The following is a 72,089-nucleotide window of genomic DNA, read 5'->3' as shown; positions in this document are numbered from 1 at the left end:
TTGTGGCTGCAAATCATAAATTATTTGTACAAACAGAAGCAAATCTTGACCTTTACTATAGAAATAAACCTAAAGATGTTATATAAACACAATTTATTTAATTTCTCCATAACAAACTATCTTACTTGTGTAGTTTCACAATGCCACTTACGTAGTCAGTGTATTGTCCCTGTCAGCATCAGCGTAGTGTTTCCCGCGGCCAGCGTAGTCAGTGCGGGCGCACTTGCGCCCGCACTCCCCCTGAAGCAGGGTTGCCGTACCATGCCGCAAGAATTACTGAGACGCGCAAGTGGATGAGACGCTTGTGCGGCTTAGGCAGATGGAGCGCCTCTCTGCCCGCGTCTGCCAGAGCAGAGGATCTGGCGGTTACCGGCACTCACTATGCTTGCCAGGGACAGTATGGTGACTATGCTGCCTGACGGGGACACTACGCTGACTATGCAGGGCTGGCGCTGGGACACTACTCTAACAGCATAGTGTTAGGTGGCGCCATGAAACTACACAAGTACCCAAACTTTTGGCCATGGAGTTCCATAGATAAAATTCTGATACTATCGGGTTCCAGTGAATCTAAAAATGTTGGGAACCCCTGCCTTAGAACCTGGGACAAGCTCCTCGACATATGTGTTAACTTGGCACAAGCTGAAAACAGGCTATATAACAGGGATTTCTTTTCAAACCAGATATCCACGGCTGCTTCAATACACCCACAGTTAACTGAATTCCCCCTTAAGCCCTGTACACACTATGCAATAAAGGCAGCTAATGGTAAAGTTTTAGGATAAAAGGCACAATGAACGATATGCACCTAGTTATAAGTGCAAAAATTTGACTGCATGTACAGACGATCTTGTAACATTGTTAGTACACAGGATGATATGCATGATAATATTGTTAACTATATTGTTATCGTGAATATAGTCAGCCTTTATACACATAGGGGGTTATTCGAATTCCTTCGGCCCTCTCTCACCGAATGCACCTCTCTCAGAAGGTGCATTCGCATCTTCTGAAAGCAGAATTAAATCATCTTTTTGACATGGAATTACCACATGCATGGCCACAATTGCTTATTTAGTGGCAGTATTAGTACATATAGCCAAAATATTTTATAAGAGTAGAGAAAACAATAAATAGCAAAAGCTATGCTCCTGATTATTTCTTAGGAATTTTAAAAATGACAGTACATGTATACTATCCACATTTTATTGAAATGGTCAAATCTAAAAGGATCGGACTGGCTGACAGGTGTCTGTGCAGATCAGTCAGAAATATACAGAAGCAACATGTCTGGTGTTCCAGTACCCCTTAAGGGTATACAAAGCAAATGAGTGATGGGTCTCTGTCACAAGCATTCTGATGGCACTTCGTCAACACGGTCTGTGAATTTGACCTAAAAAACAGGATTGAAGGAAAAGCGCCTTACCTTTTTGTCCCATTGTTGGTGTAGATAACGTAACAGTATATTTGTTTTTTCTGTAACTATGACTAAAAAAAAAAAAAAAAAGGGTTTGTTTTGTCTTTATTAACTTTACAGAATACACCATAAACACTTGTAGACAGATCACACTTACTTTGGTCAGAAGGATACTCTCTTGTGGGGAGGTAAACTGAAGGCCTTCTGTTCTGTAAGACAATGCCTCTGAAGTTAATTGAAAGAAGTTTTTGGTGAGAAAAAAAAAACCCACATGGTATTAAAGTACTGAAAAATAAAACATTTAAGTGAAAGGGGAAATACAGAATTTCACAGAACATTTGGTTTATGATTGACTCCGTGAAAAATAGGACAACACAGATTGCTCCTCAACTCTATGGGTTGGGGGGCTGGGTTTCAGGTGTTTAGTGCAAGTTGCATTTTGGTGTTGCTCCATTCAAGAACTGTCTCCAGGCACCGACATTGTTGTTATGATATACAATATATTCCCTTTTTGCACAGGAAAGCGGCAGCTGCAAATTCACCAACATCACTTTGGGGTTAAATTTTATTCAGACAAGCACATTTTACTTTTTTAACACAGAAATATTCCCCATTATAGATCGGACTTTTCCATTTGTTATGCAAGCGCAGTAGCCACCTGCAGGCATTGTTATCTGCAGGCCAAGCTGACTAGCAGGGGGGGGGGGGAGGTTTAATGATTTAGTGACGGTACCCATCAGGTGTGTCCCCTGGCTGTGGCATTACTTTGCTGGCCAGTGAAGCCTGGTGCCTAAAAAAAAAAAAAAAAATACAGAGGACCACCACTCATTTAGTCCCACATATATTTGGAACCAAAGCCCATGCTGGTTTTCAAAACTCTGTGAGCTCTGTGCTGATTCTCTATAAATAGTTACATTTATTATAAACAAAAAAAGAAAAATCAATGAAATTCCCCCAAAAAACATCATGGTCTCACATGTCGCTTTAAGGCATTTTAGACATTGAATACTGAATTTGTACCACACAATGGTGGAGCTGCTTATTCACAGAATTGTGTGCTCATTGGAATGCACACATGTAGTCTATGCAACTGAATTAATTAATTTGAGGTGTTACTTGTATATGGTGTTGACAGAGTGTGTACTGAGCAGACCATAACTTGTATTCGAAAAAAGCTGTGGCTACCACAGTGCACTGCACTTCCAATGCTAGAGGGATTCTTATGTGATCTGGCATGACAAGAGGGGCTGTTTGGCATGACTACAGCATAGATTTCTGAGGACATTTAATAAAACAGGTGGTATCTGGTATTTATTTTAGAACAGGATTAGACAGGTGCAGGGTTTACCCTACAGCTAATTGTACACACTGCTGCTTGAAATAAGCGTTACAGCCCTTCCAGACACAAGCCCTTCCAGACACAGTGCAGCACACTGTTTCGTGACTTTCTGGTAAAATGTGTCTTTTATGCAAAAAAAAAAAAAAAAGCAAATGTTTCTGCTGATAAAATTGTGTGACATGCAGCATAACAAACAAACGCTCCACTTGTTATGCAGATACAGCAGCAGTCGCACACTAAGGGGGGTATTCAAGGTGAGGGTCACGGCAGTCGAGCTTGCTCGACCGCCGTGACCCAGTCCCGTTCTCAGTCAGCTCAACCGAGAACATGCAGGCGGGATTCTATGTCCCGCCTGCCGGGGAGCAAAAAGGGGGCGTGGCCGCGAGTTGCGGCCGGGAAGAGGAGAGCTGAAGCCGGCAGCTCGTTACTTCCCGGCACAACGAGCCCGAGAGCTTGTGCCGAGATACCCTGCTCAATGCGGTCGGGGAAGATAGCATTGAATTGGGCCCGACGGGAGATGCTCGCCGGTGAGTAAATATCCCCCTAAATATAAACATTGCGCATAACATTTTAATCAATTAGCAGAAGTTGCCTGTGCATCCCATTCACTTTGCATACAAGATGCATTTTAGTGGCAAAAGTTGCCCAGTGCTACAGAGTAACAAGGAGATCATGTGTTATGCATAACGCACCTTGGATCGCATGGACTATAGATGTATGTGGATGTCCCTTGCCTAACTGATTTCTCCCATTTAACGGCTACACCAGTAGAGTGTTATCACCACTTTTGTGGATTCGTGATAGGAAAACAAAGTGTTTTAAAGTGATCGCTCTTAGCATTTACATACTAACAGAACACAGACAATGTGAAATCCCATCTTACGTGACAAAATATCATGGGGAAATAGTCATTTATTGCTTTTTACTACACTCTGTTGGGTTCAGCCACATACTGTAGCTAAACTCAACGAACACGACACTATGGCCCTGATTCAGATCTGATCGCAGTACAAATTTTATTGGAAAATGGGCAAAACCATGTTCACTGCAGGTGAGGCAGAGAGAGTTAAATGGGTGGTTTGTGTTGAAACTGAAATCTAAAATTGCAGTGTAAAAATAATGCAGCCAGTATTTACCCTGCACAGAAACAAAACAATGCACACAAATCTAACTCTCTCTATAAATGTTCCATCTGCCCCACCTGTAGTACACATGGTTTTGCCCATGTTGAGAACAAATTTGGGTACTTGTTTCCTATCTGGGCGCCCATCGCGGGTACATCGCATGCCATTATAATGACATGCGATGCGACCGACGCGATTACCGCGATTTTACATAGGGACCAATGTTAAATGTCCCAATTGACCCGCGATGACCACGATTTACCATAGGAAACAATGTTAAATGGATCAATTTCCCCAAATTATCATAGGGAACAATGGGAAATGGGGCAAAAACACCCCTGAACATAGAAATGTCCCCCCAAAAGTAGTTGACGCCACCCCGCCATCAACGTGAACCCGAAGCGTGGCGAGCGCAGCGAGCCCGCGAGGGGCGGCGGTACGCGTCCTCCGACCTTTTCATGCCCTACTATCCACTAGGGCGTGGAGTGAGAATAGAATAGTGTGGCTAGACAACAGCGAGCCACCGAGCCCCGCGAGGGGACGCGGATACCTTCACAGTTATACGCGTCCCCTCGCGGGCTTCCCAGGTGTCCATGGCGACGCGGACACCTGGGAAGCCCGCGAAGAGACGCGTTTACCTGTGAAGGTATCCGCGTCCCCTCGCCATGCTTCAGGCTCGGTGGCTCGCTACGCTCGCCACACTATTCTATTCTCACTCCACGCCCTAGTGGATAGTAGGGCATGAAAAGGTCGGAGGACGCGTACCGCCGCCCCTCGCTGGCTCGCTGCGCTCGCCACGCTTCGGGTTCACGTTGATGGCGGGGTGGCGTCAACTTCTTTTGGGGGGACATTTCAATGTTCAGGGGTGTTTTTGGCCCATTTACTATTGTTCCTATGCCGATTTGGGTAAATTGATCCATTTAACATTGTTTCCTATGGTAAATCGTGGTCATCGCGGGTAAATTGAGGCATTTAACATTGTTCTCTATGGGAAAATCGCGGGCATCGCGTCTGGCCCATCGCACCCGATTTTTTATCGGCCGCGATGGCCCCGATTTGACCCCCGATTAAAATCGTGGGCGCCCAGATAGGAAACAAGTACCCAAATTTGTACTGCGATCAGATCTGAATAAAGGCCTATGGGAGGTGGAATTCATTGTAGTTACCATTGGAGCTATAAAATTGTTGCTCCAGTCGGATGTGATTGGTTGCCAGCAACTGCATTTTAGCTCAGACCCTCCAGGGTTGGTGAGGAGAAAGAAGTAAAATGTTACCAGTTTGAGCACTCAAACAGTAATTTTCACGTTGTGCTTATTAGTTTGGACAACAATAATAAACATGATCAAAAACAACAATTTAATATAACGCATCAATCACCTGTCACTTTAGTTAAGCCTAAAATATAAGGTTTTACAGTATATATATACTAGCTACATTTGGCAACATTTTGTCAATGTTATCTAGTAGATAAATATACAGCAAGACAAAAACAAAACAAAAATCAAATGATCTGAAACATTGCAGAAGAGAAGATTAAGTAGTTCTAGGAATGCCTTCTATATTCAAACTTAATTTCCATGTGGCTTAGATAGTTGTCCATGATGGATACCAATGTCTGAAATAACCTATAGACAATCAGCCTTGAAAACATTCCTGAGGAAACATCCAACCTTTATGTCAAAACATATAGTCCAAATAATTTGGACGCTCACCTATCCGAAACTAGTAAAATGAAATGTATTACAATAGTGTTTTCAATTCCAAGGCAGTCAATGTGCTGTTCAGTACTTCCCATAGGCATGCCCAAACGGGTTGGGATCATTTGGTCTACAGCATGATGGTCGACAGTCATTAGGGCGACATGAGAAAATGTCGACATGGACAAAGTCAACATGGTTCTAGGTCGAAAGGTCATTAGTTCAACAAAGTCCATGACGACAGTCAAAAGGTCGACATGGGTTTTTTCACAGTTTTTTTTACCTGAATGTTAACACAGTCGACATGGACACAGTTTCAAGTGCACCGCTCCGCTCGCAATGAGTCGGGCACGGTGCCTCGCTGCGCATGAAATACCGCCTGACGGCACATGTCGTCTCAAAAAACAGTGAAAAACCCCACGTTAACCTAGACATTGTCGAACTAATGACCTGTCGACATTTTCCGATGTCGATCATCATGCTGTAGACCAAATGACCGCATCCCGTCCAAACTATGTTGTGGAGCGCCATACACGTCCTCTGACCTTTTCATACTCCCACTATCCACGTCGGTGTGGAGTTGATTTTAGATAGTGTGGCGAGCCGGAAGCGTGGCGAGCGCAGCGAGCCCCGCGGAATACATGTTAAGTCATCCACGTCTGCTCGCCACGCTTCGGGCTCGGTGGCTCGCCACACTATCTAAAATCAACTCCACGCCGACGAAGATAGTGGGGTTATGAAAAGGTCGGAGAACGCGTACTGCCACGCTTCAGGTTGGCGTTGATAGTGGGGGTGGCGTTAACAATGGGGGTGCATTTAACATTGTAAGCACCCAACTGGGTGCTTGTACAATTAAAAATCACATTGCATCGCATGCCACTATATTGTATGCGATGAGATGTATAAGATGCTGGAAGATCAAAATCGTGGGCGCCGGGCTAGAAAACAAGTACCATTAACAGTTTCTTATATAGCGCATACATATTCCGCAGCACTTTTACAGAGAATATTGGAACATTCACATCAGCCCCTGCCCCAGTGGAGCTTACAATCTATATTCCCTACCACATGTACATGCACACACAGACATTCTAGAGTTAGTTTTGTTGGGAGCCAATTAGCCAACCAATATATTTTTGGATTGTGAAAGGAAACCATAGTACCCGGAGGAAACCCAAGCAAACACGGGGAGAATATACAAAGTCTGCACAGTTAGGGCCATGGTGGGATTCGAACCCATGACCTCAGTGCTGTGAGGCAGTAATGCTTACACCATCTATATACGAACACTGTCAAACACACGTTAAATCGAGATACACACACAACTACATCACCAGTATGGGTGGAGGGGGCACTGTGGCATGTCGTCATGTATATATTTATTTTACACCAGGGCTCGACAAATTTCTTTAAAATGTAGGAGCCAGATAAACAAATAATAGGGACAGTGCGCGCCCCAAAAATGTACATACGCCACAATGTCCATTTACATATACCACACATGTCCATTACACATTATCCCAAACATCGTAATGTTCATTACATATAATACAAGAGGCCGTAATTATATATTATGCCGCATAAGTTCTGCTTACCTACATGCTCGTTGCTATGGGTTTCGTGCTTGATGCCAGGGGTTGACATGCTCTTTCAGGGGTTAATATGCTGTTGCTATGGGGTTACCATGGTCTACCAGGGGTTAACATGGTCTGCCACTATGGGGGATACCATGGTCTGCCACTATGGGGGATACCATGATCTGCCACTATGGGGGATACCATGCACCCGCTCGTTGACCTGCACCTTGACTATGAAGATGGCCAGGCAGTCACTCAGCTGTTGCAGCGCCTCTTTCTCCTTCAGACAGGAGATGTGCGTCGGGCTGAGCAGGGTTCTCATGCTGCTGCGCCAGCCGGACTGCCAGGTGGGGGTGGCCGCAACGGCCTGGGGGTGCGAGATGACAGCCGGCTCCTACACAGCGGCAGCTCCAACGACCGCAGCGCTCCGCATAGACTGCGGCTAATAGTGTGGCAAAACCCCATGAAGGGACCGGAGAGCAGGGATAACGGGCACATGAGTAAGATCCGAGCTGCTGCTGTAGGCCAGGGCAGGCGAAAACCCCCGTATCAGGCGATTTTAAAATTTGCACCAGATCAGAGCCAAGCTACCACTGCCGCTCCTGATTGGCTCCCGAACCGCTCATCACGACGGACCTGCTCTTGCGTGTCTCTGGCTCCTATACAGCCGGTGGGAGTGGAGGAGGGGTTGACTACCGGCGGCACTGCAGCACAAGCCCTCCCGGCCAAGACCAGGTCGCCAGGGAGCAGAATCTGGTCGCCGTGGCGACCGGGGTTTGTCGAGCCCTGTTTTACACACACATACACACACACACACATCTTCACATTTATCCGTCAATGATAACTACCCATCAAAGGAAGATCTGTGTTTAAAATTAGTGGTGTTGGGGGATCTTCACAGTCAATCTCATTTCAGTCACATCACGGATAGGGACTAGAGCCAAAAGCTTGTGCGGCAGATCACACCTAGTCTTAAAAGCATCATACAACTTAACTAGAGCAGCCTTGCAAAATATCAATGTTTCTTGTTCATGTAAAACCAAGAAGGGCATTCCTTGGGTATACGGTCTTTAGAATGGTACCATTTTTTTGGAGCGGACATGTGTTCACAGGCGGTATTTCATACCCTACCATCCACTAGGGCAGTGGTTCCCAAACTGTGTGCCTAGGGTCCCTGGGGTGCCTCAGGACACTTGCAGGGGTGCTTTGGGTTGGTGTACCAGGATCAATTCATATTATGAAGGGTCAATGTAATAGGCAAAACCAGTGCTGGTGGCTGACAATCATAATATATGTGGACAAACAGAAGCAAATCCTGTCCCTCACTAGATAACTGACATATAAACACAATGCACTTAATTTAATATTTTTTCTGAATTTATCAATAAAAAGCATTTGGCCTAGGGGTGCCCTGAAAATGTTTTGATGCTTTAGGGTGCCGTGATTACAAAAAGTTTAAGAACCACTGCACTAGGGCGTGAAGGGAGAATAGAATAGTATGCCGAGTGTAAAGTGGCACCGTGCCTGAAGCATGGGGCGCGGTACACGTGATCATGATGACTGAGTGACAAACCCATGTTGAGCTTTTGACTGTCGACCTAACGCTTATGTCAACCTGCCCTCCATGTCAAACTTCAGTGGTTGACCCAATGACCATATCCATTACTTGTAACATAAAGACAAAACACCAAGGTAGTCAGTTCCTATAATCCCTCCAATTGTGCAAGAAAACAAAAACTTTTCATTTCAGCAAAAGACCTTGCATCATTGGCGGCATTATAGGAACAGGATATTCGCATTTGCAATATGGTCATATTGCCAATATTGTTCTTTACATGTTTTTAATATAGCTATTAAATTGTAATTCACTTTCCTCATTGGCTGTACTAGCACCAAACTCTGTTCTCCTTTTTGCACTTTTAACATAGGAGACTGTCCATTTACAGATACATTAATACAAAAGGATACCTTCTGAAGCAGCAATCCATAATCAATCCATGTCTTAGCAATAATATGCAGCTTTATGTAGACATCCACAGAGCAAGTGGTCACCCAATGGTTTGAGAAGCAGGGCATGGATGATATCAATGTCATGGCCTTCTCAGTCACTGGATTTGAATCCAAATATCCATTTATGGGATATGCTAAACCAACACCAGAAACATAATTTTCCATCACCCTGAACGAAGAATCAGTCAAGTGTCTTTCTCCTGGAAGAATGTCATTACCAAGACAAATACAGGCCATGCATGCTGGCCTAACCTATTTAAATGGTATTTTATTGCTTACTTTTTAACCAACTACCTGTAGTTTCTAGTAAAGAAGTGTATCAAAACACACACAGAACAGAGGGAAACTATGTATTAACAGTTACATTCTAGACAGCTTAAAAATAGGTATTGAAGCCAGCAGTGTAGGAAACCAGTCAAAAGATAGAAACAATTTGATATTTTAAATGACCCTAAAATACTTACGGAGGCTTTACACACAGAGTCTGCATGAAATTTGCTAAAGTTGCTCTCATTGTAGACTGGTAAGCCTTTTAAAAAGTCCGCCTAGAAAAAAAAGGGGGGATGGGTCATGACTTTAGGTCAGAACTTGCTTTTGCACTGTATCAATTATAAGGGAAGTTCATCAAGGAGCCAGTTCATGAAACATTAGAATAGCACGCTCACAGACATATCAGGTACACACAAGATATTTCCCAGCTTTAGGCTGTTTTTCATAGAATCAAATTATCCAAAAACAATTAAATAGGTCCCAAGGTCACCTCAGATGGCTCTTCACAGTGAAACAGTAGATCAAAGTAAGCCACAATTATGTGCTTATAGTAAGGCAAATACATCCACGATGTTCCCATTACCTCTATATAAACTTTAAATACATTTAAAGGGGGAAATCAATTGTTTTATGGGAGGCTTTAAATAACGGAAGATAAACCATGCAGTTTGTTAGTCCCCCATTTTTATTATATTATGCTTGCTACCTCAGCCCCCCACCCTCTTCAGCCACCTTCCAACGCATTCGCAGCCAAACAGGAGATGCCGCTGCCGGATCATGGCCACATCGTTCATTATGCCTACACATGGAACGATGTGGCCAAATCCTGCATGACGGGTTGTTCATCTTTCCACCTGCTGCAGGAATCAGCAGGTTTGCTAAACAACCCACAGGCACCCGCATAACGATTGGTCACTCCGATCGGTCAGAAATGGCCATATGGTTTAAAAAAATCTTACCATGTTTGGGCACCTTTAGTGTGCCTTGAAGACCATCGTTGGGAATGACAGAACAATAATGAAGAAAAGAAAAAAAAATCCTGAGAGGTCCTCATACATCTTGCCACATAGAGGAAGATGCCTTGCCTGATCTGCCATTAGCAGCAGGAGTATTTTTGCAAATAATGGGTGAAATTTAATAGGATGAGCGATTCAGAAAGTGAGAGATTTGGTGAGAAATCTCCAGGTTTTTTTTAAAGTGGCAATCATTTACACTGCAAAACCAGTTTGTATAAATGATTGCCTCTAAAAAAATACTGGCGATTTCTCGCCAAAATCTCTTTCTGAATCTCTCATCCTATTAAATTTCAGCCAAAGTGTCTAAACAACACAAGCAAACTATGCTTAATAAAAGTATATGTGACATTCTTACATACTGTGTGCATACGAAATGATACATTTACTAGGAAAACACTACAGCATAGCATTTTGTATGGTCACATACAGAAGATAGGCATGCCATATATCATTTTAATCACCATAAACGGTGTCATGTCTGTATCACTTTGATAAAGATGCAATGTAATGGCATAGTTGCCTACCTGACCCTTATCTTAAAAGGGAGAAAATGCTCTGTCCCTGGATATGTTGGATTGCCATCCCCTGTGGTAAAACACATTTCGTATCAATTAACTAGCTCCCCGCAGGTGATGGCAATCATACATTACCAGGGAAGTCCAGGAACAGAGTATTTTCTCCCTCATGGAGAGGGTCAGGTAGGCAAGTATGTGTAATGAAAAAGTTGCACAAAAAGACTTTCAGCACTACCAAGTCATGAAACGGCACAATGGCTGTTCAATATTCCAGGCTAGATGTATGCGGACATTATATAATATGTATGCTTGAAGGCTGGATGAAAGTCATTATCAGCTGGGCACACATAGAATAGTGTGTAACCAGCATTAGGGGTCTACGTACTAAGCCTTAAAAATAGATAAAGTACCATACAATTAGCTCCTAACTGTCATAGTATAGAGTTGGGGCCAAATGTAATTGTGTGTGAGAAATTGGGAGAATTTCCCCCCCTTTTTTTTTTTTTAAAGCGGCACTCAATTACATGGCAAAATGAACCTTGTTTATCAGTGTAAATGATTCCTGCTTTAAAAAATAAATAAATGAAAATCTCCCCAAAAAACTCATTTCTGATTCTCACACACTATTACATTTGGCTCTATGTTTAAAAACTGTCAGGATGCAGTTGGCCAATACTTTATCTTCCTCGTCTAAATCTCTCTACATGGCTAAAGGAGTCCATACAGGTTACGATAACAGAGTGCAATTCGACGCATTATCGGACGGACCGCAACGCATGCATTTTGCATGATATGTGATGCGATCCGTGGGCAATACAAAAAGTATGTGCAGCACATACTTTTTGTACTTTTTGTACTGTGCGATGCGATGAACATGGGAGCACACCTCGCATTGCACGTTGCTTATCGCAACGCATATGGGAACCTTTAGTAAAAACAGTGTACACACGATTACTGCATATACATTTATTTTATTTTTTTAAATGCCTGTGTGAAGAAACAATATTGACCCTAGGGGGAAAAAAAATATTATTCCCATGCTATTGAATGAAAAAAGCATATCGTCAATCTATTGGAAAAGAGAAATGTCTTTGATTGGCCATCCCTAGACTAATGTATACCTGCAGCCATATGACAAGGGCTGTCATATGAGAAGAAACTAGAGGGAGGAAGATTCAGGGGAAATTTGAGGAAGAATTACTTCACAGAAAGAGTAGATAAGTGGAATAGCCTACCATCAGAGATGGTAGAGGCAAATACAGTAGTACAATTTAAACATGCTTGGAATAGGCATATTGATATCCTTACAAAAAAAATAAGGATCAAATATGGTTTGAGGTAACATGTTTAAAAAAGGGGCAGACTAGATGGGCCAAGTGGTTCTTATCTGCCATCAAATTCTATGTTTCTACATGTTGGAAATTAACACAGAAATCTATTTTAAGACTCCAAAGTTGCAAAATGTAAATGACAATTATATTTTAACAAACCATATTCTGCAAAGGGTTATATTAGGTGGTGTATCAGTGATGTGGCTCTGCCTCAGCTATCTGCACTACCACATCACACTCCATAAATAAACACCAGATGCAAATACATGTATCAGCTGCCTACACATGTATGCCTCCGGCCCCTACAGGGTTTGCATTACCCATAGATGTCCATGAACATAGGACGTAAGCAGCAGTCCTGCCAATGATAGCCACTGTGCTTTGTATAGGACTAGGCCTCTACTTCTCACTTTCCATGTACAAGGCAGGGACCATCATGACTTCAATTGCTCCTTATTAGAGCCTCACACAGCGTATTTGGCTCTAGTATGCCTGTCCATTCCGTGTGCCCCTGTCCTCTACTCACAGGCACCATGGCCGATATCCAGATGAGGGGCCGGGCGCTCCCATGCCATGCCATGCCTGGCCTCACCCCGGGAAGACCCCCGCCTCACCTTATGCCCACATTATGCCCCTGCGTATGCATCATGTACCAACCATAATCATCAGTCTTCTGCACCCAGCTCATCCAGCCTCACCCACTCACACCAGCCCGCCGCCGTGCTTGCTGAGTCCCTAGTGCGGCGCCGCTTTTCATTGGTCGCCACGCACAGGCTGGAGGGGCAGCTCCCCTCTCAAATTGGCGACTTCTGCCCTCTATCAGCGGCCCGGGTTACTGATTGGCTCTGAGGGACGTCTGTCAGCAGTGTGACAGAGGTTGCCAAGGTAGGTTGCACAGGAAACCGCATCCGTTCTCTCGTCGCAGGCGTAATCATTGGTTGCGGAGTAATGGGGGTTATAAAAGTCCAAAGCGGACTGCGAGGTATGCCGGGAGTTGTAGTTCCCACGTTGGTGGAGCACGTGACATCATCTCTGTGCCGGCCTGCCGCCGCACGGGGGACGTTGGAGCCTTAAGGATGCAGCCAGCGTTTTATTGCGTTAAAATATTAGATTTAGAAGCAATTGCAGTTTAGCTAAAACAGCAAAACTGCAGGCTTACTAATACATTTGCATCAGCTTTAAGACCTGGCTGCACATGCATGCTCACTATTGCTATTTTTTTGTTTTGCATGTAACCATACAGAGGTGTAGTGTGGAGCCATGGCACCCGCATACCTCCAACATTACCCTCTCCAGGAGGGACACATTGCTCTGCTCCTTCACTTCCCTGGTAATGTATGATTACAATTAACTAGTTCAAAACAGATGAAGGTAATCATACATTAAGGCCAGTATTGAATGCTCCCGATTCACCGGGTTTTTTTTTGGCGAATTGGGCAGTTTTCACTCCTTCCAGTGAATCTTTTTCAATGAAAATGTCATTCACCGTATTCAATGTTCACTGTTCAAAAGCGAACAGTGAATGCCGGCCAGTTCTCCGTTTCATGCTCGCTGCAATTCGCTGGTGTATTCAATGGGGCTTTCACTGGGATTCGCCGAGAGTGTATTCAATGCTAGGATGGCGAATTGCTTCCTCCCTGATTTTTACGATGATTCACCGTTTTGCATTTGACGTCTTTTTAAGGTGAACTGGAAAGTCATCTTTTAAAATAAAGGGGGGGGGTTTTTGGTGTCAAACAAATCTGATTTTCTTTTCGTGAAGGGGCATGCTATTTTTATTCATGTGCTTGAAGCACATTAATATATATTAAATTTTAATAAAAAAAAAAATTTACATATTTTTTTTTTTCGCCAGAAGGGGGCCGGGAGCCTCTCATTAGATATTCAAATATTCACTTCACTCTGGTCCCGGCTTGTTACATGCGGGACCAGAGAAGTAGCTCCCTACCCCTGTCCCGTGCCAGCATTCCTGGGGGGCAGCCTCTGCTGCCTTTGTCCCGGGAGCCCTCCCCCACAAATTCTGGGGCAGGCAGGGAGGCTTACGTTAAAATTCAAATAGGGTGACAGGGAGGGCTGGCAGGCGAATGCTGCAGCCCTCCTGAACCCTGCGAATGTGCAGCGAATCCTAAACAGGATTCGCTGCACATGGAGAATAAAAACATTGAATACTCCAGTAAGAGGGAAGTCCAGGAGCAGAGCATTGTGTCCCTCCTGGAGAGGGTCAAGTTGGGAGGTATGCATCCAAAGCAAGCTCCTGTCACAGCACTCAACGCCAGGGCGCGGTCACACAATAGTACCTCCATTTTAAATTATGCCACCATACCTCCCAACTTTCAAGCTTGATGAGGCGGGACACTGGCACAAAATTAGGGGACATGGCTATCCAGAAAGGGGTGTGGCCTATACTTCAGTCTCCTTGACAATTTCGACACCTGCTTCAGAACTGATGCTGATTTTATTTCTACCAGCTATACCCCTATTTATGCTGTATTTTATCAACACACCCTGTGTTACCTTGTAATTAGTTTTTTGTTTGCTATGTACGGCGCTGCGGACACTTTACGGCGCCTTATAAACAAACCACTACTACTACTTTACTTGCATCTTCCCGTGAGGCCACGCCCCCAACTTGGCCCTGTGGGGGCATGGCCCAGAGGCTCTGTGAGCAGCTGACGGGGGACTTCCAACAGCCGCGGGACACTGCCGGCAGTGAGAGGGATGCGGGAACGTCCCCGAAAACCGAGACGTTCCCGCGGTAATCGGGACTGTTGGGAGGTATGCGCCACACAGTAGCACAAACTTATTCACATTACACAGCAAATAGTTCCCATTAATCCAAAGCTGGAATAAAGGTGCCCATACACCGGTGAGTATCTCACCAACTGGTTGCATGCAATGTGGGCGGGACCTTCCCGGAGGACAGGATTGCATATGATACATTGTATGCGGTCCTTTTGCATCCAATGTATCTCATGCGATCCTATTAGGGCTGAATGGGCTGTAACAAATCCTTGTGGCATCCATTGAGATCTGCGATTGAAATGTGGGGAGCGCGGCTCGCATCGTAATCGCACCAAAACCACCCGCGATGTGCCAGTTTTCATGAGATCCTTTGCAGCAACGCAATCTCATGAAAAAAAGGCCATGTGACACTGGGCAAGCTTTAGGCTCCGGGGGGGGGGGGGGGGCAGGGTTTTTAATATAAAGGGGGCCCCTAAAGACTAAATCACACCCCAATAGAATACATTCCACCCATCATGCACTACATACATATACACACACCCAAAGCATACTTCCATCATACTTGCCTACCTGTCCCTCTCCATGAGAGAGATAATGCTCTGTTCCTGGACTTCTCTGGTAATGTATGACTGCCATCGCCTGTGGTAAAACACCTTTCTTATCAATTAACTAGCTCACCACAGTTGATCGCAATCCTACATTACCAGGGAAGTCTCTAACGGAAAGTTGAACATAAATGGCGTAAATCTTGCAGTCCAATGGATTTCCTCACATATAACACTATTTAACAGTCCTATAGTTATGCCCTGGAAACTGCCAAACAAACATGTCCAAACTAATTTCTGCTTAAACTTCTAACCCAACAATACATTTAAATCACTTCTCAACCCTCCCTCACCCAAGCCACCAGCCACTATCCATGCAAAAGATCTGGCTTCCTATTCAGGGATTAGATTGACAAGATCCGAGATTAATTGGTATGTTCCGACTCAATTCACTACCTGAGCCCTCCAACCTAATCTAAAATCTGTAACCTCTCTTTCTTTACTGGTATCTTTCCTTCATTGTTCAAACATACAGATTACTCCAATTCTGAAAAAACACAATTCTCTCAAACTACCGTCCCATCTCTCAGCTTCCATGCACCTCCAAACTACGCGAAAGATGCCTACACTTGCCTCACACACTTTCTTAACTCGCACAACTAATTGGACCCACTTCAGTCAGACTTTCGTTCCCAACACTCTACAGAGACTAAAGTTGTGAATGATCTGCTCACTGCTAAGTCTAAAGGCCACTACTCACTACTAATTCTTCTAGATCTCTCTGCTACTTTTGACACTGGTGACCATACACTTCTCATACAAACATTACAATCCCTAAATCCTAAAGACACAGCACTTTTTTGGTTCTCATCCTATCTAACCGCTCCTTCAGCTTTTTTTGGATTTCAGTATCATCTGTATGCGGATAATACTCAGCTATCCTCCCTGGACCTGTCCCCGTCTGTATTGGGCCGTGTCTCTGAATGCCTTTCTGCTATTTCATCCCGAATGTCATCTCGCCACCTCAAACTGAATATTTCTAAAACAGAATTAATTATATTTCCACCAATAAATAGTAGTTACCAACCACGTATCACTATAGCTGTTGAGAATATGACAATCACTCCTACCACTCAAGCACAATTTTACATATACACAAAGCCATAAACCAAACTACACCAACATACATCTCTTTTCTTATCTCAAAATATCTTCCAACCCGACCTCGGCGCTCCTCCTAAGATCTGCGTCTAGCATCCACACTCATTACTTGCTCCCATTCCCGACTGCAGGACTTTCTTCAGGCTGCACCCACTCAGTGAAACCCCCAGCAACCCGGCTGTGTGCGGTGTGACACACATAGCTGGGGGAAGGAGCAGCAGCAGCAGCTGAAGCTGAGGGCAGTACTGATCTCAGCACTCAGCTCAGCAGCGCTGCCTGGCAGGAGGGAGATCAGGCAGTGGCGCTCCTGAGAATTTTCCTGGTTTGCCAGTCTACGCATTGGAGCATAACCCAGAAAATTCTTGGGAGTGCCACTAAAGGGGTTAATGGCGGAAATACAATAGTTCTCCATCGATTGTGCCATCCGTATTAAATTATTATTAGAAGCAGTTACTTATTTAGAGCAGCATTCTGCAACTGGCCATCGATAGTGCTTAACTATGCAATGGATGACCATCAATAGGTCATCAATTGGCCTGTGGGCCAATCAAAACATAGGGGGCGGGGCTTCACTGGTGTTGGGGTGGAGCTATGCTCCGTGTCCCGGCACTTTGGGGGGGGGGAAAAAGGCAAAACATAGTTTTGCTATTCCATGAATGGAGGGAAACCATCTGGTTCTCCCCCATCGATAGCAAAAGTATTCGACATCGGCCATGAACCATCAATGATTTCAAATCAGCAATGGTCGATGGCCATCCCTAAGTGAAATCTTTCCCCTCTAGAAACACTCCCTTGAGCAGACAGTGCATCAGTTTAGGGTTGGCATGCAGTCTTGCTGCCCAGCCAGCTCCACCGGGCATGCACGAGATCTCCTGTGCAGCCCCCAGTCAGTTGGAACTGACATTTATATGCGAGTACCCGGATGAAGATGAGGCGGGCAGCTGACGTCCTGTGAAGCCCGGCAGACATCATCCCTCCCACATAGCCATGGGAACGCGCAGCAGCTATGCTAGTCACCAAAGCCTTTTACAATGTGGATCTGCACAAGCGCAAAGCACAGTGGTTGGGTTAGGAGATATGTTGAGATGTATGATGTATGTTGGTGCAGTTTGCTTAATAGCCTTATGTGTGCGTAAAGGTATTTTCTATTGGGGGGCGTGGCTTGGCCAAACATCTGAGTGGACGTGTGAGGGGAGAGCTCCGATACCATCCTGCCTAAATATCCTGCTCCAGAGATCGCGGACTCCCTACCACTGCCTACTTAACCTCCGGAGCCTTTTCTGCATCCCTTGTGCCATCTGCGGCTCCAGGGTGACCCGTGGGGGCTGTGGCGGCTGGTTTGGCCTTCTGCACTCCGTGCTATCTCTCGTCCAGTAGCCTTCTCCATCTTGAGATCTCCTTTTACCCGGCCGCTCCAACTTCAGTCCTGTCTGGCTTTTGCGGCTCCGGAGATTTCGGCGGGGGCACTGCTGGAGCTGTCATCCTCCTCTAGCGTTGCCTTGTAAACCGGGAGGGGGGCAACGTCTGTCTGTGGGCGGGAGGTATGGGAACTGCTCCTGCCACCATCTTAGACCCCAGCAGCATGTGCAGAGCTGCCTAAATCCTGCTGCCACGGGCACTCCATCCCTGACTCTCTCCCTACCCTGAAGCAGGGGACGAAAAGTGAAGCAGGGGCAGGTTTTCTTTGAAGTGCCTGATGGCTTCCACCCTCCTGCAGTGGAGATGTCATTCTAACGGTCTCCTGCTGCGCATCAGCACCCGGGGCTTCATCAGTCTTGGGTGGGGTGAGTGTAGCTGCACAGCCTGTGTCCTTTGCCTCCTGCACTCATCTCCTCTGCCTCCTGTATTACAAAAAGTGGTGCTGCACTGCAATTAGCTTTGGCAACCACTATATGGGACTCAGGCTATATATTACTGTGGGTTAGATTCCACCAACTCCCTGACAATCCCCACTGCCTGTTGTAGTGGCAGAGGACTCCTGCTCGTGGTCAGACTGCCAGACCCTTGTGCGTAGTTTGATCCTTGAGGCCACTCATCCCCTGGAGGCACTTGAGGTTAGTGGGCAATATCCTTAACAGACATGGAAGGCCCTGGTGGTGTGCTAGCCACTGCCATTCTACCCAGTACTGAGTGCCACTTCACCATTTACGATGTCAGGCTATGTGCAACAAATTCTTCAGGCCATAAATGCCTCCAGTCAGAGGCTCCTTGCTCAACTAGAAGCTGTGGTGGCTGTGCCTTTAAATCCTGATGCTGTGGACTGCATGTCTTCATCACCGGCTCAACTTTTGGATGCTCCTGGAGTCCTCTATTTCCGCTGACACCATTTTATCTCCTGTTTTGGAGGACTACTTCAAAATCCGAGATTCGACTGTACCACTGGACCTGAAGCGATGACGCTTACTATTTGGTTGTTTCTTTTGCCAATATATCTGTGCTTGTTCTCGGATAAACTGGGCGAATTTGGGACTATCATCTCCAAATTATCAGGTTTTACATGTGCATTTTTGGGTATGCAGGGGTGCTAAAAACTTTCGGTACTTGTGAGTTATCTGGACGCCCGATTTTTTGATTGTATGCCTTAAGTTAAGGCATACAATCAGATGCGATGCGATGCGATATCGCATCGCATCGCATCGCATGCGACCATCGGATGCGATGACCCGATTTTTCCATAGGAATCAATGTTAAAATGATTCCTATGGAAAAAGGGGTCCTTTTCATACCCCTACTATCCAAGTGGGCATGGAGTTGGATATAAACCTGTGGCGAGCGTAGCGAGCCACCGAGCCCGAAGCGTGGCGAGCGAAGCGAGCCCCGCGAGGGGACGGTATTCCGTGTCCCCTCGCGGGGCTCGCTACGCTCGCCACGCTTCGGGCTCGGTGGCTCGCTACGCTCGCCACAGGTTTATATCCAACTCCATGCCCACTTGGATAGTAGGGGTATGAAAAGGACCCCTTTTTCCCATTGAATTCCATGTTAAAATGGACTCAGTCCATTTTAACATTGATTCCTATGGAAAAATCGGGTCATCGCATCGCATCGCATCGCATCCGATGGTCGCATGCGATGCGATGCGATGTGCCCGATCCGACCCGATTTTGAAATCGGGCGTCCGGATAACTCACATGTACCCAACTTTCTTCTCTACCTCTGCTAAATACTGGCTGGACTAAGTAGAGACATTTTGCTCTGATTTGTTGTTTTGGATGCCATTTATACTGCTATGTTTAATTATTCTTCTCTTCAGAACGATGTTGATGTACTGCCTTGGTGTAAAATGAATCCTTACTTAGTATATGTTAACACTTCAAAAAGAGAAAAAGGAATGTCCTATTTCATGGGTGCACCTAAAGATATATAAAATGTAACTTAGGTGCACCCATGAAATAGGACATTCCTTTTTCTCTTTTTGAAGTGTTAGTATCCACTGTCCTAGGGTAGAACACCCCCGTCCTAGAAAATTACAGCGAGTATTATCCAATAAGGGGGTCCGGTACTTATGTATTCTCTGGACTCCCATGTTAAATGCACCCCATTTTTTCATACCCCTACTATCCAACTATGCATGGAGTTGATTTTATATAGTGTGGCGAGCGCAGCGAGCCCCCGTGCCCGAAGCGTGGTGAGCGCAGCGAACCCCGCGAGGGGACGCTGTCTCATAAGAAAAACGGGAGTCCAGATATTACATAAGTCCCGGGGGTCCTCCCATTTATCACTGGTCTTGTGCGACCGACAACCCTTTCCCTCTTTCTTAGTATATGTTATCCTGTTTGATATATCAGAGCTGGGATTGTCATAAATAGGATCACTAGTATATATCCTGAATGGAATGTGCCTACTCTACTGCATCATTTACATGAGGTGTCTGGCCTTAACTTTGTCATAATATCCAGCCTTTTTGTACGCCCCAATCAGTTATCCGTTCATCATCCTTTATTTCCCTGCTTTCTTCAGAACCTATATGCAAGTTCCACGACATGTATCTGGACTTCATGTCTCAATATTTTTTTGTGAATATCCTCAGAATCGCGATGGAAAAAATACTGACTACTCTCCTGCTCTTTCTCATGTACGATGGGCCAATACTAGCTTTCTGACTTATCTCCTTTAATGAAGCTGAATATTGGCCGGATTAGTAGATGATAACTGTACTTAGCTCTGCTGCTACTAAGCAACTGGCCAGTTTGGTATATATATTCTACTTCTGAGTTTATCCTATTATCTTGCTCTACTGCTTGTATCTTATGTTTTTGTATAATAGGATAAATTAGACTATTCTTCTGTCTTATCGAATACTACAAGGTCACTGCCACAGTCGGTCCATATTGCTTACATCCTTCAGTTGGGGGGGGGGGGGGGAGGGGTTAACTAGAATGGTATAAATTAGCTACGATGTAGATGTTTCTATCCTGTTGGTTTTGCGGGTATCCTATTCATCTAGCTAAAGAACACTGGTTTACTACCTTCTCTATCGGGGAGGGAGGGATTATTTAGATTAGTGTCGTTTAGACATAATGCAGTTAATAGGGTGGGGGGTAGTTGGTTTAGGGGCTCCAGGTATGCCTAAATTGGGGGTAGGTTATACAGGGTGGGGGGTTTTGAGGTAGGTTTGCTTTGGGATTTAGTGTTTTTTTTTCTTTCATTCCTGAATAATTGGGCATATGTTTGTTTTATTTTGGGTTAACTTGACTGCTGCAATCTATACTAAATTATGCGACTGTGTACCATTCTTATCCACTATATGATACTGTATGCGTTGCTTAGGTATGGTCATGCCCGAATGGCGCCTTCGGGGACTAAAATGCTACAATACTATAATTGTGCTTCATATATCCTGTTTATCATCACATGGCTGTATGTACCTGGTGCATTCACTCTTCTTTGTTTTGCAGATTTATACTGTTGCCCTTTTTGCCCTTATATATATATATATATATATATATATATATATATATATCGAAAGAATGACCCCACGTGCGCCCTTAGTGTGTAAGCAGCTACTCTAGAACCTCCCCTGTTAGTGGGAGGTGACAATAGAGATAGGAAAAAAGGGGTATAGAGAGCGCTTTTACCACCACGTGGAATTTCCACCAATTACAGTTAAACACAATACAGTACAATGTGTAATCATAAAACCAATGTGTTTTATTGTAGTATTCGAGAGTTCACATCTGGAAATAATATCCTTTTCGGAATATCAATAACCCGACGCGTTTCGTCTTAACAAAGACTTCATCAGGGGTTTAAACAGAATTAGATATTGAACGTTTATACTGGCGTATTAGTCCTTCAATGATGATTGGCAGGCTGTAGTAACTCTCTGGACAGATGAGGAGGTGAGGGAATTGCTCAACATAAGGGGTGACGAGGAGATCCGCAGACAGATCACCGGAACCGTAAAGGACGCTGTGGTCTACAAAAATATTGCAATGGTATTGGCATCCCGTGGCTACAAAAGGACACAGCAACAGGTGGTCAATAAGCTCAAGGCGCTCCGGAAACAATTCATGAAGGTACACGACCACAACAGACACAAAAGTGGTGCGGCACGCCTAGAATGGAAACACTATGACCAGTGTGCAGGTGTTTTTGGATACACAGCATTAGCCACGCCAGTCAGGCTGTCATCCAATTTATCTGCTTCAAGCAGCCAGGCTTCTGCGAGGGACCATGACAACAGCAGCGTTGCAGACTCTTGTCCACCGTCGCCACTGTTAATAGATGATGACCCGGCAGACACCATGGAGCAACATCCTGGGGGCCATGATGACAGTATCGGTGCGTCTGTTGAAGCGGCAGAAGGGACACAGGCCGTAGCCTGTACTTCATCTGGAGTCAATACATCGGCTGGAGCCACGCCATCTCCAAATAGCCAGACCCCACCGTTGCGCAGCAACAGTAAGTACAAATGTATTAAAAAATGTGTGATGCCACTATTTATTTTACAGTGTGTGTGTGTATATATATATATACATACATACATACACACACACACACACAGACAGACTCACACCCACAAGTACTAGCGTAATATTTTTTTTTTGGGGGGGGGGGGGTATATGTGTGCAATCGTTTGTGTGTGTGTGTGTGTGTATATATATATATATATATATATATACATACACATACACACACATACATATACACACACACACACTGACAACCAAAGAATCTTCCAACTGAAGATTTTGCCAACATCATTTATTAAAAAAAATATTTGTAAACTTTTGCAGTGTTGCTATTGTGGAGGTGGACGAATACCACAACCACGTGTTTGCTACCTCCACTGCTATGTTAATACAATATTAAGCGGATTGTAATGTTCCTTTTTTTTCTCCCTTTTCTAGTATATTCGGTTCCTCCGAGAAGAAAGCGAGTGAACAAAAACGAACAAATGGCCAGAGTCATGGCCAATGTCATTGGCGAAAAATTGCAGGAAATGGACGCAGCAATGTCCGCACAAGAAGATGCTCGCCTAGATAGATTTCTTAGTAAGAGCATTGAAGATGGAACACTGCCCAGATTACCCTTGAAATGCTTCTTACAGAGCCACTCCTTAGTTGCCTGGGCGGTGTGTTTGGGGTCATTGTCATGCTGGAAGACCCAGCCACGTCTTCAATGCTTTTACAGAGGGAAGGTTTTTGGCCAACATCTTACGCTACATGGCCCCATTCATCCTCTCCTTAATACGGATCACTTGTCCTGTCCCCTTTGCAGAAAACAGCCCCATGCTTTACAGTGGGTACGGTGTTTTTGGGATGCCGCTCGTCATTCTTCTCCCTCCAAACACGGCGAGTTTATACCAAAAAATTCTATTTTGCTCTCATATGACCACATGACATTCCCCCAATCCTCCGCTGGATCATCCAGATGGTCACTAAGAAAGTTTAGACAGGCCTGGACATGTGCTGGCTTAAGCAGAGGGACCTTTCAGGGGGTGCAGGATTTATGATAACCTTTGAGGCTGTGTTCCCAGCTCTCTTGAGGTCATTGACCAGGTCCCCCTGTGTAGTTCTGGGCTAATTCCTCACTGTTCTCAAGATCATTGATACCCCACGAGATGCGATCTTGCATGGAGCCCCAGGTCAAGGGAGATTGTCAGTGATGTTGTCTCACCAAGCTGTTTGCATATTGTCAAAAAGCTCATCCTAGCCTTGTGCAGCTCTACAATTTTTGTCCCTGGTGTCCTTAGACAGGCCTTTGTTCTTGACCATAGTAGAGCGGTTGCAGTCTGACTGTTTGAGGGTGTGGACAGGTCTCTTTTATACAGATAACCAGTTCAAACATGTGCCATTAATACAGGTAATAAGTGGAGGATAGAAGAGCTTCTTAAAAAAAGAAGTAACAGGTTTGTGAGAGCCAGAACTCTTGCTGGTTGGTAGGTGTCCAAATATTTTTTCCCACAAGACTATACAAATAAACTGATCAAAAATCATACACTATGATTTCCATTGTTTTTGCCCACATTTTAGCTCTCACAGTTGAATTTAACCTATAATGGAAATTACAGACCTCTCATCTATTGAAGTGGGTCAACTTGCACAATTGGTTGCTGTCCAAATACTTTTTTACTCCACTGTATATGTATGTTGTGCTTCTTCCTGCACAAGTGTAATGATCGGGAAATTGCATTGGTCTATCATATGGATCCAACCCGAATGCAGTAGTAGGTTGGCATAATTGCATGACCCAGTATTTCATAGAGAAAAATTAATCTATGGGAAATAGATTAAACTGAAGATTTACAACACATTGGCTTCTACATATGAAACTATTTAGACATCGTCCAAACAAGGAATAGCCCTAACAGATGCAAGATGTATGGGCTTTACTTAACCCTTTGAGTGCCAAGTGAAATTTTCAAAATAGGTGTAAAAAATTGGCAAGCAAACATTTTTATTTATCATAATGACCTGTAATGTTTACTTTATATACAGAATGATAACTTATTACATAACATTTTTTACTTTTTATATAACAAATGTGAGCGACGCTGGCATTTTTAGCAGATATTTTAAATATCTCTCACAGACGTTGGCACTCAAAGGGTTAATACTTTCTGATAGGAGGCTGCAGCTTACACAAAGCATATTAAACTAAGCACCACCAGTGTTATACCAGCGCTCCTGTGTGATTTTCTTAAGCCCCATACACATGGGGGGAAATATCGCTGAGCTATATATCACTCAGTGTCCCGTTTGCATCAGCGACCAGAGATGGTCGATGATGAAAAAAACTGCCGGGGGAGCCCGGCAGTGGAAATCAGCTGGTCGCGGGAGCATGTTCCTGCGACCAGCGATCACTATGGGGGAGAAAACGGGAGCGCGCACCTGGCGTTATATCGCCGGTGCACACTCCCATCACGGGCAATATGGTCGCTCATTGACCATATTGCCCGCGATATTAGACAAAATCGCCCCCGTGCGTACACAGCCTCTCTGCTGTCACTCTGCTACTTTCTGGAAGTATCAGATCTTGAAACAGGTTAATCAATGCTACACAAGCCAGGTGGTTTTACTGTGATAGGCCTGTCAATCATAGCTTATGTCAGCTATGGGAAGGAAAGTATTTCAAATATAAGTGTTCAAATAAATAACTACTATTGGTACTTGTGAGTTATCTGGACGCCCGATTTTTTGATTGTATGCCTTAAGTTAAGGCATACAATCAGATGCGATGCGATGCGATATCGCATCGCATCGCATGCGACCATCGGATGCGATGACCCGATTTTTCCATAGGAATCAATGTTAAAATGATTCCTATGGAAAAAGGGGTCCTTTTCATACCCCTACTATCCAAGTGGGCATGGAGTTGGATATAAACCTGTGGCGAGCGTAGCGAGCCACCGAGCCCGAAGCGTGGCGAGCGAAGCGAGCCCCGCGAGGGGACGGTATTCCGTGTCCCCTCGCGGGGCTCGCTACGCTCGCCACGCTTCGGGCTCGGTGGCTCGCCACAGGTTTATATCCAACTCCATGCCCACTTGGATAGTAGGGGTATGAAAAGGACCCCTTTTTCCCATTGAATTCCATGTTAAAATGGACTCAGTCCATTTTAACATTGATTCCTATGGAAAAATCGGGTCATCGCATCACATCGCATCCGATGGTCGCATGCGATGCGATGCGATGTGCCCGATCCGACCCGATTTTGAAATCGGGCGTCCGGATAACTCACAAGTACCCTACTATTTCTAGAAAGACCTCCAATATTGTATGTGAAGAATAAGTTGAAACCAGAATTACGTAATATATATATAAAACATAAGGAGTGTTCAGGCAACAAATTGTAATTTTGATTAATGCAGTGGTCTTAAATTAATAATGGTTTATGCACAAATCCAAACTTAGATTAGTCAATAAAGAGATGTGTTTAAAGCAAGTATGCTGCAAAGAGGTATACAACTGTACGTTGCAGATAAACATATTAAAAAGTTTATTTAATTTGGTCAGCACGCCGATCCACAGTCAATGATTTCCTTCCTTTTAACATTCGGCGAAGGATCACTTCTATACCACCCCTGGTGCTTATTCGCTTCAGCCAACCATGAGTTCTTATGCGCTTGATAAATTTAGGCTGGTACTCCATGCCCCTCTTCTTGGTGCGGACAGGTAACAAGCTCCAGTGTGAGGGGAGAGTGCGGGTAAGAATGCCACCACCAGCAGGCAGGGAGGATGAAGGGATCTCGCTCAGGCTGAAGCCCTGGATCACACTTGCAAAACTTCTATTCTGTCCATAGAAAGATGTTCTCATTGACAAAAACCTTAAATAGAAATAATGGTAGAAGTTATAAAGCCAGTATGTAACAGGACACCCATCCCTCAGTAACCATACCAGCTTTAGCGCATCTATTGCGCGAATGCTGTGCGGTCATTCAAGGTTGTTTAAACGGCACACAGCCCCTGCCGACCCCTAGCATTTACTTTCCAAGGCGGCAGCTAGGTGTTGAGGAGGCTACCATTGCCTCTGCCGTAACAGAACGCTCCACGAACAGGCATACGACACACACAGAAGGTCAACGCAGGATAACAGAAGCATGCACTAAGGTAACCTCTGGAGATCGCAACGAAACTATGCGGGCTACACCGCTACCCTATCCCGCCGGCTCCTCCACGCCTTCCCAGTTACTGTTATCCATCCCCTCACCTTCCCAGCACTGCCGCCGCCGCCATGTTGCTGTCACTTGAGACTCACGCGCATGCGCCTTATCTTCACGTCTCATCGCGCACATCTCAGGGGCTTCTGGGAGTTGAAGTCTACAGCACGGCGGAAGGAGCTGCAGGGTTGGTCAATTACTGCTCTCTGTCTCTGCACCTATCATGTCACGTCGTGTCTTCAGATCAAGGCGGCAATAGGGATGGCCATCGGCACATCCCCCATCGATGCTTGCCATCGATGACTTCTAAAGCAGGAACCATCGATGGCTATAATCCATTCTATCTCACACCATCGATGGTTCCTGCCATCGCTTGGCCGCGCATGAGGTTTCTTTTGCGCATGCACGCACCTTCCAGTGGGGCGGGCCGCCTGCAGCGATGCCGCTGGACGCAATGACGCTGCGCACGCAGTGCGCATGCGCCCATAACTTTTACCATCGGAAGCCATCCATCGATGGCATAAAACTATTCGACCATCCACTATCGATGCCCAAAACATCGAGCACTAGGTCCCAACCATCGACATTTTGGGAACATCGATAGTCGATGGCCACCCCTATGCGGCAAGCATATTGCTCTACGGCAGCCACAACAACGGCTATTTTAGTGCGCGTGCTGTAAAATAGTATTCTAACACGGCACAGTCTAATACAGCACAGTTAAGCTACATACACACTAACGAATACTGAAAAAGATATCACTCAGAAAGGGCTTTTTAAGCAACATATTTTACATTATCCTCTAGAGCAGGGATGGGGAACCTTTAGCTCCCAGCTGTTGTTAACCTACAGCATACTTGCCTACTTTTGAAAACTAGTTTCAGGGAGATTATAGTTGGTAGCAAAATTTTACATAGCACCCCATTGAGGGGGCGCGTCATGCTCCACCCAAAGGTTGTGTCTAGCTCCATATATGGAGATAATGTGACAAGAGATTGTGAACGTGGCACCTAGAATTGTTGGTCATGCACTGCTACATCTGAGAGGAATCTTTTAAAATGACTTATATCCAAATGTAGATGAGCAGTTAGTAAGAGATACTATACTTGGTAAAGTGCTGGGAAATGGCGCTGATGATTCAATGTAAATGTATCTGTCTCTCATTCCATTTTTCCCCAAAAATATAACAGTGTAATGTGGGCTAGGTAAAATGAGGGAGATTTTTATACTAATGAGGGAGAGAAGGAGATTTCTGTTATTTCAGGGAGTCTCCTGCAGAATGCAGGAGGGTAGGCAACTATGACCTACAGTTAATCCCAGCATGCCCTGTAACAGTTTAGCATGGCCAAATAGCAAAACTATAGCAGAGAATGCTGGGATGTGTAGTTCAGAAACAGCTGGGAGCCACAGGTTCCCCATCCCTGCTCGAGTCGAGTGTGTACATTCAATGTCATTAATGATGTGAGATGCCGCACATCATTAACATACCCCTCCGTCTTCTGAATATGCGGATTCCGCTGAAGTCACTGACCGATATCGGTCAATGTGTATGCTCATATTGGCCACCCACTTTCGATATCGCAAACTATGTCGGCCATGGCCAGGGTTGTCTAGTGTGTATGGCCATTGATGTTTACTATTGATGGTGAAATGATAAGTGACCATTGATGGTTGCATACTATTTGCTAGGTAACCGTCAATGGGTTCACAGTTCGATGGGTCATTCCTGTTCTTTAACTGACTGGCCCAGTGGCCAATCAGAATCTGGGTGGCGGGTCTTTGTGGGTGTTGGGGGCAGAGGTATGCTCAGTGGCCAGGTACCTTGTATAATAATAATAAAAACAGACTTCGGGTGGTTTCCTACCATCAATGGCAAAACTATTCACCAATCATAATGGCTTCATATGAAGGTGTCTAATATATACATTTAATGGGTAAAATTTCAGAACATTATATTTATATGTGTGTGTTTATCTATCTATAGATCTATTTATATATAGTAGGCAATATGCAATGTCCAGCTGTAAGCAGAGGCGGAGCTGTGAGAACACTGGTGGCTGAATAGAGAAGCCGCGATGCGAGATGGAGCAATGTTGACAGGCTCGGTGTTATAGAGTGAGGACTGAGGAAGAGAGAGCCGCTGAGGAGAGGAGAGCACGTCTGGAGCTGCACTGCAGGAGAGAGGAAGCTGACCAGGGGTTCGGAGGGCTGAGATGCAATAACAGGGGAGATCTAATAGATGGAGAGACACAGAGCCAAATGTAGCAAGCTTCGTGAAGTGTCATAAACAACCAGCCAATCAGCTCCTGACTGTCATTTTTAAACCCAGCCTGTAACATGGCAGTTTGGAGTGATTGGCTGTTTATCACTCTATTTTTACTTTTTTCAAGCTTGATACGTCTGGCCCTCAAAGAGGATGAGTCTGTAGAGGGATGGCAGGGGTACTGTAAACACAGCACATATATGATGCTGGAGAGACACAAGAGAGGATAAAGCTAGAGAGACAGATGAGAGGATGAGGCTTGCATCGCCATCCCCTGCAAAGATGAATCCCGCTACATCTGTAGACAAGGATGAGGATAAAGAGATACAGGTGATGACGAGGCTGGAGAGAAAAATGCAAGAATTAGGCTGGACAGGGGAGATCTAAAACATGAATGTATTGATCTCCAAAATTTTTGTTGTCCTGCCTAAAGGCCGCCATACACTATGCGATTTGGCCCCGATTTCACCCGATCCAGATGGATCGGGCAGTGAAATCGGACCAAATCGCAGGTTTTGACACCCGGTCCGACCCGATGCGCGGTCCCGTGCGCATCGGGTCAGAGTCGGGACATCGGACCGGCTGCACATAAGATAAATCTTATGTGCAGCCGTGGGGACTCTGAGGACACCTGTGAGGGAGGGGGGCGGGAGACGCCGGCGAGGGAGGGGGGCGGCAGGGGGAGCCGGAGCAGGGAGCTGTCATTCTCCGTCCGGGTAGGGGGGGGGGACATGCCGCTAGTAGTGCGGATGCTGCGGGGGACACAGGCGGCAGTGACATAGAGCCAGGCGGGGGGAGCCGGGAGCTGTCAGCACTGAAAAAAAAAAAGCCCATTCAATGAATGGGCAGCCTGTGATTGGCTGAGCGCTCTCCAATCACAGGCTGCCCATTCATTGTATGGGCTTTTTTTTTTTTTCAGTACTGACAGCTCCCGGCTCCCCCCGCCCGGCTCTATGTTACTGCCGCCTGTGTCCCCCGCAGCATCTGCACTACTAGCAGCATGCGTCCGTCCCCCTAGCCGCCTTGCAGCATCCCCCGCCCACCACCTCGATGTGCCCGGCCCCCCTGCTCGTTCCACATTGCAGCTCCCCGGGAGTTGCAAATGATACATCGCATGCGATGTATCATTTGCAAAACTTGGCACATCAAGTGCCAAATCGTGTGTCCCCCTCCCGGGGAGCTGCAGGGGGAAATCAGGTCCGACTTGTCTTAGGACAAGTCGGACTAAGGTATGGGGGCCTTAAGTGTAAGTATAATATAATGAAAAAAGAGTATGATTATCCATTGGGGTGCTGGACGGGGTCCCGACAGTCGGGATCCCGACCCGGCATTCACCCAACGTCAGGATCCCGACTGTCAAAACACCGACAGACGGGTTCCCGACGGCAGTGGGCTATTTTCCCTCATGAGGGTCCACGACCCCCATAGAGGGAGAAAAGAATAGGTGGCTTGCGTAGCGAGCCACCGTGCCCGCAGTGTGGCGAGCCCGCAAGGGGCTTTGTTGCGCTCGCCATGCTGTCTGGGTCCGGCCAGTCGGGATCCCAATGTCGGGATAATGACTGTTGGGATCCCGACTGTCGGACCCCTATAACACACCCATCCACTGGGTTTAAAGTGATGGGAACAAGGTGGAACTGAGTTCCACCAACCTTCACCCTGTACAGTGATTATACCAAAAAGCCTACACAACTGGGCCCTGCTCTGCCTAATGGGGGGGGGGGGGGGAACACAGGTGATCAGTATGCAGGAGCACATGGCAGACAGTATAATGAGCTGGACAAGCTGAACATTATATTCCATTCAAAGGGAAAAAGAACACACGAGTGTGAGTTATTGTGAACATGGCCTTATTGTGTACACTGCTAGGAACATATTCATGCTGGTAGCTGTCATAGTTCTTGTAACTGAAGGTACAGGAGCATTGGGAAAACTTTTATTTTATAAGTGAATTGCCCCTCATGGGCAATTTGTATGACATTTTTGTGTTCTCATGTTTGTGTGTGATTCCTATGGGTGCTCCAATTTCCATCCATACTCAAAAATGGATTCAGTGTGTGTGACCAGCAGAGAGGATAACAGCAGACAGAAGGCTGACAGTGGCATCCCACTGAACAGAATCCAGACAGGAGCAGGATAAATATACTTAGCCTCTCCCCTACCACCCTAACCCTCCCTACTTGCAGCCTGAACCTCCCCCTTGCTGCAGCCTAACCCTAACTTTTGCCCCCTAGCCCCTAGTAAACTAACCGCACCTCCTCCCTGGCCTAATAGTGTGACACCCTGGCACACTTACAATCGGTATGTCGGCTGTTGGGATTTTGGCCTCTTCATCTCCACTGATGTTGGGATTCCAGCTCCAATGTTGTGGCTTATGCCCCGGTTTCCAGTGCCAGTATTTCGACCACCAGCATCCCGATTACTGGCATTGTAACCACATCCCTAAATAAAATACTGGTAGGTTAAATGACTCTTGACAAATAAATTATGCTTAGTGTGTGTGCATGCCCATGTCATAGGGAATATGAGCTATTTGGCAAGTTCTGAATGTCCGCGCATGCATGCACGTGGAAGTGCGCATGTGCGAGCATTAAGAAACTTGTGGCCGCATTCTTAGGGATGACAGGGCATGACATCATACGCAGCCAATGCGACCTGAAACATGGCCACCCAGCTAGACTGCGCGGTTCTTGTGTATTATCACGGCGCCCAATTTCATCTAAATCACATACGAGCGCAGCGAGCCCCACGAGGGGACGCGGAAAACGATCCCGAAGCATGGCGAGCAGACTCGGAATACACGTCAAGTTATCAGTGTCCCCTCGCAGGGCTCGCCACGCTTCGGGATCATTTTACGCGCCCCCTCGCGGGGCTTGCTGTGCTCACCACGCTTCGGGCTTGGTGGTTTGCTGCGCTTGCCACGCTTTATAAAATCAACTCCACGCCGACGTGGATAGTGGGGGTTTGTACAGGTCGGGAGGACGCGTACCGCGTCCGCTCGCCACGCTTCCGGCTAACTTGAATAGTGGGGGATGGAATAGCATGCAAATCGGCAGAAAATCGCGGAAAATTAGCAGAAAATTGTCCGCTAACGATCGCATCCAATTTTGCATGCGATTTGCGGACGATTTCGCGGGCGCCGTGATAATACACTAGTACCGACTGCACAACCAGGGGGCTACTCTTAGTATGTGGGTATCCTTCAGTGTCACTTGTACCAGTGCATTTATTGGCAAGCTGCTTAATCAGATTGTGATGTCACTCAGGTGCTAAAAGGGAGGGGTAATTCTGTTTAGGAAAGAACATTTTGTATCCCAATTGCACACTGAGTGAGAAATAACACTACATAATGATCAGATAATATAGAGATCTTGGTTGCATATATCATCAGATATAGGGCTAAGCCCCCAGGCCATATGTCAAGGCGTATCTGTGTCACTGGGGGTCCCTAATACTGGGTATAGACCCCCAGTGACACAGAGATGCCTTGACGGACGGCCGATATATGCAACCAAGATCTCTCTATTATCTGATCATTATGTAGTGTTATTTCTCACTCAGTGTGCAATTGGGATACAAAATGTTCTTTCTTCACTTGTACCAGTTGCAGATTTGAATAGCATTGCACAGGTGTTTTTAGATAGGGCCTGGGGTGGACAGAAGATTACGATACCTTCTTTTCGTACAAATGGCGGTTTGCTAAGATATCTCAGCGTCTGTGAACGCTGCCTCGCAATCCAGCTTGTGTACGTCTCCAGATCGGCTACAGGATGGATGCCCCGGATGTCAGCAGTTTTGCCGTGGTGTATGTATATACATGCCTTGTGGTAACCAGCCCACAGTGTCTTTATCTATGGTACGCTCACATTCTTTCTGTACCTTGGAGTTGTTTTTACTTGATTAAAGTTACTCTTTTAATGCACTACAAAGCGCCCCTTCTGTACTTGTTTCTCTGCACAGATTTCCACTCCACGGTTCCAGGAGTTTATTGAGAAGGGTGCTGCAGCCATTTCAGTGGTCTGTGTGCGATTTAACCCCTGAAGGACTATCAGGTGGACTATCTGCTGGTTAAAAGGACATTATCAGCGCCTATGCCAATATCTCTTCCCCATATATATATATTAATGAATTTTGTGGATATTTAAAATAATGACCAGAGACCAAGAAATCATGTATTTTCATTATTATTTTGGTACTATTGTATCAAGTATTGGAGAGAGAAATAGCAAACTTGACTAAAGCAACAAATCAGCTTTGTTCTACCTGACATTTATCTAGCACAGTTTTTGAAAGGCAGAAGCTGATTTGTTGCTTTGAGCAACATCCTCACTTTACCTCTCTCCATTGCTTAATACACCTCCAACAGAATCCTAATACATTTAACATTAAATACCTGGCATGTTTGTAGTGATGTAATCAACTAATAATTGGTTTCTTTATCTATTAATGAACGTGTGTCATCCTAGAGATGTTATTGTTATGCACTATCCAATCAGAAGGCAGTAGGAAGTAAATACTAGATTGAGGAGTTTTACATAAATTAATAAACAATAAAGTGGATAGAGAATTGATTTACTCACTTATTCACCTGTCGGGAGAACAACAGGAAGTAAGTACAGTATATTGTTATTGTAATTAATAGTACTGTAGCAATGCTACAGTTAGGGTACTTGGCATTACATATTATAAATTATTATTATTATTATACTGTAGTAACTACTGTAAAATTTGTATTAGAAGTTGTATATATTTCTCTGTATTCGTCTCTACTGTATCATGGATATTTTTGTTTGATGATGAAGTGGTAGATCAGTTAAATGTGTCCACAGTAGACCTGCTTCACCCTGTGCACACTACATGGTAGGTAAATTAGATCCAAGAATAGATAAATCCATGGCTTGTCACAGATGGTTAAATACAATTGACTAAGGTGATAATTAAGTCACCTGTGGCCAAGAATGGATATACTTAAAACTTGGTTCATTGGAGCGACTTGAGGGCCATGTTTGGGAATCTCTATCCTCAGGTTATTTATATATCACTTGTAACAAAGTGGTAGTGGACACTTCATCTATCTATGAGCGCGCATAGGGCTCGACAAATGACACATATTAAATGTTATTTTACGCTTTAGACATTGTTCAGTTGATGGACAGCTATTGGGAAGAAGCTTTTAGCGGTTCTGGTCAACTTTGCATGGATGACCCTGTAGTCTCTTCCTGATGGAAGCTCTTCAAACAGGTTGTGGCCAGAGTGAAGCTTATCCACCACAATTTTACAAGCAAGGTTCTTGACCCTGGACAAGTATAGTTCCTGGACAGGTATAGTTCCTGAATAGACGGGAGGTCAGCCCCAACAATCTTTTCCGCTGACTTTACTACCCTTTGCAGCCTATCTTATAATATTCATAATATGTTTCTACTGAATATGTGTGAGAGTCATGAGATAAGGATTATTTAGATTTTAGAACGAATTTACTTGACTGTTGGCTTCAGTTCAGGTGACGTACTTGTAAAACAGTATTTCTTTACTACCAAAAAGGAAAGAAAGTACATTCATCAGAAGCTTCTTCTGATGAAGGACTCTTTATAGTCCGAAAGCGCTTAAGCAAGGGACGTCTAATACTGGGTGACCGGAGGAAAGATTGGAGATACCTATGTGAGGAAAGCGTTTGGACAGTAACCGGGACTGGACAGTGTTTTCCTGCTTACATCTTTAGGACCCCACTTCATGACTATGGTTCCCTGGGATACCATATGAATATGTTGATATGCGTGTTTTTCTTTTAAAATTGTGAGTGCACTTGTGAATAAATTTATGTTATTATGAAACAATATTGCACTTTGGAGGTTACTCTGGTTGGTGCGCAAATTTCCGAATTATTTCGGAGCGGACCTCACGACCGCTGTGCGGACATCGTACGAAGAAACGCCCACCGGTCCTCCGCATTCGGATGGATTAGTTTTTTAGATAAATTCGTTTTTTTATAAGTTTTTTAGAGAAAAACAGGAGGCTTCATGGACTTTTAAGAGGAAAGTTGTTACATGATATATACCCTCGTTGGATGGTTCATGTTTTGGGTGGCGCTATTTCTAGATCACAATTATTGAATGAGCTTGAAATTTAGTCCAGTGGTTCCCAAACTTTTTGGAACCACAGCACTGCTAGTATCGGAATTTTTTCACATCATCCCTATTACATTTGTTTATTAATTAGAATTAAAAAATTATATATTAAATTAAGTAGATTGTTTATATGTCATCCTTAGTTTTAATTATTTGGTTTGGGACAAGATTTATTTCTGTTTGTCCACGTATTTTATGATTGTCAGCTGCTAACATTGGTTTTGCCTATTACGTTGACCATAAATAATTGGAACTGGTCACGGGCCACTAACCCGTGGCACCCCTGCAACTGTTCCAGGGCACCCCAGGGTGCCACAGCAGTTTATTTTATAGTGCAGCATATTCCGTTGCAATTGGAAACAACAGAATTAGAACACAACTTGGTAATAACAGACAAACCTAGAGGTGGGAAGGCCCAGCATGCACACTTACAATGAGCATAGATACACAATGACAGGTGTTACATATTGTATAATGGTCTAGCCAGATTGCAGAGGTTCTTGTTATGTTGTATTATATATTCATACTGGAATTTTTACCAGGGGTCAGTATACAGATGTAGCGCCGCTCATCTTGTGCTGGGGCTCTCCTGACCACCCCCACTGGCGAGCGGACGCTGCATTTGACTGGGACATGCAAGCATCTCATACGCACGGGCGTCCCAGTTTCCCATCGGCAGGGGATGGGAACCCTGCCCATCTCCGCTTCAGGGAGACGGGCAGGGTGAGGGGGGGGGGGGAGCGGGGAGGTGTGGGATTGCTATGAGGGGCGGCAGGGACCCGGGGAGAGCTCCAGTTTAAGGGAATGCGCGTGCGTCTCGTGCAAGTGAAGACAGAGAAAATATTTATTTACAGTTTCTTATGTGAATCTATATTTGGACTGTACAAATAAAAATACAAGAACGGGTTCTTGGCACCCTAGGCAAAACTTCTGCCCCCCTCAATTACCCCTTTCCTGATCAGTCAGAGGAAAGTGCTCCAGCCATCCAGCTTACTGAAAACCATTCTGGATTATCAGAAGGGGGTTTCCAGAGGGGCGTAGCAAAGCACGGAGATGGACACTTAGGTGACCCAGTATATGCCGGGTCAGTTAAAGTATTATATATAGACCAAATGTATATAAATAATTATATATATATATATATATATATATACATACACATATACAGGGGCGTCAACAGCAGTGTAGACCCCTGGGCATAGCAATGTATCGGGGCCCCTACCGATCCTCCAGCGGTAGGGGTGGGGGGTGCTATGAGCAGAAGCTTTGATGTCCCGTGGGTGGAAGGGGGTATTATATCAACCGCTCAGCACTTAGGGCCTGGATCAGTAATTTCCACTAATTACCCCTTTACTGCACAGATGGTGGGAGATGGAGCGGGAGAAGGGGGGCATTGGGCTGAATGAAGGGGCCCTGATACATAACTTCCAGGGTGGTAGAGGATGTTTAATACGCAGAGGAGGGGTGTATAGTGGAGTGGGCTTATTATTCATAATTTTCTGGTGGGAGGACAGCTTGCTTGACTGCAGATATCTCAAGTTCCTGGAAATAGATTTTTTAGATGTTAATGGAATTAAAAACTAGAGAATCCAAACTACCGAATGGTACTGGGGACTAGGGGATCAGAGTTCAGGAGGCAGAGCAATCTCCCAAGGAGGATATAAAACTACATACCAGGTGTGTGAAGCTGGAGCAGTAACCAGCTGCTGGAAGGCTGATATCTCTGGTTCTGGGAACAGTAGAGACAATCTACTAGTGCAGTGGTTCCCAAACTTTTTTGCATCACGGCACACTAGATTATCAGAATATTTGTCACGGCACCCCTAGATGCAAAGTTTGCTTCCGAGAATTTCAGAAAACAATATTAAATTAAATAAGTTGTGCTTATATTTCATCCTTAGGTCCAGTTATGTGGTGAGGGACAGAATTCACTTCTGTTTATCCACATATTTAAAAACTGGAAGCCACAAGCTCTGGTTTTGCCTATTACATTGACCATAAATAATTTGAATTGGTTCTGGACCACCAAACCGAGGAACCCCTGCAAGTGCTCTGAGGCACCCCAGGGAGCCTAGGCGCACAGTTTGGGAACCACTGCACTAGTGTCTTCCAAAGGGGAAGAGTCCCAGCTTTTGGAATATACCCTCAGAAAAACTCTAAGTAAGACAGAACCTGAAATATCTGACTGGGAATAGCAATTAACATGCTTGGGTGGGGACCACTGCTTTGAAGTCAGATATCTCCGGTTACAAGGGCCAATTTTTAAAATTCCTGCACCCATAGAAATAGGGGACCCTCAGCTTTCAGCCTAGGGCACTTAGACTCCTGGGGGGTCTGGGTACTCAGAAACCCCCCCTGCATGCGCAACTGGTGTGTATGGGCCTTTATTCCACCACCTTATCAACCAAGGTTTGTAATGGGCTTTAAGACTGATGCTAATGAATTGGAACAGTTCTTCAGATATTAATGATTTCACTTTTTCAAGGGTGGTGGTTCTGGTCTAATGCTGCCTGTGGCATGGTTCTGCTACTGACTCCACATTCCACCTTTTCCTGAAGCTTGGTGGTATGTCCCCTTGCAGATAACCACTACATACAAGCATACTTGCCTACCTGACCCTCTCCATGCGGGAGAAAATGCTCTGTTCCTGGACTTCCCTGATAATGTATGATTGCCATCACCTGTGGGGAGCTAGGTAAAGATGTTTCACCACAGGTGATTGCAATCAGGAAGTCCAGGAACAGAGCATTTTCTCCCGCATGGAGAGGGTCAGGTAGGCAAGTATGCATACAAGCATTTGGTCGTAGGCTAGTGAAAGGATGCCCTGCTTGGGTGTGGTATAGCTTACAGACATTGCCTTGATTGACAGTCAATGGGCCGACATGCACAAGGTCGACATTGACAAAAGATCAAAACAAGCAAAAGGACGATATGGGCAATGTTGACACATAAAAAGGTTGACACAAGTTGTTCACTCTTTTGTGGTAATGTTAACCACTGAGCACATAGACCCCACAATTATTGTGCCACGTTGGGCCAGGTGCCTCATTTCACTACTATCTGTATCTGCAATATATATTTTTTTTTAATTGTACAAATACATTAAATCATCTATACCTTGAATGCAAATTGTGATGATAAGGAATTCTTAATATCAGAGGAAGTATAAGTATAGTAACAAAAATGGACGAGAGTCCCAAAGCTATTTTTTGTTTATATATATCACATCTGTTTAATATAATCTGACTAATTTACTTGTATTTCATATGTTTATATATCTTATCATATCTATTTACTTAATATCCGTACAAACGGAGCAATATATTGCTCAGTGTCCCGTGTTAATCAGCGACCAGAGATGGACGCTGATAAAATAAAAATGAGACTCTGCTGGGGGAAACAGCTGACTGCAGGAGCATGCTTCTCTGACCAGCGACCACCCCAGGGCTGGTCACAGGAGCGCACTCCAGGCGACAGTAGCCCTGTACACATATAAGCGACCATATACCCGGCAATATAGGCTAGAATCGCCCCATTTGTATGGGGCTTAACTAATGGTGTGTACACACGGTACAATCAGCATGACATTTTGACTATATAGTCAAAATCGCATGCAGATCGCACAGGTTTTTTACCTGGCGATCCCGATGCGCGCTCCCGTGGCATTGCAAATCGAAACCCAGATAGACTGGGCAGCAATGACTATATAGGGCAAATCTGCACAACATCGTCCAAATCGCATGCATGTCTGCCAGCTTGCCATGCGAAACGATCCGGGATCGAATAGCAAGCCTAATTGACCGTGTGTACACACCAAAAAGCTATTTTGATCTATTTACAATGCAGACAAGTTCTGAATGTCAACATGACCATTTGTTATATTCATGTGTAGGGTTAGGTTTGGGACAAAATATGGCATTTTGACATTTGGGTATAACCATGTTAAATGTCACATATCTATCTAATCTAATTAATCCTTCGATCGATCGATTGGTTGATAGATAGATAAATTGCTTGATCGATCAATCTACACTAGTATCTATCCATCCATCCATGGTACACAAAGCTCTACTTTTGACCTGTAAGTGTGTATTCATTAAATGTACAGTAGTTTTCCAGTAAGTGTGGAGCTGTGTTTGGCACATACAGGGTTAGCTGTCACATCCTATACAAGTGACAGGACCCAGCACTGTTACTAAGTTACTATCCGGCCCTTGTTACATTGGCTGATGCCGCCTCTCTGCAATGACGGCTGATAGGAGCACCATACCCTGTGCTGTGCTCTGCACACACCTCGAAGGAGGGGTCTACTGAGATTCTGTATGGCAACAACAGCATGTAGGGGGGCAGAAGAAGGGTTACATCTTTAGGGGGTGTAGAGCAGCAGCGTAGATGGGAAACAACATGCAAGTATCCATGCCGTGCAGAGTCTCCCTGATCTAATGCACATGCAATGTGGCTGTAAGAAGACAGTGGGTGCAGGATAAGAGAATTAGCCTCAGAAGCAGATTGGCACTGCAGGATTTTCTCTCTTTATCCATCTTTCACCCAGATCCTTAGCTGCAAGCAAATCCACTTCGGGAGCACCAAAAATCGTGATTACATTTGAAAATAAATGAGGTAAGCAGATCTCAGTGTTATTATTGTCTGCAGTCAGATCGCCAGCAAACCTTATATCTAATGCTACTTTCTATTTATGTCCATCTGTTAACTCCATAATCACATGTCACCAGTTCATTAACTGGAGATAATGTGTGTGAGCCACAGCATATGCCAACTGTCAGCTCCATGAACATGTAGATAATTATATTACTGTGCTGTGTTGTGTTGTGCAGGAGCTGCTGTGCTTATTGCACTGTGCAGACGCAAGCTCTGATATTCAGCTCTTGCTTATTCTGCATGGTGACAAGTTATAAGGAATCGGAGGCGTAGACATCAATAGAAGGAGGAGATCAGCCTGAAATTTGCAGGGCAATAAACGTAACCCTTTTACTGCCTGCAGGCATCTCCCAGTATGAGATGTACAGTCATATTTTTGACTGAAGACAGAGCAGCAGCAATGCCCCATACATACACACTAGATGATGTTGCTTACGAATGTAATCAACATTTTCCCACTGAACTCCTGCGAACGATATTGTGCATGCACACTGAACGATGTCGCTTACGACTGGTAGGAGAGCGAATCGTTAACGATATTGAGCGCATATTAAGGTGTCCATACACGTTACAATTATTGTATACAATATTGTATACAATATCGCATCTCATCCGATCTCAGTTTTGCGATGACATCAGATGAGATGAGATCTAGTACAAAAAGTATGTGCAGCACGTACTTTTTGTACTAGATCTCATCTCATCTGATGTCATTGCAAAACCGAGGTCAGATGAGATGCGATATTGTATACAATAATTGTAACGTGTATGGGCACCTTTACAAATTATATCGCTCAGAAGGGCGACAAAGTACACATTTTCCACCGATTGCGGCAGACAGAGTGGGCTCTGCTGCTGGCGAAGATAATTCACATCCACATACTGTAGTTCTGTTCTGACCTACTTATGTGAGAGGAGGTGACACAGGCAGACATACGCTGCAGAAATATGGCTATTTAGGAATGTCTGTAAATAGCAGGATACTGGCCGAATGTTAAGCCGATTTGAATGTTCTGAAAATGTTTAGTGTCTGGGAAACGTCAGGAGAAAATGTAATCACTCAGGAAAATTAGAGTAATGACACACACTAACTATCCTTTGGCTTGAGCTTCTACAAATTACTTCTTGATGGACTCCGACTGTATTTTGCAATAAATACATTAGTGCTAATAAGATATCTTAAGGTTACTCTGCAGACTTCTACCAAACCCACTAGGGATATACATTGCAGGTCTCACGTAAGCAAGCCTGGCCAGTGATTTCTGCTAATGTTTACAATGCAGCTTCTGTGACCTCGACAAAAAACCTACTGCGCCCGCCTGTGCCTGCATTAAGCATAATGTGGAAAAGATGCTTCGCAGGCCTGTTGTCAAGCAGTTGGGAAGATGCTGAAAAATGCATCGTAATCCTGTGGTGCTCAGCGTGAGGGGGAGCTATGCAGACCTGCAAGGAGAGCTGATAAGAGAAAAGGTTGTCATACATGACAACCTACTATAGTCTAAAACATAATGCATAATACTATATCAATGTCTCACACTTTAGGCCTGTATTAAAGAAAACCGGAAAGAATAAAGTAATTGAGTATTGGATGCTATTTACTTACAATGTAAAAATGTGCAAAAACGTATAGCAACCAATCAGACTTTTACTTCACAGTATAAAGCAGTGGTTCCCAAACTGTGCCGTGGCACCCTGGGGTGCTTCAGGGTACTTACAGGGGTAAAATGGATTGGTGGTTCTAGACCAGTGGTAACCAACTCTAGTCCTGGAGAGCTACCAACAGTTCACATTTTCCAGACAACCTAGCTGCTGCACAGGTGCACTCATCACTCACTGACACATTTGAAAAGATCCACACGTGGAGCTAATTGCTTCACTTGTGATTCTGGGCCTTATTTTGGTTCATTCTTTCTGACAAAATCCTTCTTAGATGGGCAAAACCATGTGCACTGCAGGTGGGGCAGGTGTTACTTGTGCAAAGAGAATTAGATTTGGGTGGGGTTTTACTTCAAAGTGAGATCTATATTGCAGTGTAAAAATAAAGCAGTCAGTATTTTCCCTGCACAGAAACAAAATTACTCACCCAAATCTAATTCTCTCTGCACATGTTACATCTGCCCCCCTGCAGTGCACATGGTTTTGTCCATCTAAGAAGGATTTTGTCAGAAAGAATGAACCAAAATAAGGCCCTCTGTGAGGAGATCTGGAAAATGTTGGTAGCTCTCGAGGACTGGAGTTGGCTACCCCAGTTCTAGACCAATTAAAATGATTTATGGTCAATATAACAATACCAGTGCTAGTAGCTGCCAGTCATACAATATGTGCACAAATAGAAGCAAATTCTGTGCCCTACCACATAATGGAACCTAAAGATGACACAAAAATACTTTTTACTTAATTTAATATTTTATTCTATATTTCTCAATAAGAAACTTTTGGCCTAGGGGTGCCAGGAAAAATATTCTGATACTCTAGGATGCCAGGATTCAAATAAGTGCAGGAAACATTGGTATTAAGGCATATTCTTAAAACAAATTTTGCCGGAAAATAGCAATTTTCAGGTGACTCCTGAAGCATTTAATCATCCCCCAGATGTATGTAGGGGTAAACAGGGCCAGGGGCCACATGATCCTGGGGCTGAAAATGTTTAAGGGCCTATTAAAAGAGTGGTAACCGATACCATAGTGGTGTGGCCAGTGCCATGTGGATGTGGCCAGTTCCAAGTGGGCATATACACCCCCTACCATTGGCGTAACTAGATACATGTGGGCACCATAGCAAAAGTTTGTAAGGGCCCCTATTCATCACATAATGCTGAAAATGTATAGAGCACATGACACTTGGCAAAGTGGGCCCTCTCAGCTTTGGGCCCCACAGCAGCTGTACCCCCTGCAACTATGGTAGTTACGGCCTTGCCCCCTACAGATTGAATTGTGACATTTAGCAGCATGGCGTCTTAAGGTGACATTAGCCATTGTCAGTGTCGGACTGGGGCACGAAGGGCCCACCAGGGAAATGCACTCACAGGGGCCCACCAAGGGGGCGTGGTCTTTTTGAAGGGGTGTGGCCATCTGACCAGAGAGGAGTGGCTATACACTATAGAATTTTGGGCCAATTTCATCCGATTTCTGCACTTTGGGACGATAATCGGGCAAAATTGGCCCAAAATCATAGGTGTGTGACATTTGATCCATAAATCCCCCACGTTGATAATAAAGCACATAGGTCCCATAGATAATACAGCAAATACCACCCCCCCCCCAGATATTACAACACATAGGTCCTCCACACACAGATAATAGTACAGCACGTATGTCCCCCCACATATAATACAGCACATAGGTCCTCCACACACAGATAATAGTACAGCATGTAGGTCCCCACACATAATACAGCACATAGGTCCCCCACTCAGATAATAGTACAGCACATGGGGCGCACGCCCCCCCCCCCCCCCCCCCAATAGGTGAATGTAGAAATATGGTAATGTCTGTTCCCAAATCCAAACTCACAAGCAAGGGGGACCTTTGCCGAAAATGGGGCGTGGCCTCATGGGACGGAGGCGTGGCATCACAAAATTGTGCGTGGTATTACACTTTAGACCACAACGTAATGCCCATTGGGGGAGGGAATTGCTCGTTGCCAAGGTGGGGAAGAAATTGCTAATTGCCAAGGAGGATGTCATACTACTGGATGCACCTAAAGAAATGACAGCCGGGCAGAGAGCCGGCTGTTTAGTCTAAGGAATTGCTTGTTGCCAAGGGGGATGTCTCAGGCTGCTGGACTCACCTAATTGAAATAAATGACAGCCTGTAGTCTAAGCAGTAACATCGATATTTTCAGTTCTCGCACTGAGGTCCGGCAGCCAATCAGGAGCAGCTACCAATGCCGCTCCTGATTGGCTGCCGGCGGTCCAGAGGGAAAACTGAAAATATCGATGCCACTGCTTAGACTACAGCCGGGCAGCGCACAGCGCTCTCTGCCCGGCTGTCATTTATTTCAATTAGGTGGGTTCAGCGGTGTGAGACATCCTCCTTGGCAACAAGCAATTCCTTATGGGCGATATGGATTCCTATGTTCCCGATTTAGTGAACATCGGAAGCCATATCGCATGTTGATTGGTGCCTTTTTAGGGCTAATGAGCCTGATGCGCTGCCGATGTGCGCTCCCAAGTGAGCACAAATCTGCAGCGATATAGTGAGGGCAGGCAGATCTGCACTATATAGTCTAAATTGTGCTCCTGCCGCATGCCGTGCGATGCGAGTCCGGATACCAGCTGATCGTATCGGGACTCACATAGCACGGCATATCTGCCATCTGTACACACCTTAAGACTAGGTGGTTCGGTGCACCCCTTAGATTCGCCTTTGCCCTCCCATATAATACATTACATAGGTCCCCCACTCACATAATAGTACAGCACATAGGCCCCCAATAAAATACATTACATAGGTCCCCCCACTCAGATAATAGTACAGCACATAGGTCCCCCCATATAGTACATTACATATGTCCCCCCACTCAGACAATAGTACAGCACATAGGCCCCAATAAAATACATTACATAGGTCCCCCCACTCAGATAATAGTACAGCACATAGCCCCCCCCCCCCATATAGTACATTACATAGGTCCCCCCACTCAGATAATAGTACAGCACATAGCCCCCCCATATAGTACATTACATAGGTCCCCCCACTCAGATAATAGTACAGCACATAGGCCCCCACATATAGTACATTACATAGGTCCCCCACTCAGATAATAGTACAGCACATAGGCCCCCACATATAGTACATTACATAGGTCACCCCCACTCAAATAGTACAGCACATAGGCCCTCACATATAGTACATTACATAGGTCACCCCCACTCAAACAGTACAGCACATAGGCCCCCCATTATAGTACATTACATAGGTCTCCCCACTCAGATAATAGTACAGTACATAGGCCCCCACATATAGTACATTACATAGGTCACCCCCACTCAAATAGTACAGCACATAGGCCCCCCATATAGTACATTACATAGGTCTCCCCACTCAAATAGTACAGCACATAGGCCCCCCCCATATAGTACATTACATAGGTCTCCCCACTCAGAGAATAGTACAGCACATAGGCCCCCCATATAGTACATTACATAGGTCCCCCCACTCAGATAATAGTACAGCACATAGGCCCCCACATATAGTACATTACATAGGTCACCCCCCACTCAAATAGTACAGCACATAGGCCCCCCCATATAGTACATTACATAGGTCCCCCCACTCAGATAATAGTACAGCACATAGGCGGCTAATATAAAATAAAACCCAAGCCAAAGAATTAAGAAAAAAAACAACACACCTACAATATTGTCAAAATATCAGCAGACAGATCAGATGGTAAAAAGCAGCCAGCCAGTGACTGCCATTCACGCACGCTTACCTGAAGCTGAAGCCTAGGTCACACGGTGCTATCCGTCCAGGCAGGCAGTGCGGGCAGGAGCCTGGTATAGGGCATCCAGGACCAGATTCCAGAGGACAGTTACAACTCCCCCCCCAGACAGTAAAGCGCGGGCAGGTCCTGGAAGGATCACCTGACATGACAGTCGTCATGTGCGTCGTGTCAGGTGACGTCAGCCCGCCCCACAGCCGCGGCCGCCTGAAATGACGCCAGCCCAGCACAGCAGCGCCAGCGTGAGTCTCTCACGTAATTGCCGTCCCACCCGCATCCACCGCCGCCGTCCGCCGGGGTCAGTCATCCGCAGCGGATGACACTGACTACCCGGCGGCGTCATTGTCAGGTAGCAGCCACAGCAGGCCCCTCCTCCTTTAAAAGTGGGAGGAGTTTAGAGTGCATGGGGCCCACCGGGGAATCTCCCGGTTCCCCGCAAGGCCAGTCCGAGCCTGGCCATTGTATCCTACTGTACATTCTATGTTTCACAGTATTTAACATGAGAGGGGTAATCTGTATGCCTCTGCGGCTGGGGTAGCCAACTCCAGCCCTCGAGAGCTACCAACAGTTAATGTTTTCCAGATCTCCTCAGTGAATCGCAAGTGAAGTCATTAGCTCCACCTGTGGATCTTTTAAAATGTGTTAGTGAGTAATGAGTGCACCTGTGCAGCAGCTAGGTTGTCTGGAAAATGTGAACTGTTGGTAGCTCTCGTGGACTGGAGTTGGCTACCACTGCTCTGTGGTAATAGCCATACATTTGTCGACTGATGGCTGCACATGTGCAGTAGGCAGCCAGGGGGCCTGCAGCATAAAGTGAATGCGGATGCAATCAACTTGTTACACATGACAGGGATGGCTGCCATCCATGCACCTGTCCCAGGATGTGTTTCATAATACATCATAATGGTATAGAACTCCGATTATCGGATCTTAAATATGATAATTTATAAATGGGCCCTTAATTCTTGCAGTAGATCAAATCTATTGGCTAAAATGTATATAATAAAGCACATTAGCATTTAGCAACAGATGGAAACTTGTGCAATACATTAATGGTGCCCATTCGCTTGTGCGATAGTATGCCATACCTGCCTACCTGGCCCTCTCCATGCGGGAGAAAATGCTCTGTTCCTGGACTTCCCTGGTAATGTATGATTGCTATCACCTGTGGGGAGCTAGGTAAAGGTGTTTCACCACAGGTGGTATGAATAAAAACATGGATATGGACTAGTGTCAGTTTGTCAGTTTTCCAGCAGCATTTCTAAGCAAATGGTCAACTGTCATTTGCTCTCATCCATAACCATGTTTTTGTTCCAACCAGCCAGATCCGAAGATAAATCTGCATGGGTATGGCCACCTGTCCAACTTATTGTCCAACAAGTTGGACCTGATTGACTCGAGCTTTATCCTATGTGCAGAAGGATCAATCTCTTGCAATCTCTTGGTTATACCCAATGGCACGGGATTGTGCATTGGGTCCTACACATTAGGAACATCAAATTTTGACAGATAAATTGACCCAATCCATCTGAATTGGGTCAACTCTGACACAATCTCACAAGTGTAAGGGGCCCTATTTGTGTGAGTTATTTTGTTTCTTTGCAGGGTAAATACTGGCTGCATTATTTTTACACTGCAATTTAGATTTCAGTTTCAACACACCCCACCCAAATGTAACGCTCTCTGCACATGTTACATCTGCCCCACCTGCAGTGCACAATGTTTTGTCCATTTTCCAAACAAATTTGTACTGCAATCAGATCTGCAATAAGGGCCTCTGCGTTAAGTGTACAACTAGGGTAATTCATAAAAATCACATCATACAAAATAAACTCAACCCCTGATAACCACCCAAACTCTGCCCAGACTGACAAAACCCCACCCATATACTCAATATTAGGGTTTCTGCCAACTCTTACAGTATGTCAGGAGCTGTAACTCACTGGTGTGGATTATTAGAAAGACAGTGGGCGGTATTCAATGAGCCTGATTCGCCATGTTTTTATGGTGAATTTGTGCTGTTTGGCGAATTTTTGACAAAAACGGTGAATCACCCTATTCATTGACCACATGGCGAATACATTTGAAGGTTTTTATCGCCATGATTCACCGAGTAGGAATCGCTATCTTTTTGTGGAGAAGTGGAATGTGAACTTTTAAAATAAAGTGTTTTGTTTTTTACATTTGGTGTAAAAAAATCAGGAATTTTATTCTGAGGAGGGGCATGCTATTTTTATTCATGTGCTCATTACATATTCATATATTCACTGCACCCGATCGTTACCATCGGGTATAGTGAATATACACTCCCCTGCTGGCACCCCCGGGGGGCAGCCTGTGCTGCCTGGCACCCGGGGAGCCCACCTGCCCCCCACAAACGTTCTGGGCCAGGCAGAGAGACTTCCATCTCTCTGCCTGGCACCGTCCTCAGGCTCCCTGCGGCATTCGCCGCAGGAGCTCATATTCACCAGTCAGGGGCAGCGAGCCCCTGACACGTTGAATACCGGAGCCCGCTGGCTCCGGAACGTGGCGAATGTGCAGCGAATCCTAAAAAGGATTCGCTGCACCTCGCAGGTATTCACATTGAATACCGCCCAGTGTCTAGATAGACAGTCAATAGGTTGATCCCAAAAGGTCGACATGCAATACTAGGTTGACAGGGTGAAAAGTCCAACATGGTCAAAATTTCATCCTGAAAAGGACAACGAGTTTTTAACATTTTTTATTGTCAATGCCAAAAACTGTTGACATGGACCGCCAATTAGTGTAACGCAACAAGAAGAACAAGTTGGTTAAAAAAAATCATGAAAAACTCATGTCGACCTTGTCATGTCAACATTTCTCAACATCTCAGTTGAGATTTTGATATTTTGTTTGACCCTGTCCACCTATTGCATGTTGACTTTTTGATTCTGTCAAACATGTATGTTAATAACAATCATACTTATATAGTTTAGGGATAATTGAGATTAACTTTTTAGACGGTATTTGGTAAACATTTGCTGTTGTAGAGGGGTATGGATGTTAGGTCAACAGTATTAATGCCATGCTGACATGTTGCATGACAGAATACTTACCATGTTAACTCTCTCCGCACATGTTACATCTGCCCCACCTGCAGTGCACATGGTTTTGTCCATTAGAGAGAGAATTTGCAAGTGAACCAGAATCAGGCCCATTGTTTAAAAAATGTTCTTATTGATCTCTGATAATGTTAGCCACGTGGTCTGACAACCACCTGTAAGCAAAACAGGGAAGAAATTACTATAAATCAGATACTTTGAATAATAACATAGTTAGCTTTCATTAATTTCTAGAGATGAACCAAGCCCCAGCTACTTATTTCCAGAATATCAGAGATTTGTAGTAGTGGAGGAGTAGTGCGCGGTCAGGAATTGGGTCCCTGTCTGGCCGCTGGCAGTGTACTGTCTCCGAGGTTCCTGCTAATGCTTGTAGGATTAATGCCACTGCTGCCTCCACCTGTGTCGGTGCGGGGCAGATGAACACTGATGTCTGAGGGCAGTGTGGGTAGCTCCCAGTGGATTGCTGGTCCGGCAAAAGCACGAGGAGATGCTTCAGATGGAACTGAAAGTGATGCAATGTGGTTCATCTCCACGGAAATGGGAGACTTCGTCCACCATTACCAATATTATTTTCAAGTACCCCCAACTGGTGTGCAGTGTAGTCCCAGGGGTACTAGTACCCCAGGTTGGGGACCACTGCTCTAGATTGTCGCTCTAAGTAACAGGGCCCTCCCAACTGTCACATGCTATCAATTTCTGTGTCAAGCTCGTATTCCCTTGTTTTGTTGGTACATATGATATGGTAGTTTTATAAATTAGTAATAAAATGTCTAGCATTGTCCAGTTTTGTGTTTCCCAATAAGAAAGTAACCATCATATTCAATTAAGAGAATTTACAGTGTAATAAATACAAATTGAGGCAAGTCATTGCATTCATCTCAGCCATCTTGATAGTCAGCCAGTTTGGAATTTGCGCGGTGCTGCAAAGCATTCTTTTTCCACACGATCAGAGGAAAGTGTCGTCAATGTGGCCATTAACCATCAGTCATTACAAAGAATCAATGGCAATGGTTAAAGACCAATGGTTTGTCATTGATTACTGAAATCCAATGGTTCTCCACCATTGATGGTATGGAGTCCTCAATGTCACTGCCCTGTCCCCCCACCCCCTTGATGTTTTTACTTTCTTTCTATTTGATTCTAGGACAAGGAGCCTAGCTTCTCCCCATGGGATTGGTACTAAATCCCGGCAGTTGGAATCCCAGCATTCAAAATCCTGATGCCGGAATCCCGGCAAAGGGGGGGACGTGGATCGCCCCTACCTCGCTATGCTCGGCACACTAATTTATTCTCCCTCTATGGGTGTTGTGGACACCCAAAGAGGAAAAAAGTGTCGGGATTTCGGCGGTCGGGATTTCGGCGGTCAGGATTTCGGCAGTCGGGATTTTGAACGCCGGGATTCTAACTGCATCCCCTCCCCATAATGCGCCTGCACAGTCACTACTACAGGCTCTGATTGGTGCACAGCCCAGAAAATAATAGAACAATCAGGGCTTCCTTTGTAGATGGTTTTATACCATTGAGTTTAAGCATCAATGGTAGCACTGATGACCATCCCTAGGCTGCAATAAAATGGTGATTGTGTATTCAGCTAGGTGGCCTAAAATTCCTGGGGCATTTTTACCACACTGAGGCATGGCCAAGGTCCAGCATGCCACAGCCATGCTCCCATGACCCCATTTCATGATTCCTGAAGTGAGGTATTGGCTTTAATTCTCCAGGGTCAGTCAAGACAATGTTGCTTATGACATGTGTAAATGTATCAGATAATCAACAAACATCAATCTCTAGAAAATATTTTCAACAATAACAACAATGTACTGTAATAGGTGTATATTGGTTTACTAGTTTACATACAGTAACAAATACATAGTTACTGTCATATAAATTATACAGGGTATAAGGAGGAATTCCAATATAGTGATTAATGCACAGAGAAAATTGAGTTAGACAGTCCTTAAAGATGTACATAAATACAATTATCCAGTGATGTTTATTTGCTCTGTGTTGCTCTCAGTCTTTCTACATAACCTTGTTTCAATAAGTAGGTCAGAGCTGTGTCTGAGAGCACAGATTTGTATGTACAGTATCTGAATCATTCAGTACAGCCCACTCACTGGCAACAGACACGAATTGGGTCATTTGCTGGGTGGCACTGTATATAAAGGTACCACTAAGATTTTTTTCTTGTAGTGCCATATGAAGGAAATGATGGAACAGAGGTCTACATTTTTGCTCTCACAGTTACTCTCCCAGACTAGGTAATGGTTTAATGCTGAGTACGTCTTATAAGGATATCCTATTTTCCCTGATAAAACATCGGGAGGGGAAAAGTTTTTTTTGCACTTTTCCCCAATGTTTTACCAATGTTTTTTTTATAGGGTATGCAATATGGATTATCCAATAAAAAGCTGAGTTCTCATGAAAATGCACATGAGCCCACAGTGGCAGGCAAAATAATATCCCCGGCCTATTACCCGCAACCAGCTATCTCAAGTAACAGGATCTCCCTGTTATCAAAAATAATTTCTGTTCACATAGTTATGAGATACTCCATTACAGAAAACAGTTGTCAGGTTAACTGCAGATAAGACACCATAGTCTGTATTATCCTCAGGTACTGTCCCTTAATTAATTGCTGTGATGTCTACCCTTCTAATATTATGGTTACTTATTCTTGTCGTGAAAACACCGTTACTGTGTATTATCCCCAGGTTATGGTATCTCTCCTCCTGAGGTAGAAGTTCCTGGCCCCACCGCCCACACAGTGCAGAGGGAAACCACTAAGCACATGTAATTATATTATGGTATATGTCATATGTGTGCTGGCTGGTTATCCCAGGGATCGTCAGGCTGTGGGTTTTAAGCTGCTGTGTGGCACCTGGGACTTATCAGCATTAGGCTTCACTGTCCCTAAGCCCGCCTCCAGACTTCCATTGGCTAGTTTCAAAGGAGTCTGGGGGGTGGTCTTTGAAGGATAATGTAGCCTAATACTGAGTCCCAAATGCAGAATGGCAGCTTAATAGACACAGTCCTTCCAATCCCCGGGATAACCAGCCAGCACCATAAAAAAAAAAAATGTATGTGCCAAGTAGTTCTCCCTTTCACTGTGTGGCTGGCACTGTAGCCATCGCTGTTGCCTTCTACTCTCTTCCTCCAGTTCCTAGTAATATAGATTCTCAAGTGACTGTCCAGAATTTAATAAAGGCGCCAATACCCAAGAATAGGGTATTGGGGCCTTTATTAAATTCTGGCATTGTCCCTGTACTCTTAAGATGTAGTCGCCAGTGTTGTGTCTGACACTGTGGGCCAAATGTATTAGGGTGAGAGTTTCAGAAAGTGAGAGATTTTGGGAGAGTTTTCCCATTCTTTTTAAAGCATCAATCAACTACATAACTAAATCAACCTGGTTTTGCAGTGTAATTGATTGCTGCTTTAAAAAGAATGGGAAAACTCTCCCAAAATCTCTCACTTTCTGAAACTCTCACTCTATTATATTTGACCCCGTGACTCAATGGGAGCCCCTTGTCTGGGTAGTGGTACAGTTTTGTGTCTCCTCAGCCTTGTCTGTCTCTCAAGTAGGGTGGGCAGAGTTCTTCTCACTTGGGGTGGAGGCGCAGGCCAAGTAGCGGAGGGTTATAGACTTCTGACTAGGGTGGCCAATCCTGGGATCCCGGGATTTGGCCCCCAAAACACCGGGATTTCAATCCCGGTATTGGAGATTCCAATCCCGGGATTTCGGGATTAGACACACGCTCAGACGCTGCCCGGCTTCTCCCATACCCGGAGAGCACTGCGCAGCGTGACCTCTCAGCGTGACATCAGAGGTCATGCTGCGCAGGGAGGCAGAGATCACACCCGCCCACAGCAAGGCAGCAAGCTACTCTGCAGAGTCTGCAGTCCCGCTCCCCCATGGCTCCCGGCAGTATGAAGGCGCACTCCCGCCCACCCACCTAGCCAGCAAGCAATATATGCCCACCCACCCAGCAACCCGGCCGCAAAAGTAAGTAAATGCGGGGCGGCCAGGGCGGGTTTTTTTATTTGGAGAGCCAATCCCGGGATGCCGGGAACCCCGGGATTGGCTTCCCTACTTCTGACTATGGCTTGGTTGGTGGGATAGATTGGAGCAGGTGGTGGATAAATTAATAATATAAGTAATGGATGTTTCAAAGGAACAAAGTGGATTTTTTTTTTACAAAACCTCAAATCCACATCAATTTTGTGTAATTTCTAGGACAACACACTTGAGCAGAAGGGTCAAACAGCTTATTAATTTTAAATAATAATTTATTTGGTTATGGTATTGATTATGGTTATACCTCTTTAGCAGTATGTTAAAAATGATGTAGCCCCTATGTCAGTAATTAGCCATCACTATTTTTGTGTTGTGCCAATGAGTGTGTTAAAAAAAATAGTTTTTTAACACACTTTATTTTCCTTATTACTGTATTACTAACATTACTCAATGGCTGCCCTCTCACTGTAGTGGTGCAAATGAACCAATAAATAGGTTCTGAAACTTGGAAAGCTACTGAGTTGTGTGGTTGTGTATAGTGTATTGTTAGGCCATTCTGATGTCATATGTTTTTGTCATAACTAAACATGAAGAAGTTACAAATGACCCCAGTCCTACTCACCAAATCTGACCTATCTTCTCTTAATGCTATGATATCCAAGTTTATCTGGAACTCCAAAAAACCTAGAATTAGCCTATACAAGCTAACGCAAACTACTCAGAGAGGTGGAGTTAACTTACCTAATATCAAATATTACAATTTGGCATGTATCCTTTGTTTTGCTGTAGATTAGATTGCTAATACTAACATTTTTACGGATGTTTCTTTAGACTCCCAGCTCTCCCATCCCCTTTCCCTCAGCTATATTCTACACGCTAAACCATCCCACCTAAAGTCAGCCCAATACGATAACCTCCTCTTATCATCCACGATCTACGCATGGAGACGCGCTAGGAAATCATTACACCTACAGTGTTATCACTCCCTATCCCTACCACTTGTCGGCAATCTGGAATTCCAGAATGGCGAAACCACCTCCCCTTTCACCACCTGGCGTTCCCAGGGCATTCTGGCATTACGACATTTACTAAACACCCTACATACCCCGTTAACCTTTGACGAAGCTGTATCACGTTATCACCTGTTGCCACACCATAAATTTGCATACTTCCAAGCAACACACTACTTGCAATCCATACTCACCAAATTGCGGCCCCAAGATATCACAAATCCCCTTGATTCCGTCATCCGCACCTGCACACACTCCATATCCACATTATACGCACGCATACGTCCCGAATTGGACCCTGACTCGGACATCCAGGGACTTCACAAATGGTCATCGCAGACCACGACTCTAGAGCCTGAAAACATTTTAGACACATTCCTCTCCAACCTCAAGCTTATCCCGGCTAGTTCCTATCAGGAGATGTCTTACAAAATTTTACATAGGGCTTCTCCCCTAAGCGTTGCCACCTGATGGGCACCGCTGACTCTTCTGACTGCCCCAAATGTCACTCCCACGATGCTGACTTATTTCACTGCTCATGGTCCTGCCCACATATCCAAACTTTTTGGAACACCCTACACAACTTTGCCACCTCTTCATTGAAACTGTTTTTTCAATGTAATGAGGCATGGGCGTTGTTTGGATACGTTGCAGACCAATCCTCTGTCCCAAAGCACGAAAAAAAAACTCCTGGTGATCCTATCTGCTGTTGGCAGAAAAGCCATCCTGCAGCAGTGGATACACACCGCAGCCCCCTCCCTAGAGATGGCGACATCTAGGCTGCTCTTCCTATTTACCATGGATTGGCTAGAGACGTCTCTTCATAAGGAATCTTTGACCGCAACCCTATTCCAATGTTGGGATAAATACATCCAAATCTTACCATCTAGGACCAAATCGGCAATTCAACTGTGCTTCCAGTCCACCTCATGGTATAACCTACAACTCCTCCAGAATAAGACCCCTGTCACCATTTAGACGCCATATCTCCTGAGAACCCCCCTCCATGTGCACTCTTACTCCATACTCTGTTCCCACTTTTTTCTTTCTCTCCCCTGTATTCTCTGCTGGATGGCTGGATCGGTCCATGGATGGATAGATGGCCTGGGGCTAGAGGCGGGCTGTTATTTGTTTATTTGTTTAGTTAGTTATTTGGATATTTTGAAGTCAATATCTATTAGGTACTACTGAATTAGTATTGATATCATTTTTGGGGCTTGCATTCTGATCTGAATGCTAAGGCTTTACTAATTATTCTTAGCAACTTTCTTTTTTTATAAACTACTGCTCAATTTACTGTTCACCACTACCGAAGTTGCCATGTCAGGCTCCTTGTACCATCTCTTTCATTACCTATTATATGTTAATTTTTTTGGGAAAATTCTGAAAATTGTGAATTGACCCTCATAAAATACTGTCATGTTCCTAATCCTGATGTCTGTAACAATTGTGATATATGAGGCTCAATAAAATATATTTTGGAAAAAAAAAAAAAGCTGTATAAATCAAAGTACCTATCTAGGCTTATTTTTTATTTAGAAAACACAATGTTACCGCTATACACAACACAGTATCACAAAATGTAGTTGTCACATACTTCACAGATTAGAGCCTGTCTTATTTTCTTATCGAAACCTATGATTTAAGGTGGCTGTATTATATGGATGGAGCACCTCTCATTTGATTCTATTGGCAATCGCCGCCCGCTGCCAACCACCATCCTCCAACAGAAGGGGGCACTTGCGCACAAGATGCTCACATCAGGGGACATCGTCCCAAACCAGACCTGTGAATGGGCACCTTCAGAGCTATTATTTAACTTGTCAACTTGTAACTTGATGTTGAAAACTCAGATATGCACAGCTACAGTTTTTTGTACAGTATCACATATAGGATTTATTTTTATGGAAAGACCCTGCGATGGTACCTATTGAAGGGCACCGCACCTTTAGTTTATTGCAGTTATTGCAGAGAGTATGTTTGATGGACTACTTTCGACTTGTAAGCTAAACCAGATTCAGTGTATTTCCAGCAATACATGTCAGCATATAGATGTACATACTGAGTCGCATGCCTCTTGTGCCAATACACATTTTGCGTAGGCTGAAGAGCTTTGCAAGGGTAATGTGCACCACGATTACACCAGTAGAGAACAATGATATGTATGCTCCTGATTATGTAAAGCTGGCCATACACTATGGTGACTTCTACCCTCTGAGAAGTCGCCTGTGATCCCCTCTTGTGATGCCCGGGACCTTGCTAGCTTGTTTGCCTCTGATCCTGCAGATTGCTTTCGCAGTAGCTCCGACTTGCAGGCTTCAGTGCCATGCACACAGGACTGTGCATTGCATCAGACCTGGTGCCAATACATGCAATTTGAAAGCTTTTTATGTGATTGATTGACACAATTGCATAAATAGTGGCCAAAGTGCATGTATACTCTAGTTGGCACCACTATCAGAACCCAGTGTTCTTACCTAGGCCCTTTTTCAGATCTGATCGCATTACAAATTTGTTCTCAAAATGGGCAAAACCATGCTGCACTGCAGGTGGGGCAGATGTAACATGTATAGAGAGAGTTAGATTTGAGTGAATTATTTTGTTTCCGTGCAGGGTAAATACTGGCTGCATTATTTTTACACTGCAATTTAGATTTCACTTTCAACACACCCCACCCAAATGTAACTCTATGCACATGTTACATCTGCCCTACCTGCACTACACATGGTTTTGCCCATTTTGAGAACTAATTTGTACTGCGATCAGATCTGAATAAGGGCCCTAGACACACTTTGAATTCAGCACTTGCCCACTTTGTGAAATAATATAGTAGCTGAGTACCACAAGTACAGTTATAGCTGCTGTATTAGGGGGTGAGTTCAGTGCCGTCTTTCCCATTGGGCACGATGGGCAGTTGCCCGGGGGCCCTAGGATTCTCAATGGGAAAGATGGTGGCCGGGGTCCGGGAATCCGCTCACCCTCGCTGGGGGATCCGGGCAGGGGGATCAGGGCGGTGGCGGTAGCTAGAAGCCTGATTCGGCGAAGCTCTATTTGCCGGCGGGGCGGGAAGCGCTGTTGCATTTGAATAGACTGGCCGGACGCTGATTGGCTGAATTCAGAAAATCAGCATCCGGCCAGTCTTTGAAAAGGCAACAGAGCTTCCCACCCCGCCGGCAAATAGCGCTTCACCTCCTAGCTAGCAGTGAATTTAATTTCGGGGGTCCGTGTGCCGGGGTTCTGATCACCCTCACTGGGTGATCCGGCAGGGGGATCAGGGCATCGGTGGCGGTAGCTAGGAGCCCGAAGCGGCGAAGCGCTATTTGCCGGCAGGGGGGGCGAGAAGCGCTGCTGCATTTAAAATGACTGGCTGAATGCTGATTGGCTGAATTCAGCCAATCAGCATCCGGCCAGTCTTTTCAAATTCAACAGCGCTTCCCGCCCCCGCCGACAAATAGTGCTTCGCCGCTTTGGGCTCCTAGCTACCGCCACCGCCGCCCTGATCCCTTTCCCCAGCGAGGATGGTCGGATCCCCGCCACCCGGCCACCATCTTTCCCATTAGCGCTATTTGCCGGTGGGGCGGGAAGCGCTGCTGCATTTGAAAAGACTGGCCGAACGCTGATTGGCTGAATTCAGCCAATCAGCGTCTGGCCAGTCTTTTCAAATGCAACAGCGCTTCCCGCCCCGCCAGTTAATATCGCTTTGCCACTTCAGGGCAGGCTCCTAGCTACCGCCGCTGCCCTGATCCCGCTGCCCGGATCCCCCAGCGAAGATGATCGGATCCCCGGCCGCCGGAAGCTGACTGGCTGCCGCACGGAGCCAGAGAGGTGAGGGTTGGGGAGGTGACTGTGGGCTCCTGGGCAAACTAATTTGGGGGGGGGGGGGGGTCCAGTGAACTAGGTTGCCCAGGGGCCCTTCCTAATGTTAAGACGGCCCTGGGTGAGTTATATATTTATTACATATTAAAACAAACATAATGATAAGAATAAAAAATAATTAGAGAATTCTCTAAGAAAAAGAGGGGTGAAATGGAGAATGGTAATAAAAACATAAAAAATATTTAAGTTTAAAAATCAGTCTTTGTTAGCATGGATTGCTCCAGTTATATAGATGGTAATAGCAGCAGTTCATCTGCACCAATATTATTGTATAATTACCAGAGATAGGATTAGGTATATGCGTCTCCTATATTTGGAGGAGAATCCACAGAAGTCCCAGAGATTGCCCAGCAGAAGGATCCGATTTAATCAGAGATAGAAAAGCAAAGTTTGCAGGTTGATGGTATAAATATACCTGGCTGTATCACTGCATGAATGGCTGAGTTTATGGAATCCTATGTCTTTAAGGAGCTGGTCCGGAGAGTCTGGTTAGCAAGGTGCAGACTGGATGCAGGTGGAGCAAAGCAAGTGGAGGCTCAACTCGTTTCGACATGTTAACACGGCGAAACGCGTTGAGCCTCCACTTGCTTTGCTCCACCTGCATCCAGTGATTGTATGAAAGTTATCTGTTCCCTACTCCTCTTAGTACCATTTGCATTTCATCATCACGGAGGAATTGGGGCAATAAGGGATCCCTGGGTCATATATGGGGTTATATCAGTTTATGGATCTTTGTCCATAAACTGATAAATAAACTACTAACTACATGACAGTGGGAAATTGGAGACTGATGGAGCTTCCCTCCACTATTTCTCTAATTAATTTGGTCTGGAACACCTACCACTTAGAACACATCATAAACATACTACATGATGTTCCTAAGAATTTAAAAACATTTGGTCACCCTGGGTTTCATATAAGGCCCAGACACTTGGACATCATTCTAATTCCATGGTATCCTGCTTTTTCTGTTGCCCCCTTCGTTCTCCTTTACTAACATCCCACCATTTTCTTCTTTTTTCTTGCATTTTTATCCTAATGAATTGCCCCCTTCTCATTCCCTGCCCCCCTCCCCCCATATACTACCACAGAATTATTTCAAGAGTTCTAGTTATTTAGTAACCAAGTGACATTTATTTGGCTTCCACTATCTATGAGATGTTTGGCTTTCAGTGGTTATAAACTGTGATCTGAATATTATTGTTCTCATCTCATCTTTGGGTACTTGTGAGTTATCTGGGCGCCCGGTTTCTAAATCGGGTCGGATCGGGCACATCGCATCGCATCGCATGCGACCATAGGAATCAATGTTAAAATGGACTGAGTCCATTTTAACATGGAATTCAATGGGAAAAAGGGGTCCTTTTCATACCCCTACTATCCAAGTGGGCATGGAGTTGGATATAAACCTGTGGTGAGCGTAGCGAGCCACCGAGCCCGAAGCGTGGCGAGCGTAGCGAGCCCCGCGAGGGGACATAGAATACCGTCCCCTCGCGGGGCTCGCTTCGCTCGCCACGCTTCGGGCTCGGTGGCTCGCTACGCTCGCCACAGGTTTATATCCAACTCCATGCCCACTTGGATAGTAGGGGTATGAAAAGGACCCCTTTTTCCCATTGAATTCCATGTTAAAATGGACTCCGTCAATTTTAACATTGATTCCTATGGAAAAATCGGGTCATCGCATCCGATGGTCGCATGCGATGCGATGCGATATCGCATCGCATCGCATCTGATTGTATGCCTTAACTTAAGGCATACAATCAAAAAATCGGGCGCCCATATAACTCATAAGTACCCATCTTTGTTTATTGATTGTATCCCTTCCACCTCTCCCCTTTTTTTTCCATTCTGTATTAGACCCTAATTTATATTTGAAAAACTTAATATCAATAATGTGTTTTAAAAAACCTGTCCGAGCTGTTGGAAGATGACTGCATAAAATGTTTCTGGTGCACATAGTAGAAAACATGCAATTTGCCTCTCTCTCTCTCTCTCTCTCTCTCTCTCTATCTATAATTTGTGAAGTATCTTCAATTAACTTATACTGTTCATCAGAGGTTAAAATATTTCTGTTGCATTAAGTAGGTCATAAAAAAAAAGAATTGTTCAGGCCAAGTGGTCCTTACATCATAGAAACTGCAACCATAGTTACTGCATCCTATCACTATGGAAACAACCAGTTCTCTGTCAGCATCCATCTCCATGTGTTATTGTTGATTTAATTGGCAAGTATTATATAAGACTCTGCTAAGTGTCTATGTCAGTGTTAGCAGAAATACAGGAGTAATTCAAGCAATATACAGTAGCTGCTTGTTTATTTCTAATTTTTAAGGCTTTAAGCAAAATGTAAATATATACATGTTTCCATGCTAAAAAGATAACACTAATCCAATCATGTCCATGGAAAGTTGTTGTAAATGGAAACTGTGTGTACATTAAGTTGTATTTAAACTAAGTACCCACTGCCCAGTCATCAAGGATTCTAAATAAATCAAATATATTCTTAAGGGTGTAACACACATGAAATGGATTCCAGCTGACACTACTTTAACTAGCATCTGCCATTATTTCTGTGCCCCTATGTAGGTGGCCACTGGGCTTCTAGTTTACCTTGTGTCTGTGGTCAGCTGACTGTTCATGTCATCAAGGTGCCACTGACAGTTTTCAATATATTCTGCCAATTAAAGCAGTAAATTGTGCTTATTAATACTTTTGGGATCCTGGGGCACTTATGACAGTGTTGCACGTATAGGTCCCTAGAATTTATGTGCCTGCATGTCTGTGCCCAACTGTTATGTCACTCTATGTCACGCTATCTGTCTGCATGTGCCTCTCTATGTATATCTGTATTTATGTGTCCCTCAATGTCTGTGTGTCTGTGTATATATATATATATATATATATATACACACGCCTCTCTATGGGCCAGATGTATCAAGCTTCAAAAAGTGATAAAATGGAGAGTGATAAACAGCCAGCCAAACAGCTCCCACCTGTCATTTTTTAAAACCAGTCTGTGACATGGCAGGTAGGAGCTCATTGGCTGGTTGTTTATCACTCTCCATTTTATCACTTTTTGAAGCTTTGAAAAAGCTTTTTTGAAAAAGCTTGCATTACTCTATAGAAGCCTATGGGCTTCTGTCCACCGCAGTGTTTGAGGGATGCATCACAGATCCCTCCCAGCATGCCCCGTGGCCGGACCGTCACTCAGACCCAGAAGTCCAGCGCTGGAGCCACTTCACAAAGGACAGCTCTTATCACAAGAGCTGTCCTTAGCATTAATAATTGCATATGTTAGTGTAAATGCAATTATTTACAATGCAGTAGCCGGCATGGGGCAGCTGATGTTAATAGATTCCCCCTATGTCTGTATGTGCTCCCTCCACCTGTATGTTCAGCAGTGTGCCCCACACTTGCCAACTGCATGTGCCATATTGTACCCTCCAAGTCTTGATTTTCATCAGTGTGACCCACACCTGCCACCTGCATGTGCCTTAAGGTGGCCATACACACAGATTTATCTGCAGATCTGTCTGGTTGGAACAAAAACATGGTTATGGATGAGAGCAAATGACAGTTGACCATTTGCTTGGAAATGCTGGAAAACTGACAAACTGTCACTCATCCAAAACCATGTGTTTGTTCCAACCAGCCAGATCTGAAGATAAATCTTACTAGTGTATGGGCACCTTAAGTGTGCCTACGCTACCACCTTCTACATATCGAACTTCCGCCCAGTAATTTACCTGCCTAAGATTGCCTTTGCAATATTCTCTCTCTGAGGGGCAGATTTATTAAGCTTGGAGAAGAGATAAACTGGAGATAAAGCGGAGAAAAGGTAAAAGGAGATAAAGCACAGCCAATCAGCTGTGTTTGAAAAAGACAGTTGGGAGTTGATTGGCTGGTGCTTTATCTCCTTTTACCTTTTCTCCGCTTTATCTCCAGTTTATCTCTTCTCCAAGCTTAATAAATCTGCCCCTCAGTCCCAGTGACAGTTTCTGGGTGACATGTCTTCATCACATCCCACTGCCAGGAGCTGGGTACTTGCCAGTGAAGTAGATGTTCCATACATGGCTGTAAACACAAATCAGAGATGTATGATCCCTATAAGGAGCCTTTTTAAGGCCGAAACTAGGATTTTTGGTCACATGGGGCAAGGTCATAATTTAGTCGTATCAGCAGCTGCTATGAAACAGGATCTGGGTCCGCCCCCTTCATGACTCCCGGTAAACTGAAAACTCACTAAGAGGAGAGATGGGGTGTTAGGAGGAATGATGCATTAAAATAAGTTAAAGTGTCTAAGAGCCCCCTAGAATCTGGGCCTGGGGCATGTGCCACTTAGGCCCACCCCCCAGTTGCAGCTCTGGCCTATTGTCTTCCCTCACAGCATGTACAATGCAGGGCAACTAATATGTGTCATTTCTCCATTTTGCACCCATTTAAAGGCAGAGAAGTCCTCCCAATAGACTGTCTGCTTTCAAAGGAATGCAGGAGGCCACCCATAAATGTGTGAGTCTCTCAGACTTATCTGGATTTGGGCCCGATTTCACCTGATTCCGGTGGATGGGGCCGAGAGGCCGGGTGAAATTGGCACAAATCAGATGTGCATCCCATGTGCATCAGATTGGAGACGGAGTTTGGATGTGCTGCACATAAAATAAGTCGTATGTGCAGACGTCAGCGGCACATCGCGGGTGCTTTTTAGTCGCTGTGATTTATTGCATCTGATACGGTCCGTAGGTGTGTGCCAGCGTTGCCACACTTCTGACAGTGGGCCAGATTCTCTAAGCTTCAAAAGTGATAACATGGAGAGTGATAAAAAGCCAGCCAATCAGCTCCTGTCTGATATTTTTCAAACACAGCCTCTGACATGGCAGGTAGGAGCTGATTGGCTGGCTGTTTATCACTCTCCATTTTATCACTTTTGAAGCTTAGAGAATCTGGCCCAGTATCTGCAGATCAGTTTCTACTTCTTATTTATTTAGCACCTTATAAAAGATAATAGATAAAATCTGATGGTTGCTATGGGCAACATCCCATCTTCCATAGAACTCTCATCTTCGTAAATTTACCCAGTTGTTTAAAAAATAATAATAATAATTTGCAGAGAGAGCTTATTGTATACTGTATCTAATTTTACTGTTTGTTGATTTATCTTCTTGTAGGAGACACTATGTGGACCAGCATAGCAGAGCGTATTATGTACTGCCTGACAGGCAAAACCCCAAATTCTGTGGGTCCTGCAGACATTTCGGAAACCAGCGATGGATACGACTTTTTGGAGGTAAAACCTGGACGTGTCTTAAGAGTACGGCACATCTTACCCTCTCGTGTTGGATGTGAGGAGGAGGAAGAAGCAGAGGAAGGGAAGAACTCAGGACGAGGATCAGTTCATTGCAAACGTCGGATAACTGTCTATCGTAATGGACAACTAGTGATAGAAAATCTTGGTACAGCTCTTCGTTCTGAGATATTACATTGTCGCAATGGAAACACTGAGCAAGCTGGAACATTGGAAGTTGAGCTTTCAGATTTCACCAGCGCAGGCAATGACGGTGGAGCAGGAAAGGAGAGTGATATACCACCTGGCCGGCGTAGGAAACGTAAGCCAAAGAAGGTAGTGCTGGTTGATTGCCAAAGAAAAGTTAGTAGCTGCAAAGGCACACATTCTGACGTGGTCCTGTTTTTCATTCATGGTGTTGGTGGTTCTCTTGACATATGGAAAGAACAACTGGATTTCTTCTCTAAACTTGGGTATGAGGTGGTGGCTCCTGATTTGGTGGGGCATGGCTCCAGTGCTGCTCCACAAATTGGTGCTGCTTATACATTCTATGCACTCGCTGAGGACATGAGATGTGTATTTAAACGCTATGGCAAGAAGAGGAACATCTTGGTGGGACATTCATATGGGTGAGTGGGTTACTAAAATGATCTAATCTATACATTTCTGAAAAGATGCATAACTGTATTTAATTGTCATGTACATATTATACTTGCCTTAGGATATATTAGTAGATGATATCTAACAGTATAAGCATGTGGTGTCTTTTTAACCAATAAGAGCAAACAACTGGTTTCTCTTATATATACCATACGGCAAAATAAATATCAGTTTTTATTCAGGATAGTCTCTATTATCACCAATTGGCAATTTATTATCTAGTAAGTGAGGGATGTAAAGGATCCGGCCTACTGCAGCAAGAATGAGCAGCACCCTCCATTATTCTGAAACAGAAACACCATTGCAAACATGATTTTATTAAGCAGGTTGTTGATACTGTAGAAACAATATTAGTGGAAAGTGGATTGTCAAAAACAACAGTCTAACAGCCTGATTCAGTATCGCTCGCTAAGCAGCGGTTGTTCACTGCTTAGCGAGCCCATTAAGGTCGCCCGGCCGAATGCCCGCCCCCCGGCCACCCCTCTGCCCGCTTACCTTTAGTAACATGCGAGGGGATGTGTCCGACCTTGCATGTGGCTGAAGGGTAGAGAAATCGTTTGATGGTTGCCGACCATCGTATGATTTCTCTCCCCTTCGGAAATAAAAGTCAGTCTAAACTGACTTTTATTTCCATTGGAGTTCCAGGGGAACACCCAGCGTTATCATTGGGACGCCCATAAAATGCAGGGCATTCCCCTGCTCCAGCTCGGTTTCCACCCCCATCCCTCCCTCCCTGCAACAAACAACCCGGCGGGTGTGTAAACCGCCATAGCCGCTCGGTGCCGGGGTTTGCACATGGGCAGATTTGCACAAGGGCCTGGGGCCGAATTCGGATCACAATGAGCGATCCTGAATCAGACCTTAAATTTGGCCTAGTAGACAGTAAGGCAGCTACTCACCATTCTATGATAAAAAGCCTTCAGTTTATTATAATATACTTGTAAAGGTACCAGCCATGTCCTGCTCCCCTTCCTGCATTGCTGTATTACTTACCCCATTTCCGTTGTTCGTCCTCTCCGGTTTATCTGTTCCACCAGTGCAGTAGGGGGGTTTAGATGTATCAGGGACAGGGCAGGCCTTAGCTAATTTTCATGTAGAACAGGGATGGGGAACCTTTGGCCCTCCAGCTGTTGTCGAACTACACATCCCAGCATGCCCTGGTACTGTTGCAGGGTGTACTGGGATGTGTAGTTCAACAACAGCTGGAGGACCAAAGGTTCCCCATCCCTGATTTAGATCTACCATCCACATAGTACATCACGTGCTAGAGGAATCATGGAGCCAACAGTTGTTTCATGTAAACCCTCTGAATCTTTTGTTAGTATTGTCTAATATATTTTTACGATACATTTCTTGTGCTAAAGATTCACTTTGTACACTCTGCATTTTGAGGGTAAGTATCTTTTGCATCATGTGTTTATTGTCTGTAAAGTACCATTTACAAACAGATTATGTAGAAAATTATAAACGTAGCATAAATTGGTATGGGATTGAAATCAAAGGGTCTATGAGCATATTGAGATTCAGCCATTGCTGCGGTGCATGCTGTGATTTGATATTATTAAAACAGTAACCAGCTTCCATCCAAAGAGCACAGTGATGAATTGAATCAATACAAGCAATTACGCTGGCTACTATGCACACAAACTGTGATGCTATGGCAAGGGCTGGGGGAGTGCAACATTTTAGTATAGCTGAGTCTAGGTACACACATCCAACTGAAATCAAGTTCAAGTTTGAGTGTGTGTGTGTGGGGGGGGGCTTCGGGGTACTTTATCCATGGGATCATATGGCTGGAAATTGAATGTAGAGAATTCTTAATTCTAAATACATATATGTTTGAACATGAACACATACAGGATTTTTCTTTACAATAGACAATAGATATGATTTTGCGTACTCCTCCAATTAGCTACTGTATCTGACACTTTGTCATTTTGAAAATGTAGAAATGTACACAAGTGTGTGCTTTTGCGTGCATTTTACTTTCAGAAAGGGACATTTTCCATTCGCCACATGAGGATAGCCTTGAGCTTTAACACCCAGAGATATTCAATTTTAAGGGCATTTCCTGCTACAGTAAACCCACGACACACATAGGCCAAAGTTTCCAGTTTAAGTACCCAGAGCTATGGGTTAATGTGCTTGCAGTGGCTGAAGTAAAGGAAAAAACCCTACTTACCGTGGATGTCTGTTTGCACCTCAGGATGCTGCGAGCAGAAACCCACGGTAAGAACAGCCTGTCGGCTGCAATTGAATTGCAATTGAATAAGCCCTTGGTAAGCCCATGGCTAATTGAGTATGCCGGAAAATGTGTCTTTATTTCTACTGACTGCCAGTACTGATGTTATGTAATTTCAATGCCTGTTGTGTATTTTATTATATATATATATATATATATATATATATATGTTTCATTTTTAATATGCATTTTAAAGTTCCTTTCTTCATGTTCTTTATATATTTTAGAGTCTCCTTCTGCACTTTCCTGGCACACGAATATCCTGACTTGATCCACAAGGTGGTCATGATAAATGGTGGTGGTCCAACAGCTCTTGAGCCCAGCCTCTGCTCCATCTTTAATATGCCCACCTGTGTGTTACACTGTCTGTCTCCTTGCCTTGCATGGAGCTTCCTCAAGTGAGTTGCGTTTAATCTCCTAGCAGTAGTCCCAGTATGTTGTACAGAACACAGCACCCAATTCAGAGGTGAACTGAGGTGCAGTAGCAGCAAAATAGTATGAATCTCCAGACAATAAAAAAATGCTTCATTGGGTGCCGCATGAGCATTGCATCATGGGTGCATGTGCAGATTTAAAACATCGTTCACCACTGAATATCGCCCGCCCCTACCTCGCATTCCGATTTGAATGATGTTGCAAGCGCTCACAGACCTAAGACACTCTGGTGTTAGCTGCCCGCCCCCGACACCCGCGCCATGGCCACACTAGCATGGGAACACCCAGCGTTTTCATGGGGAAGCCCTTGAAACGCTGGGTGTTCCCATTGGTGAAGCCCCTCGCCGCCACCCCACACTGCTAGGTGTGAACTGGCCAGCGAGTAAGCAATTTGTTGCACCTGCTCGCACAAAGCAGCTGCACATGCGCATAAAGGTTTATGCACATGCATAGTCGCTAAACATCGCTCTCCTGTAATGAATGCACAGGTTAGCAAAGCTTCCAGGAGGACCTCCATAGTTACTTACTGGTCGGATGGAAAGGAAAAGTTGATTATGGGTCGATCAGCTTTTCTAATTGTGTTTACACCAACCTAATTAGCCAAAATTGAAGCTATGGGAATATTTACTCTATGAAGAGTTTAATGCAGCACAAGAAAGTATCATCTGACGTTCAAACCAATATACAGTGCATGACAAGTAGATGGTACATAGCTGTAATATGTATGCAGTCAGCCCTATGATATGAGGCTTAAACCACTATTCAGACCAAAAGCTATTTATCATGTAGGAAGTGCATAGACCAATTCACTTATTATTGATTACCTGTTCTCAGTGAGCCCCACCACTGGCTTTGCCTATGCTAGTTACTGATTACCGAAATGAATCTGGCATTGCAGTCAATGCATATTTGTTGCTGTAAATCATTAAATAAAAGCAACTGTTGATAGTTCTTATTGCTGTATCCCCTCCCAAACCACCACCGCCACTGCCACCACCACCACCACCACTTTACAAGAGAGCATTTGTTGGAATCTTTTGGTAATATCACTAATTTATTTGCATATACATTTTGTTCCTCCAAATGGAAATAGGTCTCAATAGGTTCCTGTTGTCAGAGCCCTTTCTAGACAATTTGGCTTCCTATTGTGGACAGTCAAATATGTGCTCCTTCCCCCTATGTTCAGATGAAAATAAAACATTTGCCCGCACCAAAAGCATTTGTTTACGCATTTACCATTTCCTTGTTATTAGAGGTCCTACTGGACCTCTAGCATGTCTCCTCTGAGGAGGCAGCCATTTTGGGAGGGAAATTTTCATCGCTATTCCATACAGATGGTCCATACTTGCCCACTTTTGAAAACTAGTTTCAGGGAGATTATAGTTGTTAGTAGAATTTTGCGCAACCCCCCATTGAGGGGGATTGTCATGCTCCACCCAAAGGGCATGTCTAGTTCCATATATGGAGAGATTGTGAAAAGAGATTGTGAACGTGGCACCTGGAAGCGTGGGTGTGTACTGCTACATCTGAGAGGAATATTTTAAATAACTTATATCCAAATGTAGATGAGCTCCAAAGCAGTTAGTAAGATATACTGTACTTGCTAAAGTGCTAGGAAATGATGCTGATGATTCTATGTAAATGTATCTGTCCATCTTTCCTTTTCCCCCAAAAAAATGTTACAGTGTAATGTGGGCTAGGTGAAATGAGGGAGATTGCTAGACTAATGAGGGAGATAGGGAGATTGCTGCTATTTCAGGGAGTCTCCTGCAGAATGCAGGAGGGTAGGCAACTATGAGATGGTCAGACTACATGGAATTCTGCAACAGACATTAGCCGCAGACAACCCATGTCATTGCAAGGCTCTTTTGGCCCTAGAAACCACCCTGCCTGTTGTCAACTGTTGTGAGTCTACCAGGTTAAGAAAAATGTCACCCACCACTATAGGGGTTTACCACTGTGCCAGTGTTATGAAAATATCTTGCCTACACTGTTGGCATCTGTAATAATAATCTCTAAACTGTGTTGTCACAAAACCATTTGTTCATTATGAGTATTGTTAAAGAGTATTGTTTTACCCATTGTGATAGCAGTGTAAATGAATCATAAATGTTTAAGACTAGACCCCAGCGTACCACTAGCGCTATGTTTCACACTATGGGTGAGATTTAATAGGATGAGAGATTCAGAAAGTGAGAGATTTGGCGAGAAATCTCCAGTTTTTTTAAAGTGGCAATCATTTACACTGCAAAATCAAACTGGTTTTGCAGTGTAAATGATTGCCGCTTTAAAAAAACCTGGAGATTTTTAACCAAATCTCTCACTTTCCGAATCTCTCATCCTATTAAATCTCACCCTATATATCAGATGTATCAAACCTAGGAGAGAGATAAAGTGAAATAGTTGCACAAAGTAACAAGTTTGTTCCTGTTATTTCATAGACTGTGCTAGATAAATGACAGCTAGGAAACCACTTACCTTATTTCTTTCTAAGGCTTGATACATCCTCCAATATATAAAAGTCACTGCTGAATTTGAAGGCTAAAACTGCAATAGGAGTAAGAGTTAATAATACATTGCACAGTTGTGAGTATGATATAAAGCATGTGTAACTGTATTGCTATTAGCAGCTTTGTGATGAATTCTCTCTCATTTGCCAGGGCTGGCTTTGCTCGACAAGGTGCCAAAGAGAAACAACTCCTGCGAGAGGGTAATGCCTTTAATGTGTCATCGTTTGTGTTACGAGCCATGATGAGTGGCCAATACTGGCCAGAGGGGGATGAGGTCTACCATGCGGAGCTAACCGTCCCTGTTTTGTTGGTGCATGGCATGCATGACAAATTTGTTCCACTTGATGAAGATCAAAGGATGGCAGAGGTAAATGATTCAAACTAAGCCTGTAAACGAGTTCTTTTAGCTGGCATGTGCAGATTGTATGGCTGTAGGTTTGCACTAGGAGTCAGTGAGGCACATCCAAGTGTATCTCATGACCAGGAGCTACAGTACTGTATTCTGCTGTTTCCAGAGACTGTCACTTATCAGGATTATGCAAGCAGAAATCTATCCGAAGTAGGGCATTTTTGGGCTTGATTAGAGCGCATCTTAACTTTTAGCGCACCCGCCCCTTTTCATGAGAAAAAAGTAGAACCTGCTCTACGCTGCTAATCCTTTGCATTTGGACATCACCGGCCATTTCCTCCCGAATGTGCACGCATATGTAAGTGACCTGAAGTCACTTTATATATGCGTGCACACACCACATATTTCTTAATTCACCACATCTGCTAAATTTATGAGCAGCCAATCAGGAGTGATTTCTCTAGTCAAAACAGGAGATAAAGGGGGTATCCAATTAGCCCCGATGCATTTTCATCCCAAAAAAACCCCAGCTAGATATCATGATTAATAACGATTCAGACCTGCTTGCTGTGCGGCGAGTGATCGGAGCCGCCCCGCTAAACGGATGCCATATTATTGCTCGGGCTGCGAATTTGCAGACCCAGCGAACAACCATGAATCGGGCCCAATGTCTCGGTATCCAATTACAGGCCATTTTTATCTGCAAAAAATGGACTCACATTCGCACCAAAACACATGGGATCAGGGATAATTTCCCAATCCCATGTGTTATCATGGCCCCTGCTGCTGCTTATCGGGGAATATATTTCTCGTGCCTGAGGCACCCAAAGCATAATCCGCGATAACTGCACAAATATGAGGAAAAGGATGCTGCCATAGAGGCTCATAGAATAGCACAGAGGGAACCTACTAGCAGCGGTTAAATACCGCTGCTGATAGGATACCTTTCAAGTCATTGTTTTTTATTAAACTGTTGGGGCATAGTAATTTTTTTTTGTTTGCTATACTAAGGTTACCCAGTATTTGTGTTTACTAAGGGGACCAACATTTGTAGTGCCCATTTGTGGCACTACCTTTGAAAGAATGTATTACCCTTGTGCATTCTGGTACTTTTAATTCTACTAGAATTAGCATGCAGAAACAGTCATGGGCTGTTAGTCCTTGCTGGCACATAGAGCCACAAATAATGTTTCCCGCTGTTTGACACCACTGCCAATGTGTAGCATGTCACCAAAGATAGGTCACAGAAAGTCGCCAGAAAGATCAATGCCATCAAATGTCTACCTAATCTTTCTACTGTAGGAAAGTGCAGGGAGTCTGTCCTAGTCTAAATTGCTGACGATAAAGCATTATATACTAGTTAGGTGTCTAAAACAGGGGTGGGGAACCTCAGGCCCGTGGGCCGTGTGCGGCCCCCGTAGCCGTTCTGAGTGGCCTGCCCGGTGGCTTTGCCGGGAGTCAAATACAGGGGAATTCTCGCAAGAGGTTGGTAGTTCTCGCAAGACTCCTCTTCATCAACAGCAGCCGGAGACTGTCAGTCCTATTCAGCGGCAGCCGCTGGAGCATGGAACGGCTGCAGCAGGACAATTTGTAAGAGACATTTTTACATATTGCCCCTAAGGATTTTTCCCTCATACAAACGGCCCTTGGCACAAAAAAGGTTCCCCACCCCTGGTCTAAAAGATTAGTTACATGTAATAGCAAATACATTCACTTCTGTCATGAAATGGAAACTTTCATAAAGATTGATGATGAATTTTACATAATCTAGTTTGTTACATTTCATAAGGCATGTACACTAGTATCTGGAGCAGCGGTTTCATTTCTTGTGTTTGCTCATGCCCACAGATCCTGCTCATCACGTTTCTGAAGATCATAGAAGAGGGCAGCCATATGGTCATGCTGGAGTGTCCAGAAACTGTTAACACTCTACTCCATGAGTTTTTCTTGTGGGAGCCAGATGTGCAGAACACAGCTGCAGAAGAAGGTGTGAATGAGTGAAGAGGAAAAGTCATAGCTGGCCATATCGAGAAACAGAAGAGAGACTTTTCTGCTATTATCCCAAACAGTGACCTAAGTCTCTAAGTTTGGAGGAGACGTCTAGTGGTCTGCAAACTACTGGCCAAGGTTTTAGACTTTGGCTCCCAGAAGATGGCGTCCGGAGAGAATATTGTTCACAATAAATCAGGAATGTAATATACTACAGCTTATAAAAGAGGTCCTCCATCACTTGACCTTCTATTCAGCCGTAACAAGTTGTAGGAAATGGGGAGAGGTTGTCCAAGGTCCCTTGCTGGTAACACATCCGATTGACGCTTACTGTAGAATTGTGATATGTTGCCCTTTAAAGAACCTTGTTGGCCATTGGCCCAACTAAGAGGAAGGGATATCTTTTAGAGCAATGAGAACTGATGACAATGACGTGAATATAAGATACTGAATAATTATTATTATAAAGCAAAATACATTGACAATCCATCTTCAAAACATCTATGGATGTATACAGCTTGCTGTATACTTCTTTATTGCCAACAATAAATCATTGGCAGCAAAACAGTATTGTATTAACATACAATTTATCTTTATATGTAAGGCCCACTGGTTAGTAAGAGGCCAAATGTAGGAACTAAGTCAGATAAAGAACACATCAAGAAATGTAAATCATTTTTACAATGTATTCTATGTGGCTGATATTTAGGATCAGTGCCTGCCTTTGCTCTTCGTGTACACATGGGGGTGTAAGCAGGCACCACAGGTAACAACTTGTCATTTATGATATTCTTTCTTGTGTCTTTTCTGTTCCTTATGGAGGTAACATCAGCCGGTATATGAAGGATTCAATGAAATGTAACAATGTTATCTACAGCACATTAAAATGGAATGTAAATATGCTATAGGTCTAAAGACAACACATTACACTTTCCTTTAATGGTTATACCTATATATTACTATAATGTTGAGATGTGTATATGTTATGGGCGATAATAAATAGATATTTTATTACAATTCTCACAAGACTTAAATTATTACTAGTTAAATGCCTGCCACAATGACAGCTTAGTCCCTATCTGCTCCTACCTCCGATCTCTGTCTTCACAGCTCCCTCTCTCCATATCCAGATCATTTTGTTTTCACTTACTGTTAAGGAGAAATTTGATCCATTGAGTGGCCTCTTGTGGAAACTGGTAATACTGCACGTCAGAGGTGAGGAGTATTTAGCCTTATGTATAAAGAGAGGGAGATTCTTTAATACCCTTTATTTGTCATGTTTGGTACCAGTTTGCCCATAACTTGAG

The 72,089-nt window shown here is 44.5% G+C and overlaps 3 protein-coding genes across 5 annotated transcripts in view; 2 read left to right on the top strand and 1 right to left on the bottom strand.

Annotated features, from left to right (window-relative positions):
• Positions 1-13,244, bottom strand: part of DDA1 (DET1 and DDB1 associated 1) — a 14,924-nt gene extending 1,680 nt beyond the window's left edge. The window contains exons 1-4 of one of the 3 annotated variants that reach the window (XM_083180160.1): positions 12,995-13,244; positions 9,629-9,709; positions 1,575-1,642; positions 1,427-1,488 (exon numbers count right to left, since the gene is read on the bottom strand). In XM_083180160.1, coding sequence (XP_083036286.1) covers positions 1,427-1,488; positions 1,575-1,642; positions 9,629-9,678 — 180 coding nt within the window. In that variant the 5' untranslated portion in view covers positions 9,679-9,709; positions 12,995-13,244. Of the gene's footprint in view, positions 1-1,426; positions 1,489-1,574; positions 1,643-9,628; positions 9,710-12,953 lie in introns of all 3 variants that reach the window. The other 2 variants (XM_083180154.1, XM_083180151.1) reach the window with 2 other exon arrangements.
• An 8,598-nt stretch (positions 13,245-21,842) lies between these two features.
• Positions 21,843-23,826, top strand: LOC146072979 (uncharacterized). Its single transcript, XM_083180149.1, has 2 exons — positions 21,843-22,645; positions 23,095-23,826. Exons 1-2 carry the CDS (start codon positions 22,177-22,179, stop codon positions 23,697-23,699), a joined length of 1,074 nt encoding a protein of 357 aa, XP_083036275.1. The 5' UTR covers positions 21,843-22,176; the 3' UTR covers positions 23,700-23,826.
• Positions 23,827-39,520: 15,694 nt separating this feature from the next.
• On the top strand, positions 39,521-71,799 carry ABHD8 (abhydrolase domain containing 8). Its single transcript, XM_083180146.1, has 5 exons — positions 39,521-39,848; positions 62,482-63,226; positions 65,727-65,897; positions 68,595-68,811; positions 70,642-71,799. Exons 2-5 carry the CDS (start codon positions 62,490-62,492, stop codon positions 70,792-70,794), a joined length of 1,278 nt encoding a protein of 425 aa, XP_083036272.1. The 5' UTR covers positions 39,521-39,848; positions 62,482-62,489; the 3' UTR covers positions 70,795-71,799.
• Positions 71,800-72,089: the final 290 nt, after the last annotated feature.

This window comes from Crinia signifera, chromosome 1 (genome assembly GCF_055691185.1).
Source record: "Crinia signifera chromosome 1, ASM5569118v1, whole genome shotgun sequence".
NCBI lineage: Eukaryota > Metazoa > Chordata > Amphibia > Anura > Myobatrachidae > Crinia > Crinia signifera.
The sequence above is the reverse complement of the archived record's forward strand: the minus strand, read 5'-3'. Positions and strand labels throughout refer to the sequence as shown.

Bases quoted from the DNA above. Each gene is read 5' to 3' on its own strand.
- LOC146072979 (XM_083180149.1), top strand. From the start codon at position 22,177: ATGGTATTGGCATCCCGTGGCTACAAAAGGACACAGCAACAGGTGGTC. The intron at 22,646-23,094 runs GTAAGTACAAAT...TCCCTTTTCTAG, and splicing joins CCCACCGTTGCGCAGCAACA to TATATTCGGTTCCTCCGAGA.
- ABHD8 (XM_083180146.1), top strand. From the start codon at position 62,490: ATGTGGACCAGCATAGCAGAGCGTATTATGTACTGCCTGACAGGCAAA. The intron at 63,227-65,726 runs GTGAGTGGGTTA...TATATATTTTAG, and splicing joins TTGGTGGGACATTCATATGG to AGTCTCCTTCTGCACTTTCC. The intron at 68,812-70,641 runs GTAAATGATTCA...TCATGCCCACAG, and splicing joins AAGATCAAAGGATGGCAGAG to ATCCTGCTCATCACGTTTCT.